Source organism: Urocitellus parryii, chromosome 2 (assembly GCF_045843805.1).
Source record: "Urocitellus parryii isolate mUroPar1 chromosome 2, mUroPar1.hap1, whole genome shotgun sequence".
Taxonomy (NCBI): domain Eukaryota; kingdom Metazoa; phylum Chordata; class Mammalia; order Rodentia; family Sciuridae; genus Urocitellus; species Urocitellus parryii.
This window is the reverse complement of record NC_135532.1, coordinates 86,638,260-86,710,348: the sequence shown is the minus strand read 5'-3', so window position 1 is coordinate 86,710,348 and position 72,089 is coordinate 86,638,260. Positions and strand designations below refer to the sequence as shown.

At 36.8% G+C, this 72,089-nt stretch overlaps 1 non-coding gene and 1 pseudogene across 1 annotated transcript; one reads left to right on the top strand and one right to left on the bottom strand.

The window, feature by feature from the left end:
- The first annotated feature begins 54,358 nt into the window (after positions 1 to 54,358).
- On the top strand, positions 54,359 to 55,311 carry LOC113178199 (WD repeat-containing protein 31 pseudogene; annotated as a pseudogene).
- An 8,298-nt stretch (positions 55,312 to 63,609) lies between these two features.
- Positions 63,610 to 63,716, bottom strand: LOC113178200 (U6 spliceosomal RNA). Its single transcript, XR_003300192.1, has one exon. It is a non-coding gene; the product is annotated as a U6 spliceosomal RNA (small nuclear RNA).
- Between the last annotated feature and the right edge of the window lie 8,373 nt (positions 63,717 to 72,089).

Here is a 72,089-nt window from a genome sequence, read left to right as displayed (position 1 = left end):
TTATTAGAAAAGAGAGTGGCCATTCTCTGAAACAGGATATGAAAAATAATGTTCAACTACCAAATGCATATAAAAATAAGAGATCTGATAATTTAGATGTAATATACTGACTCTGCATTGAAATAAAAGGTAATTGTTGAAGCTTTAGTTAGAACCTCATGGTGACATTTCTTTTGGATTTGGCATTTAGCTGCTGGGATTTGGGACAGAATCCAAGTTATACATTACTCCTGCCTCTGTAAAAGCCTGCATCAAAGGCCTTGAGTAAACAATAGGAAGAAACCCCAGTGGCACCTCTGTCTTTCAATTAATAGGTTTTAGTTACCTGGAATTTAATCCTGGAATTTAACCCTGGGCATCTAAATTGCATTTGTCTTTAAAAGAGTTAAAGTATATAAAAGAATCACCAAAATATGTTTGTCATTTATAAATATAGTTTTAAAATACAGTAATAAACCAACATTCTTTAGTTAAATTTATCTTGCTTTTATGTTTTATCTATAGAAGATTGCAAAAAAAAGTGTTATGCACATACATGTTCCCTTAAGTTTTAAAAGGCACCTAGTTTGAGTATCAAATATTCTTCTTCCTTTCTGTATGTATCTTACCTCCCACCGGCCCCCTTCCGCACACAAACACTCAAAGAATTGCATAGACCACTAGGCTATCTCATTGAATGGGGAACTGTCTGTCTTTTCCTGGTAACAGGGTAGTTATTATTCTTGTCTCAGTCTCCCCCAGAGGGAGAGTGTTAAGTGACCTGCAGTAGGGTTTGCTAAACCTAAGGCTACTCAAGGAGAGTGTTTGCTGCTGTGCTGGACAGTGCAGTTCTCCACAGCAGGCTGTCAACATTCTGCCCTGCTCTGAGTAGGTGCAGAAGACTCAGTGGAGTGAGATCATGTATCAGCCTTTATGAGCAAATCCTCCCTTCAGCCCCTACCTTTCCCATGGCACAAAGGAACCAGTGTCTGGAGGCTTGGTTCCAATGATTATCCAAAGGGCAATCTCTGCAAGCATCCAAGAGTAAAAAGTGCTGCCAGTATTGTTGGATTTGTTATTCCCATAGAGTCACACAGGAAATAATGCCCCCCCCCCCAAAAAAAGAAAGAAAGAACGAAAAAAAACATCAAACTCAGAGGACAATCTGCTGAATGCAATCATAGACACACATCACACATTCTGTATTTATACAGAGCTATTAACAATGCACATTGGAATACACTTTTGCATTACAATTAATTATTACCCAACATTGAGAAGATAGAAGGGCAAGTGAAATATGAAGTACAGCTACTTTATTTTTAGAAAGCACCACTTTAAAGTGTTGATTGATTGGACAAGTGTTTAATAGCATTTGTCAGAATCAATTTACGGAAAATCTCTTTCACATTCAAGTTACAGCAATAGAAGGAAAAAAATAGCCTACACATTTTACAATTTCAGTTGTAAAAAGTCATATTTTGAGACTTGTATCTGAAAATATTAGATTCTACCAGGCCCAGTTAAAGCTGTCAATTCCATAAGATTTCAGACAAGCAGCTGAGCATCCCCTGGACTCCGTGGACTTTGACTTGGACATCTAAGGAGAATGTCTCCTGTACATCCCCATGAAATCTGTGACTGCTCTGCTTGAACTAAGAAGTTATTGAAAAGAGAGCAAATCCTTTTCTGAAGAGCCTCCAAGAGGAGGATATTTCAGTTAATTTCAGCTCCCTGTGAGTGCAAAAGAATGGATGCTGTGCTGTGTGTTCTTCCCATGTATGTTGCATGCAGGGCACTGCTCAGTGTCTCAGCCTTCCAGGGAGCCTTCAGCGTTTGAAGCTGCATCATCTCTTTCATCCTTGAAGTTCTTTTGAATTTCATCAATGGCATAGAGAGATATTTTTAAAACAATTATGTTTTGTAATTTTTCCAGGACCAACAAAAAGCCTTCCCTAGTCACAATGACCAAACTATCACAAAGATAATGTATTTTGAAAAAAAATTCCTAAACTAAAAAAAACTTTTTGTGGTTAGGTCACTAAAAGGCAGACATAACATATCTTTTTATTCCCATTCGTACTCAGGTCTGTGAACAGAAATTAGTACTGAGAACCATGCATACTGAAGAGCATAAATTAAGATCAATGATGGAGAATAAATAAGCACATAAAAGTAACAATATCATGCCTGAAACAAAAACAGTAGTCCAATGGTTATTTAATGAAATAACTTGACTTCACAGAGGCAAATTTATTTAGTTAAAGTCAAGACAAAAGATATTAGATGCCCCAGTCAAAAATCTCTAGTTATATTTGGTATAGTAATTTGTAACCCTTTAAAAAGTCAATAAAATATTTCTTATACTGAACCCATATATTTTTTTCTTCTAACATGTTTTTTATTCCCAAATTAGAAAAAAAGCATTTTTTTTCTAATTTGGGAATAGAAATTGGAACTAAAAGGAACACAGACCTGTGAAACAGCATCCCATCTAAATTTTATGTATCATTAACCAATTGTGTTCCTTATGTTACAGGTAAGAAAATTGAGGCACAGAGAGATGAAGAAACCTTTGTACAGTAATAAGTCTAATAATGGTTGAGTTGGGATTCAAGTTCAGACAGTCCATGCTAGAATGTATATCCCTAACAATAGCACATACAGCAGCTGAAAGTGTCCACCTTTGTGATCCTAATGACCCCACAACCAGATTCTTATCAGTATCCCCATTTTTCATATAAAGGCTGAGCTATAGGGTAGTCAGATAACTTTCTCAAGGTGGCTGAACAAAAATTTGATTCAGCCAGTCTGGTTTCAGAAGAGTTATCCAAATCAACACACTATTCTGAATGTATATGTGTGTGCAAACTCACACATACAGACAATACATGAATACACAAATAAATATTATAGCAGTGCAAATAAACTAAGGATGCTCATGTCTAGTGAGAATACATAAGACCCTTTGCTTCATCTTTTGCTGTATTATTATTCTTTTTTAACCACATATCACTTTTGTATAAATTTTTTATATTATTTACTTAAATTTATTCAAATTGATACATAAAAGCATACACATTAATGGAGTATCATGTGATGAAAAATGTTACTAAAGTGTAGTGAGCTGGTTGGCAGCTTAAAATCTGTTAGGGAATCAAACCTCTAGCCTTGTAGAATAGTATCCTGAAGTGCAGAAATGGTTTGGGTGGATGGGATATAAGTCTTGGGAATGTCCTGGGAGACAGGTATGATCAGATGGGGACTGCATTCAGAAATAAGGAGCCTGCTTTCAGGGATGCTTAGTTGCTTAGTGGGTGAGGGTTGAGTGGTTATCTGCCCAATGCAAAGAAAGGCGAAGAGTACTGGGCTGCCCAAAGTACAAGAGGGTAAAAATGCTTCTGTAAGTTAGCTCTAAAATGAACTGAGAGATAAACTATAAGTTTGGACTACTTCTCAATTTTGCCTAAGGCTGGCCTTAGTCAGGTCTTTGCCAGCTTTTCTCTTCTTTTAAATCTCTGATCTGAAGGACAATAGCCTTGATTTCCTTCAAAGTTTAAGATCATTTTTTTAAATGCCAGCTTAGAGGCCCCTATACTCACAAAGTTTTACTTTTACCCTTATATTGAGCATTTGTCCATAGATAACCCCTATACCAGAGTATTCACAGACTGAAGTTAGTGCCCACACTAATGATGAGAGGCAGAAAGAAAGAACATAGGTCTTGGAAGGAGAGGATAAAAACCTTTTCCTCCATGTGATTAAAGAGACACTCAAATTGATTATCTTCCCACTGTTTTGTATGGTTGCTTGATTGATTGAACTGAATTGGTAGTTTGGAAGGACCAGGGAGATTCAGTAACCTTAATGAGAAATAGCAGTTTGCTTAATTAATTACCATATTAGCAATTTTGTGTATTAAATCGCTAATAAACTGGCTTGGAAATTTTTCCAGTTGGGGCTCCTTTAGGTTTTGAAACAACAAATTGGGTAACTCAGTAAATTGATGAGGACTAAAAATAAATTAGGGAGCTGGGGTTGTGGCTCAGTATTAGAGTGTTTGTCTAGCCATGTGAGAGGCAATGGGTTTCTTCCTTAGCACCACATTAAACAAATAAATAAATGTATCCTGTCCACTCTCAAATAAAATTATTTTTTAAATGAATTAATTAGACCTCCTGAATCCCAAATTTCCACTGAAAATGTCCCCAATTAAATGTAGATTATTGTCTGAATTCAAAATACATAACCCACAGTTTCCCTGTTGTTTATCTGTATCCAAAAGATTAAGCAGCAAGGTTACATTAGCACTGATTAGAAACTAGTGATAATTTAGATGGTATTAGATAGAATAATGTCTTGAGTAAGAAAGAATACTGTATTGGGGGTTCTGTAGAGGACTCTCAGTTTATGTTATTATCAATTAAAATCATTATGGTTTATAATCATTATTTCTGGTTACTTTGTCACTAAATACTAGTTAAGTGTAATTCTCAAATTTCATTTTTATTTTTTGATGTACTCCTTTAGTATTTAAACCTATTTTCATTTAAGTATTTGGAAGCTTTATTCAGCAATTAGCACAAATGTTGTCACTAAACTAATGTAAATTATTTTAATACAGTAGTAGCTATTGACTTCAATAAATAAAACAATTATTTATTTTATATATTTAGTAAAAATTGCACTGGACGAGATGTGTGTGTTTGGAAGAAGATAGAGATTATCTCCTACATTGTAGAAATCCTCAGTTAAGATGAAAACAATCTTAGTTAAATCTCATTGCATCATTTGCACAATGACAGATCAGTAAAAGTGAGTTGTTTTAATGTCTCAAGTTTTCAAATTTATACATCCATCTACTTCACAACTTCCCTCTACATACACCCCAAGCTCATCCTCATCAGTGAATTCTTGGTACAATCTATCTGTTCTTATAGTAAAAAGCCACCAGGGCCTTCTTTCATTTTTTTCAAAATGCAACCCATTATCTCCAAATCAGTGGGAAAACTACAATTCCTCATTTAATGTCCTGTTAATTTCTCCTTTAATCATCTTACTTCTAGTATACCTATCAAATTGGAGCAAATTATGAGTCAATAAGCTATAATTCAATCTATCAAACATTCAATCTTTCCCAGATTCTGCTCAAGATACTGAAACCTCTTCTAAATACACTTATTCTATGGCTATCTTTAGCATTAGCTATCCTACTTTTAGAGGATCAATTTGCAACATTGATTGTAGTATATATTAACATCTTCTAGGACTCTAGGACCCAACCTATTAAGTTCTTATATCCACACATAGGGACTTATTCTCCTTGATAACCTTGAGATCCAAGGACCACCACCACTTCTGTCTCACTTGTATGTTCTTTTACCATGACACTGATAATCATACCATTTTATTATCCATTGATAGAAGCATAAATTCACATTCTTTTAATGCACTCTAAAAAATTGATTTCAGTTCATTTTTTTGAAACTTGGTTAAAGCTTAGCTGGTTGTTATCAACCTGTTCTTAAAAACAACTAACCAAACCCCCACATCATTACACAAACTTTTAGAAATTCAGAGAATAATTTTGCCTTATAAAGAAAAAATAATTATTTTCCTAATACTTTTTGAAAACTTTATAACACTGCTATCATTTGAATATTTTGGAAATTTCTTTGACTCCTCTCAATAGGACTGTATAATGCCTAAAAATCCTTTGCCAGACTGAAGGGGAAGGTGGTGGTAAAAACAAAATGAATGGATGAAATCTGACTATAAAAATTGCCTTCTCTTTATTTATTTACTGTGTGCTGACATCAAACATAAAACTGTCCTTTATGTTGAAGAAGGGCAAAGCAGAAGATATAAGAAACACCTGTCACGTCTTTATTTACAAAAAAAGTCTAGGTGGCATTTTTTAGCAAATAGGTTCCTGATTGTCATATATTAGTCTGAAATTTTGCTTGAATATATGTTTCCCAGGAAAGAAATGCTATTCACTTTCTTTTTTGGAAAAGACAGGTATGTAATAAAGATTATAGAAGCTTTTTGATTTAAATAAATAGATGCTTTATCAGTTGCCTTCACTGATAAAACGACTAATAAATTTCCGTAAATTATTGCTTACCAACAAACCATAAGTTCTAATATTGCTTCAGTGCTTGCCTGATATTTTTTTGGAACCTCCATTCAATATCAGCCAGGATAATAGTTCCCTGATGAAACTCTTGTAACAAAATTCACCCTTTATTCTCATTGTTTTACTTGAATGAATTCTTGACAAAAAGCAATGAGATTCTGTTGAGCCTGATATCTATTTTCTCTAATTTCAAATAAATTAGCAAATTTTATTAGATTCAGGGAAGCAAGAATATATCAGTTAGCTATTACTGTGGTTTAAAACAACAATTATTTATAACAAGTCTGAGGCTCAGCTGGTGTTTCCTTCTTTTTTATGTTGAACTTGCCATTAGACTCAGATATACCCAGGCTGGTAGTAGCATTGGTGTGTAACCAATGTGATTCTGCAATTTGCATTTGGGGTAAAAATGGGAGTTCAAAACCCAATTGAGTCAAATGTATGAAAGATCATGAGATCTGTAATGTTTTGAGCAATCAATAAAAAAAATTATGTGTTTTTAGGATGTAGTATAGGTGAAACTGATGTTCAATTTGGGTAAAAGAAAGCAATTAACAACTGTGCTTTGTGAATAATACCTCAGGCGGCTGAGAATTTCTTTGGAGATACTGACTTCCTATAAATTGATCCTGAGTAAGTTTTTTTTCACTTGTAGTTCAGAAAAATAAGAACACTTGAATCCAGGACCCAATAATAATATGTTTAAACTGGGGTGCAAGAGTATTTGGGCATTTGCTTTCCTTGAGAAGAGTATGTTCTTGTACTCGTTTAATAATAACTTCCTAGGAATGCTGTACTTTCCAAATGGATTGTTTTCACTTTTAACAAATTTGAATAGGGTTAGTTATTTATAAATTAATCTTAAACCAGCTCCTTTGTAAAAAATTTTTTAGTTGTTGATGGAGCTTTATTTTGTTTATTTGTATGTGGTGCTGAGAATCGAACTTAGTGCCTTACCCATGCTAGGCAAGCACTCTACCACTGAGTCACAGCCTGCTCCTTTGATGTTTAAGGTTCTTCAAATTCAGAATTTGGGGCTGTCTTTTTATATAATGATATTTATATCTAATATTTTTATAGCATTGACCATCAGGAACCATTATTAGCTCAACTGCAAGATACTGTCACTTTTTACAATTTTCTTAAGAAACCATGCTATTTTTATTAGGACTGATTTGTCACCAGCAAGTACAGCCATAGGCAAAGCTTCATTGTTCACCCAGAGATGATTCATGGGCTCCATTCAAATACCATGTGAAAGCAAACCTTTACTTACCCCCAGGATTATAGGTTGTCTTAATCACCCCCCACCACCTCTCCTGAGTGATCGCCTACACTTTCTACCTTCCACTGTTGTTCAAGTCACAAGGTTTATAGACAGAGGGGTACAGCTGTCCAAAGGCCTCAGCCTCCCTCTGGATGCAGCCAGATTCTGTGGCTTCACCCTGTTTCCACTTTTTTTCTTTTTTATGGCGGGGCAGGGGGTCTCCCCAACTCCAAAGTCCATTCTTGTGGAATCAAGAGAGCAGAATTTCCATTGCATCCCCGAGTGGCACTGCTCAGTCTTGAATTTACTGACTGGGGTAAATAATGAGGCCACTGTAGCCTAGGATAATGATCTCCATCATATTAGGCTCATCAGAAAACAGACTGAAATTATATATTGAAGTACAGTGAAAATTTCCTCCTGCATGTTTTATGTAAACAAGTTTATTCAATGAACATTCAATAAATCTATAGTTCTTCAAAGGCCCTGTTCATAGTAAAAAGAAAGAGGCAGAAATATTTGGATTGGTGAGCAGCCAACTCTTCACCTAGAAAGCCATCAAGCTGTTGGAGCATCTTTTCAGGAGCTCAGATGTTTATGTCAAGATGGCAAGTCAGCCAAAAGCTAAATATTGTTTTTGGATGAATCAGATATGTGCCCAATGGACTCATATATTCAGACACAAGAATATCAGTGTTGTGCAAAAGGTCAGAACTGAGCTGGTGACAGATCTCAGACCTTGGGCAGGACTATGGACTACAAGTCTATGGGGCACATTTTACATTTGACAACTATAAAGAAATAATGAATAGAAATTACCCAAGCTGAGGCCCTCAACTGCTGATGGTCTTGGGTCAATGTCCTAGGATCTGAAGGAAAAGAAATCTGCTCCCCAAAGCCTTGAAAGTCAGGTCCTTTCCAAGTACAGTATTTTATATTTACTGTTTGCAAGAACATGTGAGAAACAGTGACATTAAGGAACAGTTTATTTGAAAATTGTATCAGTCAAGGGTGTTGTAAGTGACAGGAAACTTAACTCAAGTTGGATTAAGTAGGCCAAGGATGTTATTGAGTCATAGATTTGAGGAGGATGAGGGTATGGCTAGATACAGGAACTCAAAAGAAGTCACCATGTGGTTCTGTTTTTCCATCTTTTAACTCTGCATCCATCTGGTTTGGTTACATTCTAGAGTAGATATTGTTCACCCATAGTAAGTGGCCACCAGCTGCTCCAACTCAACACTATAACTTCTCAGCCACAGAAGGAGACAGAGAATAACTGTCTTCAGCTCACAGCTAAGAAGTGTTTTTTTATTAACTTTAATTAAGAAAAGTTTCCATATCTTAGCCCATTGCAATTGTCAGGGGATTTAAGACTTCTGATAGGCCAGATCCAAGTCAAAGGCCAAAATCCTGTCTTCTTGCTTCTCCCCAATCTAGCATTTAGTTCCTCCTTGTAAATGCAAGAAAGACTTTCAGAAAACTGCTGAGGGGAATGGAAGAAACCTAGGGGCTGAGGGGACCCTGCATTAGGACAGCATCAACTAACCCCAGTGAAGGCACTTTCCAAGTCAGTTCTCTTTGACCTTGTTGATTTTCAAGGAAAAAGCCTTAGTATTGCATTACCATGATTTAATCAATTTTCTCATTTTTAACTAATACTCATTTGAAACTTAAGATGTGACTTCTGGTTCAGAATGGCCTTTGGTGACCATGACAGGCTACTAGGAATATTTTTTTCTCATGGTTTTGTATTACTTTTTTGTTCTATTAAGGGAAATAATTTTGATTTTTCTATGTAATAATGTTGACATTTGTGTGTTCCTTTTGAGTTAAAAATTTATATTGTGGTAAAATATACACATGCAATTTGCTATTGTAACCAGTTTTAGATGGAGAGTTTGAGGGTAGCCCAGGGACCATCAGCACCAATCATCTACAGAACTTTTTAATCTTCCTGGGCTACAACTGTGTCCCCATTAAATGGCAACTACTAATTATCCCCTCCCCTGGTCCCTGTGAAGTACATATTTCTTTAAATACATGTATACAAGAAAAAAATATACATATATGCAAATAAAAATATTCAAAAATTAAAAGTACAGAAGGTGCACAGAGATAAATATAAATTTATGAGAAAGGTTTGGAAAACATTGAAAGTGTTCCCCTCACCCAAAATGATAGACTCCTCCCCATCACACTCTTGCATACTCAAACACTGTGTCACCTTGGGAAGAGTGAAGGAAAGTGTCCTGTTGCTCAAGGTGGCCTTTTTTCTAAGGACAGGGTTAACTGCTGTAAAGTCCCTTCCTGCCTCAATCTCAAACTGGGTGTGAGAACTGGCACTGCCCAAAAGAATGCTGCTCATTCTCCTTTCATACTGTGGCACCTCAATCTTCTAGTCCAGCCAGGTCCCCGTTCATATTGGCAGTGACACAGGATGGAATGATATGAACAGTGTGCTGACATGTTTTGCACCCCATGTGCCCACCTTTTGCTCACACTAGGAACCATCCATGCCCCACCTCTTCCTGGTTTATTTTTATTCCTCTGTGCCATGAAAGACACTGAAATATTGGAACACTTTTTCTCTCACTGAATTGGAAGACTAACTCCACAAGGGCTCTATCTCCCTCACAGATTTCCTTGGAGCCTACAGCAGTGCTGGGGAATGGCCATATCTTCATAAATAGTTACTAAACAGGAAAATGAATGGCTGTGGGGGTTTTAGCAGCCAGTGACTATGAGGAGCATTAGGGGCCACATGGGCTAGCAGAGTTGGAGGAGCATCTGGGGGACCCCAGTGACTGGATGTAGCCATGCCCATACCCAGCCCTCAGCTCAGGGGAGGTGGGGAAAAACCTGCTGTGGTGTGTTCACAGACTGCATTTCCTGTTCCTCTTCTCTGTTCCAAGCTCTTTGGAAAACAAGTCAGGAATGGCCTGCAAGTAGGGTCAGTTTCCATAAAGTGTGGTTGTCATTGGCAGATGGTTGCAGGTCCAGGCTTCAGGACACCTGCTCCTCATTCACAAATTTTCCTGTGTTCCAATTGGGTCTGTGCTGATGGCAGAGGCTCAGAGAATCTGATCCAGCAGGAGCATGAAGAGAATCTAGCCTCCTGCCTCCCAGTGAGCAAGTGGCAACATTCCCAGTGCCCTGGTGGGACTGATGAGATTTATGGCATATGGTAGTTGAACCCAGCAAGTGCTGGGCATGCTGATCAAGCCTCTGACCAGCGCTGGATCTTGTACCTGTTCAGGGGATGCTACCATGGTCATTCTGTTCCATACATATAGCCCCAGGTTCTCTGGAACTCCAGGGGAAACTGCCTCATTTGAAAGCAGAAAGCCAAGTCTGCTGTGACAGAGAGGCCCATCCTAAAAGGCTAGGGCCCTGGGGAGAAAGTGCCTCCATTTACTTTTCAAACAGGTGTGTTTATCTGCACTTGGCACCTCAAGGCTCCAGGGAGACAGTGAGGATGCTGCTCCCCAAATACCCTGATTTCATTTGAGGGGCTAATATGCAGAATCTTTGGGGTAGACTCCAGAGATGCCACAAAGACAAAGGCAGGAAAAGAAGGCCAGAGGTGTTTGGCAGAAGGCAGAAGGCAGGGTTCTGGGTGAAGATCCTCTGCCTAGGGCCACTCCACTGCCTCCAACAGCATCAGGACCTGCAGGACCAAAGTCCTGATAAGTCTGACACTGAGTCTCCATGGGGTGCTCTTAAGACTTGAGGTGGCAGAGGCAGGATACACAGCCCTGGGCACTGTACACCACAAACCTTCTCCAGCCCTCAGCATTGCCTCCACGGTGCTCTGGTGACATCAGCATGGGAGACATAGGGTCCTGAGTTCACACCCCCGTTCTGCCACTGGCTAGCTGTGTGGTCTCTGGTGTGTTCAGGGCTGCTCTGAGGCTCAGTGTTCTCAGCTGTCAAATGGAAATAACTAACAGTCCTTGCCACAGGGGCCACAGGGTTACTGTGAGTCTTGGAAATGTTACTATGCTCAAGTGCTTAGCAAGTGCCTGTTGAAATATTCAGTGAATCTGACAGTGGTGGCTGTCCCTATCAGACACCTCTGTGGATAATGAATGCCCTGTATCTACTCACTCAGGGTCTTCTCTTGTATCAATCTTCACTGTCACAGCTCCAGCCTTTTTGAGAGAGGGAGGTGGGATGGAATCCTGCTTCTGTCCCAGTCAATCCCAGAGAGGAGTGTGCCTGCAGCAAGGGCTCCATGTGTTGATGACAGCATTTGACAAGGATCGGCCTCCCTTGGGGATGTGTGTGTGTGTGTATGTGTGCGGGCGCGCGCTTGCGTGTGCATGCTCGTTTGTGACTTGTATGGATTGTGTGTATATGTGTGTGTGTGGTATTCGTGTGTTTTCTCGTGTGTGATTTCAGAATTCTTTGTAGCTCAGCCCACTAGCAATTAGAGTCCCATGTCCCTGCCCCTCCAAGCCCTGTTAGCCAGGCACAAGAGCTGCCTAGGACAGAGTGTCCAGGCAGCTGCAGTACCCAGATGTCCTCAAATTCTCCTCACTGGGGTGGTTCACTCTGGTCCATTCTGCACCCAGGAAATAATGGCACAGAGAGGAACAGCTGTTGATGGAAAGATTCCAGCAGAGGCCATGCTGCTAGCTCTACCTGGTCCCACTGTGCTCCCCAAGCCCCAAGTTTCAAGCCTCTTGTAATGATGTAGATTAGGGGATTTTTCCCTAGGCTCTAGCTTCACTTTTTAATGCTGCTTCCTCTTTGAGGGGCCACTCCCTGTTACTCCTGCCAGGCTCCCTTGCACAGGGACCACACACAGAGGCTCACACTGCATGGGAGAAAGGCATGTCCCATTAGGTGGGGAATCTCTGCCCTGTTGCCCACACTGAAAGATGACACTTCCATTGTTGCTAATGTGACCACCGAGCTCCCCATAGCCCAGTATGTCAGGACATGGGATTGTCCCTGTCTCCTCTTTGCTCTGTTTTTGTTCTGGAGGATTTGTCCCCTGGTCTATTTTCTCTCTCTGACACTCTAGCTCTTGCCATCTTGGACCCTCACACCATCTGAAAAACATGGTCCTGCAGATTCCTGTCCTACTCATCACTGAACCAACCTGGAAAAGGCTACTCCTTGTTTGTCCTGCATCCTTCTTCTCCCTGAGGTCTAAAGACACACACTAGTGGCCAAGGCAGGAAACACCAGACAATGAAAAGGGCAAAAAGAGGTGGCACCAAGTTCCTGAGGATCTCCACCAGTCCTTTTCCTCCCCACTCTCTTACCCTGTCTTATATCTTTTACTCTCAATTTCCAGAGTTAAGAAATTGATTGGTCATGAGAGCACCACCTGCTCCATCTGTTAGCCAACAAATAAAGCTCTTTCTTCTGCTGTCACTTTATCTCCCAACTCATTGGCTTTATCAAGGGACAGAAGAATGGGACCCTTTCTGGGTGATGCTACCTCTGAGTATTGTCAACTGGTTGGTGTGACACTCCATCTCTCCAGATGGGGCAGCAGCATCAATAAGGGATGTCCATGTTGTAATCATTTAACCTCAGGAGATCATTCTAATAAGAACGGGTTGTGTGTGTGTGTGTGTGTGTGTGTGTGTGTGTGTGTGTGTATGTGTGTGTGTGTGTGTCTCAATGTCCTGAAAAGACCTGAGAGTAATATGCTTGTAAAAGTTTCTTAGATGCCATGGGAGCATTGTCCAGGACCATGGTCAAGAATCCACCTAGCCACTCCTTAACCTTGCAGGGTTTTAGATGATACACAGCTCTGATGTTTGCAAATTATAGCTTTTACTCACCAGTGCAAGGGACCTAGGCACAGGAAGGTGGTCTTGCCTGTCTCAGATGGTTGCTTTGGTAACAGCAAACCTCAGGCCTGTGACCTCTGAACTCCCTGGGAGCAAGGCCTGGCCAGCCTTTTCTTTTCTCCATTGCCTCCCAGAGCAGAAAAGGAGTCTGATGTGTATTCCTGTGGGACTCATCTCAAGCCATAGTCCTGCTTACCTGTTTTCTCATTTGTAACCAAAGAAATAAAAGCTCCCTAAAGATCAATCACTTGTGCTGAGTCTACAAGCAAACAGAGGATAGTGCCAGCAGTCCTGACACTGGGGTTTTGCTACATCCTAAGTATCCTGATGTCCTGATAGCCTTCCAAAGCCTTTGTCCCAGATCAGGGAGTGTTGGATTGGACGGACCAGCCCCAGACAGCAATAAGAGGCTTCCCAAGACAGAAGACCACAGTCCTTCTCCTTCATTGCACCAGTGACATACATTCAGCAACAGGCTTTTATTTTATGCAAGAAAGAGGGGGTTTGGGAGGAGACCACTTACCTTGCAGCCAAGCTTCCTTATGGTTGCTGTGACATTGAAGGAGAATATCTGTCCCTCTCATTCATGGGGAAAGCCCAGCCACCACCCCCAAAACCCCAGCATGGGCAGTCAGCAAGGGCTCCAGGATGCTGCTCTCATCCCCTTACCTGGGGAAGGTGATATAGCTGGGGTTCTCACCACCTCCCCATGCCCCTGTCCCATCCTGTACTCTCTCCAGGGCAGCCAGAAAGATCTTTCTAAAGTGAGACCACTTGGCAGGGACTGGACTAGGGTAAGTGCAGAAGGGTCCAAAATCAGAGGGGGCCTCACTCCCAGGCCATGAAAGTTCAAGGCACAAGTCTCACCTGCTGAGAACCCTTCAGTATTCCATTTCTACACCCTACACCCCAGCCCTCACCCACTGCTCACAGCTAACAGAATAAAGGCAAACTCCCTACAGGAGTGTAGCCTGATCTCTGCCTACCTCTCCTGCCTTCTCTATCCAGCCCCACTACAAGCTTCTTTCTATTGCTGGACTCATTTGACAGAGTTTTACCTCAGAGTTTGTATAAAGAGTGATTCTTTTCTACCAGTTTCAACTGCAAAGTCCACCAATTCAGAGGCCTGCCCTGGGCACTACCTTAGCAGGTGCCCATGCCCCAGGCACTCACTGGGTTTAGTCTTCTGCTTTAGTCACTGCTATACCCTACTTATTACCTGGTACCCCTGCTGGAAAGCTTCACAAAGGTAGAGAGAGGGTTTGTGTTGGTCACAGTGTGGTCCCCAGCACCTTGCAAAGCACATAGCACATCATAAGTACAATTAAAAATTTCGCAAAATAAAGGAGTAGTGATTCTACTAAAGTCATTTGGGTTCTGCAGAGTGAGGGGCACAGTGCCATACCTAGGTCAGAGGCCTGTGTCATGGGCCCTCTTCCCCAGCCAATTCCATGGATCCCAAGGAAGGTACCCACCACTCTGGTTCTGTGTAAGAGAAACTCCAGGGTTGGGATCAGCAGGAGCACTGTTGATGGGACTACCACCCAGTCTCTTCTCCCCTTTCTTATTGTGTTCTCTGCATCCCCCACAGACATGTCCCCAGGCTCCTTATTCCTGTGCATGCTGATGGTGTTGGGCAACAGGAGAGAGATGGGCCAACCGGTGCCCACTATGCTTGCTGATCCTGATGGGGCCACAGCTCCTGGGGCTACCACTCCCACTCCCTCTGTGGCCCAGAAACCCTCCCACTTCTGGCACCTCACTCTAAGATATCTAGGGGATCCCTCCACTCCAAGAGTCTGGGATGCTGCCCCAGGGTACTGAGAAAGTCACCTAACTCCTCTGTTCCTCACAATCCTCCTGTGTGTGACAGGGACAGTAATGGCACTAGCCTCCTTGGGCCATTGCAATAAATAAATGACTTGATGCATAGGAAGTGCATTGGACAGTGCTTGATACATAACAAGGACTGGATAATTGGCTACTCTTGCCATTATCTTATTAAATATGTTCTCACTGCCATTTCCCGCATTAGGCACTACACTCTGGTACCTCACAGGCAGCAGTGAGGGAGAGAATGTCATTACTCTAATTTTCCTCCTGAAGGAACTGCTGTAGAGTGGTGAAGCACTTTCCATACACAGGGGAAACATGGCAGGGTCAGGACCTGGGGGAGTCTGATTGCTTTGATTGTTCTCTGGATGAGAAAGCCAAGGTTCCCATCTCCAAAGAGTGTAGTCATGTGTGTGTGTGTGTGGGGGGGGGTCCTACACATTGTTGGAGGCTTAGCAGCATTCCTGCTTTCTCCTTCTAGGTTCCAGGATGCTGCCTCCTGCCACAAACCCTGAAAGATCTGATTCAAAGTGTCAATAGCAACAAGATTAAGAGACCCTGATATAGGGATTATGCAGATCCAAGAAAACCCACAATATTGGAGGTGAGAGATCTGAACTCACATGAACTAGTAGGAGAAGAGATGAGTAGATGAGGTTAACTAGAACAGCAACTAAAAAAAAGCACTCAGAGAAGCACTGGAAAATGCCATAGATGTGTCAAAGCAGAACTCTAGAGAAGGTTCAAGGAACTCACAGGAAGATCAAAAACCAACTGAAAAAATATCTGAAAGGTAATAATTAAAACTAGAAGAAACAGACCCCCTCAAAAAAAAGAACATAAAATGAAAAACTTTAATAATGGTAAACCAATTACATTATACATTAATGGTCTAAATTCACTATTCAAAACACAGAGATTGGCAGAGCAAGATGAATTATATGTTGTCCGTCTGTAACTTTCTTCAAATGTTACTATGGAGGCAGAAAAAAACGTAATGTTCTTAAAATTTCAGAAATGAAAGAATTTTGAGATGGGTTAAAAATGTGTGTACATATAATAAACTATTTCTTACTGCTCAGTTTCTTAAGTAATATGGGACAGCTGACATGCAAATTGTATTTGATGCTCAATGTGTGAAAATCCGCTTGAATCAAATGTATGAAATATGATATGTCAAGAGCTTTGTAATGTATTGAACAACTAATAATAAAAAAGGTTAATAAATAAATAAATAAATAAATAAATAAATAAAAATTTAAAAAGCAAGTTTAAGATAACTCTATTTTAGGAGTGGGCAGAGTTGTGGCCTCACTAAAGTTCTCAGTGCTTCATAGAAGTGTGCCATAGCAGGCCTGAAATGCACACTTTTGTACCCAGCAGCACTGGGAAGATACACAAGCAACTGCTCCAGAAAGTCAAATTAGATTTGCAAGACACCAGAGGAAAAAACAGAAAATAAATAATAAAACATCTGCCCTTAGCCCTAACATAGCAATGCTTAAAATGTCAATGATCTAAATATACCATTTGAAAGAGAGAGCCAATGATAGAGTCAATTAAAAAAATACAAGGCTATTACATGCTGTATGCGAGAAGCTCACTTCAAGCATAGTGACATAGGAGCTGGCAGTAAAAGAGGAGTAAAGTTTTGTTGGGTCACGCTAATTTAGTAATGCAGCAGTGGCCATGATAGTTACAGATGAGTAGACTTTACAGCAAAGAAAATGTCTGGCATCAGCAAGAGACCCTATGTATGGAGAAAAGTTAGGCTCCACCAGGAAAATGAGCTTTCTCTACCAAACTATTGAGCTTCAAACCACAGGGGCAAAAGATGACACATCTGACCAGAGAAATAGATCAACTCACTATTAGAACTGAAGACTCCAACTCAACTTGAAGATATTGGCATTGGACGTTTTGTATCAGTATTTGACATGCCTAGTAAACAGATCTATCAGGGGGAGTCAGAAAGGACAGTAAAACTGAATAGCTCCATAATCAGCTGGATCTGATTCACACTCACAGACTGCTTTGTGCAATAATCACAGAATATGGATTTTGACCAGGTTCACATGGAACACTCATCAAGAGAGACCATGTCCCCATTCACAAAGGAAACCTCAAAGATTAAGAAGAATCGAGGTTGCAATGAGAAATGAATATTCTCTTCCCATAATGAAATGAACCAGGTGTAAACATCAGGACCCCAGAAAATCTTTAAATGTGAATATTAAATAGAACCATCCTGTATAACCCATGAGCAAATTAGGAAGTTACCAAGGACATATTTAAAATTCATACCATCAAATGAAAATGCACATATAACAACAGGACAGATAAAGAGAGAATAAATGTGTCACTATCACCAGTAGCAAACCAGAGGTATCCCAGCACATGTGTCACTATCACCAGTAGCAAACCAGAGGTATCCTGGCACATTCCACCACTACAGAAAGGAACACAGCAAAACCTACACTCAAAGAGCTGAACTTGGAAGAAGCAGGTGCCTCTTTCAAAGCCTCAAACTACAATGGTAAAAATATGATATAATAAATGGTATCCAAAGCTTATGAACTGTTTATTTCTTTAATTTTCTATCTAAAATATCCAGACTTCAACTAACCATGGGTAATTGAAAATGCAAAAAGAGAAGCCACAAATAAGGGAGATGATGGTATAATGTGGCCCGAGTTTGAATCCAACCCTATCACACTCCTTGGATTATTACTACAAAGAAATGCCTCCTCTTTCTGGGCCTCAGGTGTTTTATTTGTGGATAGAGGTAATAGTATCTAACTTAACATGTTGAGATATTTCAAAGCTCTTGTGTCTGCTGAGAATCCTTATAATTATTCATTTTTAAGGCTAATATCTTAATTAATTAAAATTAAATATTTGACCTCTAAGCTTTAATTTGTCTCACTAAGGCTGGCATTAATTGAGAGGGCTCACAGAAGACTAGACATAAGGCCTAGCTTTTCTCTGCTTGCTGCCTGCGAGCTCTAGCAAAGCACTATGCACCTTCACCATGATATTTCTGGCAAGAAGGATTTTAATTCTTTTAATAGTCTTCCATGAGCTCTTCTCTCTAAGTTTAGGGTCTAATTTAATTATACTATATTCTCAGAGAGGAGTGGAGCAGCTGTATGCCAGGATTTAATAATAATAATAAAATTGACTATAGTTTCTCAAGGACTGGTTTGTAGCAAGTTCTTGTCTCCTCAGCTGACAGGTTTAGTATCCAATTGACTCTATTATTAGGATCTTTCAGTAAGTGAAAGAGTATGTAGGATCTTACCTGCTTGTTGCAGTGTAATTTGACCATAAAAGGATCAGTACTATATTTTCAGAGAAGCAGCATTTTCAGGAGCTTTGTGTTAGAGCTCAGTGTGAAAAATTCACGTTGTTTTAAAACTGCACATTAAACTGCAACATCTAAAAAAGCTGTTTCTGAAAAGTTAGAGGTGCCCTGAACTTTGCGTAAATGGTTTCTTACCCATGTGTAAAAAAACGAACAGTCTTATTTGATTCTTCATTTTCTGAATGACATTAACCTAGGCAGAGTTTTCTAGAACAGATTCTTGGAGTATATGTTTTTCAGATCTGATTTCTACTTTGACACTTGAAGCAAATAACATTTCTTTTTAAATGTTGGCTCTTCTCATGGATAGAGAGAGCAATGTCCAGGAGAGTGCTTGGCAAAAGTCTTCTTATTTCATTTAACTTTTACATTATATTATCAGCAATTTGCTAATAATATAAAGAGTATAAAAAGATGCTTTTAAAGCAATGACCAGTTTTCAACGTGGTGTGTTGAAAACTGGTCATTGCTTTAAAAGCATCAGACATCTCTTGGATGCCACCTCAGGGCATGTGTGAGTTTCCTGTTCCTTACTCCAGCTGCTGATGGTGGCTCTCAGAGCTTCCAGTGAGTGCAACTTGCCAGCACCTTGCCTGGTGCCTATGCCTCCCACCTCTTCTAGAGCTTCCAGAATGTTTCCTGGAGCTTCTCAGAGCTCTATGAAGCCTGTTCATTGTCTGTCCCAAAAGTATGGAGGAGTAACTTTTAGAAGTAGACTTCTGACCAATATAGCATATGCTCCTGAATAACTGTTTTTTCTCTCTTCCTCCAAAAAATGCTGAAACATCTTTCATACAATACCTCAAACAGTCAGGAAGGAGTCAGAAACCATTTTCTGGGACCTGTAGTCAACTTCCTATCTCATCCTTGTGTTGGTTTTCCATCCTTATATGCTTCATCCTTCTTGTCTCTTACTCCTACTTGCTGGCTCACACACCCTGATAAATATTTTCACTCAAGCTTTTGTCTCAGGGTCTGCTGACTTGGGTGGGGTGGGAAGGTCAGGCTAAGTTCAAGTCATTTTTGACTATTTTGTTTTTTAAAGAAAGGAAGTTATAATGTATACACTATCTTCACATCCCCTCATTTCAATTTTCCAAATGCAAAAGAGTTCACTCTTGTCTTTGCTGTATGAGTCTCCAATAACATGTATAAAACAGTTTATGGAGTCAACATCCTGTCACCATGACAAAACACCTGAGATAATTCACTTATAGGGAGATAAGGTGTATGTTGACTCATGGTTTTAGAAGTCTCAGTGCATGATCTGATGGACACGTTGCTTTTAGGCATTTGGTGAGGCAGCACACACATGGCAGGAGATGCCACAAAGCAAAACATTATTCACTTAATGGGAAGAAAACTGACAAGAGAAAAAGTCCGGGGTCCCACAATACCCTTCAAGGGCATGTCCCCTGTGCCTCTTAAAAGTTCTACCACTTCTCAAAAGCACCACACTAGGAATCAAAGCCTTAACACATTCAATCATTAAATATCCAGGCTGCATCATGTGGTTAAATGTCCCTTTGCTTTGGATCTGGTGGATCCTAAAGTGGCCAATCATGATGTCCACTTCAATCCCAGTGGGACCCTAATGGAGTCTGCAGTTTGGGTCAGGTCAGAAACTTTGGACCTGGACTTTTGGTCTAGTAACTTTAACCTTGCCCTATTTTATTTTTCCAAGTCAGATATTTAACTTCTTCCAAAGTTTTTGTTTGTTCTTTTATCCTCTCTGTTTATAGATTTTAAGTGTACAAATAAGCAAAGATTGGTGTAAGACCTTTAATAACACAGGTCTGGGTGTGTGGCTCAGCAGTAGACCACTTGCCTAGCACATGTGAGGCTCTGGGTTTGATCCTTAGCACCACATAAAAATAAATAAATAAAATAAAGGTGTTGCATGCAAATACGAGTAAAAATAAATATTAAAAAATGTTTTAAAAAACTTAATAATACATAAGTGGGTAGGTCTTATTTTTTTTCAAACATATAGCCCAAATGACCCAAAGTCACATTTTAGGCTTTTACCATGTAACAAAGCTTTAAAAGTTATTAGAAAATTATAATTATTTAAACAGTATAAAATCTTTTTATTTTCATTTACAGACTATTTATTGAATTTATTTAAGAACTAGAAATTCTTTGACTTTATATCTGCTTGTGAATTTTCTTGACATTAAAGAGGTAGGCAAGAGATGGTGAAGATAAAAATTAAAACAAAAAATATAGACTGCCTGTATCTACAGTTTGCAGACTGATAACTTTGTATCTCTCTCTCTCTCTCTCTCTCTCTCTCTCTCTCTCTCTCTCTCTCTTTTCATCTAAAATATAAGAAGGTTAATTTTTATTGTGTGCAGGTACAAATAAGTAACAACAAATCCCTTCATTATGAACAATGATAACATCCAATAAAAATGCGAAAGGAAAAGAAAAGATGGTTGGTTTAATTTGTGTCTACAATGAGCCACATTGTCAGGATTTGGCATTTGTAGGGAACACATGGATCTTTAAAGGATAATTATGTATGCACTTTTAAAAATAGTGACATTTAAAATATAGTAATAGAGCTAAGTCCAAAATAATAACTACAGAATTCCAACTTGAGTTAAACTGGTAATTAATATGGTGGCAAAACTGGCACAGACCCATGGGGTTGATAATGGAAAAGTCCTGAGAGCAGGTGAAAGGAAGAGCATCATGTGGCAAAATAAACTTTTACTCTCTGCAATTATCTCAAGTATTTTTTAGAGTAACAGGAAGCTGACTAACACACCCCACAAACTGTTTCATACACATAACTTGATGGAAACACACACACACTGAAGACAAGGGGAAACACTATTGCATTTGAAGAACTAATTGAAATGAGGGGTTTTGAATATAGCTTAGCCACTATAGATCTCTTTGTTTTAAAACAAATAATTAAAATGACTTATACTTAACCTGACCACCTCACCTTACCCTAGACAGCATATCCCATCTACAAGCAACCAGACTAGGAAAGAGCATAAAGTGAATCTGGGACCTTGGCCACTGGTCCTCCCCAGTGAGCTCATCTCTGGACCTGAGGAAAGTGGCACCTCACACACTCTGAGAGGATGGTGATGGCCAATGTCGTGGTTAGGATCTCCTTGATGGTTTATTTTGGGAATACTGGGAACTGAGAAGTGCTCTCTGTGTGCCCTACACCCAAGTGGTGTAATAGCCAGAGGACATCAATAAGTGTATGCAGAACAAAATTATAAGAGCTATGGCAAGGAGCTCAATCATGCCACCATCTGGTTAAGCCGAGAAATAATAGCAAGGGTGTAGGATTTTTAAGGAAGAGAGATCTATTCTAAGCAGGTAGAATCAAGAGGCAATTATGTTGGATCATTCCAATCTCTCAGTCTGAGAGAATCTACTCCTCTAACTGCTGGAAAGGCGGCTGAAAGACTGGCTTCATTTCTCAGTCCTCTTTGACAATTGTCCCAGCTGAGAAAATTTTCTTTTTTTTTAATTGTTAGTTGTTCAAAACATTGCATAGTTCTTGATATATCATATTTCACACTTTGATTCAAGTGGGTTATGAACTCCCATTTTTATCCCGTATACAGATTGCAGAATCACATCAGTTACACTTCCATTGATTTACCTACTGCCATACTAGTGTCTGTTGTATTCTGCTGCCTTTCCTATCCTCCACTATCCCCCCTCCCCTCCCCTCCCCTCTCCTCTTCTCTCTCTACCCCCTCTACTGTAATTCATTTCTCCCCCTTGTATTATTTTTCCCTTTCCCCTCACTTCCTCTTGTATGTAATAATCCAGGCAGTGGTCAAGGACATGCCAGGACATCACATTCAAAGTAAAAGATAAACTTTGGACCTTGCTCTTCTCATCAGAAAGACAGAAACAAAATTTGATTGGTGCATTTGGGTTCTGAAAGCAGCATATTCTACACTTGAGAATACTGCTTCAACCTGGATATTATTCAAAGTCTAATGACTTTAAAAGTGGACGAGAAAAAGAATGGATCCTCATTGGGTCAAGGCTGTAGTAGCAATGCCTATTGGACCACATGGCCCTGCAGATCTTTTGGTATTGGATTTATTTTTGGTGGGAAAATATGCCATGTTGAATTTTTGGCAAGCCCCAATGGGAAAATCACAATATAGACACCTGAACTTCCAGACCAAGGATACACCATTTCAGCCGAGAATTGTACATCTTTAAACAACAGCATTGGCATGCTATGGAAACCTTAGATAGAATACCTAACCACAGGACACTGTATGACCTTGTGACCAAAACAACCCATCATGAGCTTGGTTCTATCAGAACCACTGTGTCACATTATTGAATGGGCCATGGAACAACCCATTATTAAACTGTGCAAGAATATCTGGAATTATGTCCAAACAAGGCCAGGAGTCACAAAAAATCTGCATAAAATCTCCATGTCATTCACTATTACTACACCAGTATCACGGTCAATACACACTGACAGCTACATGGAAGATCTTTGATGATCAGCTGATTAAAAAGTGAGCTCAAGCTTGATTCATGAATGGACCAGCAGGTTGTAGCAGAAAACTGAAAATTCATGGCGAATGCATCACAGTCTCATTCAAAGCTATCTTTTTTAAAAAACTACTAGGTTTTGCTTTTGTTTTATTTAAAGTTCAATTGGGTAGGTACAGAAAAAATGCACACACTTAACAGGTTAAAATATCCAAATAAAATTTACTATAACTTTTGTAGAATTTTATTTTTGCTACAAGACATGTTGCATAGGAAAGTATTTAAAGTCCCTGAGGAGAAATGTTCATGGGTTAAAGTGCCACTAGTTTTTCTTCTTTAGGGAAAAGTTGAGAAGTAATCTCTAGACAAATTAAGGTGAGGTGTGGAGAGGCAGAATGTAAGGTCATTCTTTGTGGTTTGATTCCTGCATCATAAAATATGTAGTGTTTGTATTTTGGTCTGTTGGTTGTTAATGCCTCTATAAGTGGCTGTATAACAATGTTCCACCTGAACAGGAAATGACATGTTGATTAACTAAGTAATTAAGATGTTTCAGAAAACCATGAGGCTTGGCATCCTGAAGGCAGATGCCCTTTAGAAGACAAAGTGTGCATCTAGCCCCTTACTGGAGCCCTCACTCTGCCATCCATCAGTTTCAGTCCTGCCTCTTGATCCTTCTAGGAGGCTGCATCTACTGTGCAATGGCAGGATTCAATCCAGCATGACCCAAGCTCCATGATAGCCAAGGTCCTGACTGCATGTGGGAAAATGTTCAGCCTGCACAGATGGCCTTTACCTTGTGCCCAGACTGTTTACCTACACAATTCTTTTCAGAGGAGACATGGGTACACTGGAGGGGACAAGCATTCAACTTAGACAAAACGACTTGTAGAGTTTAGCAGCTGTTACCTCTGTACTCCTATGCATGGCATTGCTTGGAAGGACACCCAGGTCTCTGCAAAGGGTGCAGAAAGTTGGGGGCCTCTGAGCTCTGGTTAGGTGGTAAGGCTTTCTCTCTACCCAGGAGCTACAGATCACCTCTGCCCCCAAAGGGGATACTACTCAGTGAACAAGAGCTGCAGGACCTCCTTACCCTCCTTACCTGACACTGTTCTTTTAAATGAATAATTGCACACAGCCATAGAAACATCACCTTTCAGCTACTCTAATCTACACATAGACACATCTCAATGTCCCCTACCAGCTACTGGGGGGGGGCTTACCTGCCTACTGAAGTTCACAGAAGACTCACCTGCTTTGTGGATGATAACTGACTATAGCAAAAAGCAAAGGCAGAGGCCACAGAAATGAGGGTGGAGATGCCACAGGCAGGATAGACAGCCACAGGGCTGTCCAGTCACTGAAGACCCATCCTTCCACCCCATTCCCTTGACTCTCTTGGCACAAGAAGTGAGAAGGTGCCACATCTGACAGAGCCTTCCTTGCTGGTTGTAAAATGCAGACTTGGAAGCAGAAGCAACCAGGGTCTTTAAATACCAATATACATCTCTAACATAATTTAAAAAGTGTTTCAACAACATAAAAACCTCAACAGCATCTGCCCCTAGTAAGATTTTTTTAAAAAATCTTTTTAGTCCATTAAAAGTAAAACACATACCAACTTTCTCATGTCCCCTCCCTGGTCTTTTTTTTTAAGTGATTTTAAGTTTAATTTACACTTAAATAGAAAGGTATTTGATTGGCAAGAATCTGCAGTAGCCCCTTGGCTGTCCCTGGATACAGAGAAAGACAGAGCTTCACATATCCAGGTTCTTGGTTTGGGGCTGGTTGGTGACCCCCTCCATGGGAGTGGCCTTCCTTACTCCCAGGGTGACAGCACGGGGACTCCACGCTTGCCATGGCTGCTTGCAGGCTTGTGCCCAGAGCACCCTTTCAGATTACCAGGTAATCAATTGGGAGGGGCTGAAGGTAGCTGCTCAAAGGGTGTCCAGAGAGTTCACCAGGATTAGAATCCCCATGAGGTGATTCCAGCGCTTGGTGATGGGGCTTTTTATCTTGTCCATGCCAATGTGCAGTCCGTACATGATGTTCTGGCAGCTGTACCCGATCTGGTGGCTCCAGGTGAGCAAGAAATCCCCATTCCTGCCACAGTGGGGAGACTCAAATGTGTCCATTTGTTGCTTGGAGACCTTGGCAAGCTTCTCAGCCAGCTCCTGCTAGCACTGGGCAAACTCCACAGCTTTGGTCAGGAGCACAATGTCCTGGATGAGCCTGACCACCAGGAACTGGTAGTCCATTTTCAGTAAGGCCATCATGAGCTTCTTTTGGAAGGACTTCCCCATCCCTTGTTCTGAGGGTGGTTACAGGCCTCCATCAGCTTCTCCAGGACACAGGTCACATACTCATGCTATCTGTCCAGCCCTACCTAGCAGAAGATGAGCAGCAAGCTCCAGTAGCCCAGGGTGTGGGGGAAGGAGCATCAGCTATTGATGTTTTTCATGAGCAGGGTTGGCACTCAGGCATAAATGTAGGTGAGCTATTTGCACAGTGCGAAAATCTGCTTCACTGCACCGAGGTGCTCAATTTGGGGCCCAACAGCAGGCTGGGCCTGGGTCTCCTGACCACCAGCACATTCTTCACATGTACCAGGCCCACCTTGCCATGGTAGTAGCCTGTGTTTAACACTAATTAGTCTACAGTTGCCCCTTCAGTGAGGTGCATTCCTTCCTAGCACAGCCACCATGTCCCCCTCTTGTACTCCAGCACGTAGTGGTGGTTCTTGTCTAGTGCACCACCGTCTTGAGCAACTTGAGGCTGGACACGGACTTATCCTAAACTGAAACTTTGGGTACTTGGTGATGGTGACATACAGAGACAGGATGATCTTCGTGACCTTGTTCTTGAGAAGTCTCCTCTGCCTGGTGGCCTTTGTGACATTCAAGGAGAGCAGCTTTGACATCTGGATGCAGATGGGAAGAGCACAAATATAGCATAAATTCAATACGCAATTTAAAATCTGAATTCAGCAGAATATAAGCCCAGGCTTTTTAATTAAAATAAGTGTTTATATCTAGTATAATCAATTTTGTTCAGTGTTTCATTAGCCATTACACTATATTTTGTGATTATATCAAATATTAACGACTAAGAGATGAAGCCAGCTTTTTTACTTCAGGTGGCTTCTCTTGCAAACCATCATCACAATTAGAGAAAGAGAGGTGGGGTGTGGGCAGAACTGATGCTTATATTGTTCCAGGTCACCTGATTCTCCTGGGAAGGCGGAGAATGAAAGGAGAGGCCAAAGTAGTGAGCAGATATTTTCTATGAAATCTTGCAACCCCATTGCCCATAAGACCCTGTACATGGGAGATAAAAACCTGGGGTCCAAAGGGAGGGGGAGCGTGACAAAGTTGCCCTGAATCACTTCACACTGTGGTTCTCAACCCTGGATAGACATCAGAATTACTGGTAGAATTTTAAAAATATAAACAAGTAGGTCCCACCCTGGGCTGGTGATAGTGATAAAGCCTAAATAACTCATGTGTGTGTGTGTGTGTGTGTGTGTGTGTGTGTGTGTGGAGGGGGTGTAAAATGTATGTTTGTTTTTTTTTTTACAAAACCATAAGGTTTTTTTCGGGTTGCAGTGGCACCCACCTGTAATCCCAGTGGCTGGGGAGGCTGAAACAGAGGATTTGAGTTCAGAGCCAACCTCATCAATGGTAAGGAGCTAAGCAACTCAATGAGACTCTGTCTCTAGATAAAACCCAAGCACAAACTGCAGCAAAGGCCATCTGTGCTTGTACCCAGGGCTGGTGGGAGGGGCAAAGGGGTGGAGTGCACCAAAGATGGGAGGGCCTAGGACACTGCACCTCTGCTGCTCTGGCGCTGGGGTAGGAGCCTTGGGGGCAGGCGCCCGAGCTAGGCTGCCTTACTTCTTCCATGATGCAGTCTTGATAGATAAGAATAACATCAAATGTGTTTTTTAACTCAATCTTTTATAAATTTCAAAATTGAGAGAAGATCTGTTTTTGTATTAGATTCTTCACATTCAGACAGAAGCAAAGGTTGTGTGTGAAATGCCATTAGGGAGGTCACATGAAAATTCTTCATGTGTCATTTGACAGTACTGTTTTCCTGTCTTGCAAACTTCTGGTCAATCCAAGGGTGAGGGTCACTGAGACTAGCCTGGGTGTCATTACAGACAGATCAGAAAATTATAAGCCAAAACTGTGGAAAGTGTCTTCTGAGAACATGAATAAACAGCATGGAATGGTTTTATAATTACCCAGCTCCCTTGTAATCATCTAGTTTATTATTTTCCTCTTCCTAATATCTGTTTCTTCCTCAACTGATGCTTTGGCACAGAACTCAAAAGCCATTTTCTTAATGATAGCTCTTATTGCTGGTGCTAATTTTGTGCTCATCACAGATACCCAGTTTATATTGTGTAAGGCAGACACTTCACTGCCTATTTTATATGCTCAGAGACTGTGTCAGAAGTTGTCTAAGGTGTTCAATCAGTTCAGTGGATTCAATTAGCACTGAACATGGCAAGGCTCTCTGTCCTCAGAGCCTGCCAACAATACTCCAGTATGACTTCATATTTTGAAAGTGGCAAGCAAGACAAAAGAGTTCATAGCTTTATCTGTAACAACACTTTACCTCAGTGTAATGCATCTACATGCATTGTCTGATATTTGTCCCTCAGTTGGCCTGTATTAAGGGAAATGTTATTACCTGTTGGCAGATAAGGAAACAGGGGTCAGAGCACTGCTAGCCTTCCTTGGGTCAGCTCATTAGTGGTGGACCCACCATAGTGACTTCTGTCTCTCAGGTCTCCATCTGAGTCTTTCCTCACATCCTGGTTTAGCCTTTTTAGTTATAGGTCTATATAGTATATTTGGATTAAGAGAACTTGTCTGTCCAGCTTCAAGCTGTCTGTGTATACAGCCGTGGCATAATATTTTTTTTTTGTGTGTGTGTGTGTGTTGTAGGGTGGATACTGGACATTAAACCCAGGAGCACTTCTGAGCTACATCTCTGGCCCTTTTTAAACTTTGAAATAGGGTCTTGCTAAGTTGCCCAAGCTGAATTTGAGTTTGTGATAATTCTGCCTTAGCAAGAGGCTAAGGCTGGGATAATAGCTGTTACTAGTGCTATTAACAGAATTGCTAGAAAATGTGAAAAGATGGTAACTGGTAACATGTTTGCAGCAGGAAGGGCTAGTGGAAGGTTGGATTTTTGAAAAATTGAAGCTAATGCCTTTGGTTCATCAAGAGATATGAGATGGGACTAATTCAAGTTCTTGCTGTTTCATAATCATAAAGTAATTTTAAATGTTTGAGAATTCTCTTCATTTTAATCTCTCACAAATATTTGATTCTAACATTTTGTTTGGCTTTTGCCCCAGACTCTAGATTAAATATGACCATGATGGTAAAACTTCCTTCTTTTTCAGAAACAGTATGGTTCATCTCACTGGGGATATTTATGACATACAACCCTGAAACAATTCTTTTGAGAGTTCCACTTGTACCTTTAGGTGGAATAAATAATCTTTGTTGCATTTGAGTCTCCTTAGAAGGATGTTTTCCTGTTTCTACATTACATCTCTTGTCCATCTGCTCAGATGGATTTGGCACAGTGATTTCGTGACTTCATATATATATGTTGTTCCCTTGATCTGTCCACTCATGAACTCTTTTTTTTTCTATTTTTCACACACTAAAAGCACAGTAGTTTCTGAATGTGCACTTTCTTGGCTCTCGAAAACCTTTTTGACATGAGCCAGATTTTTTCCCAGTACCCGGCATTGAGCCCATGGGTGATTTACCACTGAGCCACATCTCTAGATATTTTTTGTTTTGACATAAGGTTTTGATAAATTGTTGGGGCCTCACAAAGTTGCTTAGGGTGACCTTGCACTTTTGATCTGCCTGCCTTAGTATCCTGAGCTGCCAGAATTACAAGCTTGCACCACTATGCCCAGCATAAAGCCAGATTTTGGAGAAAGATATGGCTTTAGCTTGGCTATTTCCAAGGCCTCTGAAATTGTTCATGAGAATTGATGAGTATTATATTTCTGGAGAAACCAAAGACCCACACTCTGGATCTTGTATGTTCTTACCTGTTCCAGCTACATCATTTGTTCCATGTGTACTCTGGGCAATGGAGTTCAGGTATTGCTTCCTTATCAGGCAGAAGAGACATTCTTAGACTTATCAGTCCCATAAAACTGGGACAAATCAAGGGATTATATCAACCTTTATATTGTTTTTAAAAGGGTAAAGTTAAGATGGGCATGGTAATGCACACCGTTAATCCCAGCAACCAGGGACACCAAGGCAGAGGAGGAGCAGGTTCAAGTCCAGCTTCATCTTATGAGAGAGGCCCTAAACAACTCAGTGATACCCTGTCTCCAATTCAGAAATAAAAGGGACCTGGGATGTAACTCAGGGGTAAAGCTTCTCTGGATTAAATCCCCAGTACCAAAAAGAAAGAAAGAAGGAAAGAAAGAAAGAGAAAGAAAGAAAGAAAGAAAGAAAGAAAGAAAGAAAGAAAGAAAGAAAGAAAGAAAGAAGGTGAATGTTAATTTTAGTACAAGTCTTTTGTTTGTTTTAGCATAAGTTTAAAAAATAGGAGCTTCTAAAAACTACAAAAATGTCACCTAATTTATCTGCCATTAAGTCTGTGATGAGAAACGTGTTTGAAATTCTTTTATAAAGGAAACTTTGTGGTGATTTTCTCTTGTGTATACACACACACACATATATATATGTATATATATACACACACATATATATGTATATATGTGTGTTTATATATTTACTTATTTATTCATGTGATACTAAAGATTGAACTTAGTGCCTCATGCATGCAAGGCAAGCACTCAACCAGTGAGCTACAACCTCAGCTCCTTCTTTTGTTTTTTAGTGCTAGGAATTAAACCCCAAAGTCAACCATAGAACTATACTCCTAGTCAGTTACTGAAGTGTTAAGAGTTTCCTATTCTGTTCTGGGCATGAGACATGCCTGTAATCCCAATAAGTTGGGGGGCTGAGTCAGTAGGATCCGAAATTCAAGGTCAGCCTCAGCAACTCAGTGATATCTTGTCACAAAATAAAAAATAAAAATGATTGTGTGTGGGGCTCATTGGTGAAATTCCGCCCCCCAAAAAAATACCTCATAGCAGGTTGGATTAATAGTATTTTTTTCTTATTTTGGACTTCAGAAAATGCTTATATTATGTCTAGTGGTAAGCACTGAATTAGAATTTTTAATTTGTGTTTTAAAACTCCTACTAAGGAGCTCAGAAGTATGATGGGCACAGTAGTTCACATCTATAATCCCAGCAACTCAGGAGGCTAGCCTCAGCCCTCTTATAAAGGCCTTATAAAGGCCCTCTTAGAATAAAAAAGGGGCTGGGGATATAGCTCTGTGGTAAAGTGGTCATGAATTTATTCCCTAGTACAAAAAAAAACTGAAAATTGAGCTTGGTGCCATGGGACATGTTTATGATTGTGATTCAGTAACTCTGGCTGACATGGGAGTATTAAGTTTGAGGCAAGCCTGTGCAATTTTGGTAGACTCTACCTCAAAATAAATAATAAAAGCATTAGGACATAGTTCAGTGATAGAGCATCCCTATGGCTCTATCTTCAGTATCACCAGAAACAAAAGAAAAAAAAATAACTTCTTACTAAAAAGATTTGCCACTTTTCTGGGTGCAGTAGACCCTTTGAGAATTTAAGGTGCAAAGAATCTCAATGGCCCATTGAACGTCATCAGAATCAGAGGTGGAGCCAGTGGTTTATCTTCTTTCTAATGGCAGAAAAGCAGCATGCCCTCAGAGTGTGGGCACCCGCATGAGGTGAGCTGTTGTTGACCCTGGTTTCCTTAAGTGGGCTGGTCTCACCTGCTCTATCTGGTCTGTGAATTGTAATGATGGTGGTCTCTTGTCAGCTGTGAAGGACCCATCACTTAAGAGACTATTATTAAATGCTCCAATCATTATGGTTATTTTTCTCTTTTCTTTCTTGTTTTTGATCTGCTAAAATTTATTAGAGGTCATATTTTGGCCATCAAGGATAAAGCATCAAAATGTTCTGCTAGCCTGTTCTCACCAGAAGTGTTTGGACACCATGCTGTCACCAAATTCCTTAAAACATTGGTCTGATATTCTCATTGTGTTTGACCCTCTTCCTAGCAAACCTCATTTTAGCATGCTGATAAACAGAAAATTGGCAGAGCACTTGTATTTTTCCTGATGTCTTTGAAGGTGTCTTTTAGGGAATTTCTGATTGAAGCCTGTACCTTGAATTCTCCCTCTGCATTCCTACTGCCTCATAGACAGAAATACTCTTTCAAAGTACTCTGTGCTTCTCTTTTGTTCTAACTTTAGTGTTCTTACAAGATCTCTTGTTCAATCATGTATCTTGAAGCCAGGTACCTGTGTGTCTTAATGTTATCTCTGTGGAGTCTGACATAGTGGTCACTTAAAATTATTTATTGAATGACTTACTTACACAATGGGGCCTAGAGTAGTCCCCATGTTTCATTTTTTTGTACCAATGGAACCCTTACTCGAAGCCTCCATTCACTTCCCTTGTTACAGAGGCACTAATGAGAAAGAAATGTGTTCTCTGTGCCTTTCACTGTTGTCCTTGTTTTAGTTAAATGCATTTGTTAAATATTGGATCTACTTTTTCCTTCTAATATTAAAACTCATTTTTTCTCATTCAAGAACTTTATTTCCTAAAGAGAAAAATTGAAATTCTTTTAAATATTTTGAAGTTAATAAGCTTTTTCTGTTTTTTAAAATTTTATTCTAATTTGTTATATATGCCAGAAGAGTGCATTTCAATTCATATTACACATAGAGAACACAATGTTTCATGTCTCTGGTTGTACACAATGTAGAGTTCCACCATTCATGTCTTCATATGTACTTAGAGTAATGATGTCCATCTCATTCTACCACCTTTCCTAGCTCCATGCCCCCTCCCATCCTCTGTCCCTTTTTCCCTATCTACAGTTCATCTGCACCTTCCATGCTCCTGGCCTCCCATCCCCATTATGAATCAGCATCCTTATATCAGAGAAGACATTTGGCATTTGGTTTTGGGGTATTGGCTAACTTCACTTAGCATTACAATCTCTAAATCCATCCATTTACCTCCAAATGCCATGATTTTATTCTCTCTTATTTCTGAGTAATATATTGTGTATATATACTCCATTTTCTTTATCCATTCATCTACTGAAGGATATAAAGTTTGGTTCCACAATTTAACTATTGTGAATTGTGCTGCTGTAAACATTGATGTGGCTCTGTCCCTGTAGTGTGTTGGTTTTAAATTCTTTGGATATAAACTGAGGAATGGGATAGCTGGATCAAATGACGGGTTCCATTCCGAGAACTAAAAGGATTCTCCATACTGTTTTCCATATTGGCTGCTCCAATTTGCAGTCCCACCAGCAGTTTGAGTATGCCTTGTTCCCCACATGCTCACCAATACTTGTTGTTTGAATGATAAAAGCTGCCATTCTGAATGGAGTATGAAATCTTAGAGTAGTTTTGATTTGTATTTCTATAATTTCTAGAGATGTTGAACATTTTTTTATATTTCTTGATTGATTGAATATCCTTTTCTGAGAATCATCTGTTCAGTTTTTTGGCCCATTCATTGATTGGGTTATTGGGGTTTTTTGGGTATTAAGATTTTTCAATTCTTCATATATCTTAGAGGGTTGTTCCACAGGAATGGAGACTAAACCTTAATCCCTCAGTTAGACAAGGAATATCTGAATGTCACTTGAGGTATTTGCCTCAGAGTTAACACACTTGAATATTAAACTAGTGCTGAAACCTGGAAACTGATCTTCCTGATTCCATTCTGGTCTTTGAATTAGAAAGTCCTGGCTCATGCATGAAGTGTTGATACAAGACACTGAAATTCCTTTAAGAATATTGAGCTTTAATAACAAGTGTATTACAAGCAACAATAAATGATGGTGAAGATGTGGAGGAAAGGTACAGTCATACATTGCTAGTGGGAATGCAAATTGGTGCAACCATTTTGGAATGGACTACAGAGATTCCTCAGAAAACTTGGAGTAAAACCACATTTGACTCAGCTATCCTACCCTTGGTTTTTTACCCAAAGGAGTTAAAATCAGCATACTATAGTGATGCAGCTACATCAATGTTTTATAACAGCTCATTTTACAATAGCCAAGCTATGAAACCAACTTAGATACTCTCCAACCTATGAGTGGATAAAGAAAGTGAGGTATATATACACAATGGAATATCACTCAGCCTTAAATATGAAAGAAATTATGGCATTTGCAGGTTAAGTGGATGGAGCTGGACAGTATCATGCTAAGAAAAATAAGCCAATACCAAAAAAGTAAAGGCCAAATGTTTTTCCTGATATGCAGATGCTAATTCACAATTAGGGGAGGGGAGATGTAGGGGAAAATGGTGGTACTTTGAATTAAGTTGAGGGGAAGTAATATGGGGGTAGAAAGGATAATAGAATGAATTGGACATTATTATGCTATGTACATATATGATTACATGGCTGGTATGTTTCTACAATATGTACAACCAGAAGAATAAGAAGTTATAATCAATTTATGTATTCATTCTAATGCCAAGTATAATCATAACAGACACATCTTTATAAAAAGAACAAGTGTATTAAAATCATGTCAGTATTTCCCACACATTATGATTATTTGTTTATTTCCTTGAAAGAGGATTTGTGGTAACTTATGACACTCTGACTTTCTTGCCTTTCTCTTAGGTACCCTTTGTGCATTGACTCTTCCAATTTTGCTGTGATTACACATTGGTTAAAGTGCTGCTAAGGGAAGGGGCATCCTCAACAGCATTAGTCTGAAGGAGGGAGAGGAGGACTTCTTAGAGAAAGCCAGGGAGGTTAGGAAGTTTGGAGCTGCTGTGGTGATTATGGCTTTCAATGAAGGACAGGTGAGTGATTTATTTTTACCTAGCTGCACTGTGTAACCCAGATTAGATCAGAGTGGGAGAAAAGGGATTCTAAAGTGGTTGTATGTACATAATACACATGTCTCTGTCTCCCCCACAAACATACATGTACATATGTATATGTGAAGGTTTGACATAGAACAGACTCATTATATCAGTGTAGAAAGATTGAATTACTTAGTAAACACTAACTGGGACAACTGGTTATGCATTGGGAATAAAGTAAAGTCAGAGCCCTCTTTTAATTTGTGCTGTTCTAATGATACCACAGATTTGGTAATTTATAAACAAAAGTTTATTTGGCTTATGGTTCTGGTTATGAGAAGTCTAAGATTTGGGGACTGAATTTGGTATGGGCCTTCTTGCTGCATCATTTCTTGACAGAAGGTCAGAGAGTGTGAGAGAAGGGCAAGAGATGGTGGAATTTGCTTTTATAACAGACGCATTCTCACAGTAAGGAACAGTGAATGAAGACAACAGTGTTCAATTTGTAAAGAATTCTTATAATATTACTACCATATGAAAGTCCCTCAAAATCAGCACTAACTCCATTCTGACCATATGCTACACTAATTACACTAATTAAATATTTTAAATGTAAAAATAATTCTGGTCTTTTTTGTTTGTTTTGTTTTGTTTTTGGTGCTGGAGATTAAACCCAGGGCCTTGTTCATGGAAGGCAAACACTCTAAAAACTGAGCTATATCACAGCCCCAGTAAAAATAATTCTAAATAATATATAGTAAAATTCTAACTTATACTTGTGTTGTAGAAGATATCACCAACTTAAAAGGCCAGAAAGAAAAGATATTTACATTAAAATATAAAACTTTATTATATCATGAAAACACAGTACTATTTGCAACATAACTAATAGCAGTGGGTTGCTATCACTAATATGCAAAGAATTTCTATAGCTGAGAGACAAAAACACCCCAGTCAACTTAGCAGGATGAAGAAACAAAATGAATACACAATTTATATAAAAAGGGATACAAATAGCCTGTTAGCCTGTGGGAAGGTACAGAGTTTTTTAAACACAAATAATGTTTATTTTCTTTATCAAATAGAAGCAAAATATTGATAAACCATAACTGTCATAATATTCCTGCCATGGAATCAGCATGTGGCACATAAGAAGCTTCAAATTCATCTATGGTTTGACTTGGTGATACGTGTGGGTGATCATTACATGGCTATTTTGTGTACTTTAGATAACTTTCACAAGAAAAATACTTACGTGTATCATTTCATTTAATTAAAACAATTGAAAAGTTTGTCCCTTCCTATTAATCCCCTCTTGGAAATCTTGTAATAGATTCAGGATGTAAAGGATATGTGTTCACATTCATTGTAACATTATAATAACCAAAAATTGAGAATACTCTAAATAGTGTTTAGTAGTGGATTGCTTAAATTTTGCAGCAGTAAAAAAGAATGAGGTGAAGGAGCAATGTTAAAAAAAAAAGCTAAATGACCCCAATTTTTTAAATCAATAGTATGAATAGAATAAGAAGAAAAAAGAAGGAGAAGGAGAAGGAGAAGGAGAAGGAGAAGGAGAAGGAGAAGGAGGAGAAGGAGAAGGAGAAGGAGAAGGAGAAGGAGAAGGAGAAGGAGAAGGAGAAGGAGAAGGAGAAGGAGAAGGAGAAGAAGAAGAAGAAGAAGAAGAAGAAGAAGAAGAAGAAGAAGAAGAAGAAGAAGAAGAAAGAAAAGAAGGAGGAGGAAGAGGAGGAGGAGGAGGAGGAGGAGGAGGAGGAGGAGGAGGAGGAGGAGGAGAAACATGGTGGGTTTGGAGTTTATTGCTGTAATTTAGATGAGAAGTGTTAACAGTTAGGAACAAACTGGAAGTAGAAGAGAATGCAGAGTGAAGAGTGCATCACCAGTGCCTGCTTGCAATTCTTATCAGTATTTTTCTTTTTATATTTTAAGCTCTCTTACAAGGTGCATACATGTTTAGGGATATTATATTCTCTCAATGACTTCTTTATCAGTATGAAACAATCATCTTTGTCTTTGATCATGTTCTTCATTATGAAATCTTTTTCTGCTACTAAATAAACATTCCTATTTTATTTGGGTTAGTATTAACACTGTAAATTACATTGAATTTTCTATCATGACCTGATTTGTCTCTTTTAATGTAAATAGACTTCATTGAAGTCATTGTCTCTGTATTGAGATAGAAGGTTGTATTTACATGAACACAAGTTATAACATTTCACAGCTTCTAAAAGGAATGTCAATAATTACAATGATCATTGTTGTAATTTATGCTGTTTTATTTAAAATGGTTACTTGTAGGTAGTATGAAATTAGGTCTTGCTTTTTTAATTTAAATACAATATCTACCTCTATTAGGAGGGGAGTGTTTATATTATTCATATGTAATGTGATGTTAAGATTGTTGGCTGTAAAAAATATACCATCTTTTTTTTTTCTATTTTTCCCATCTGTTCTTTCTATACTTCCTTTTCTGCCTTTTCTTGGAATAATTGAGCATTTATTTCCATCTTAACTTCTTTGTTGGATTCTTAATTTCAAATCTTTTATGTAATTTTAGTGGTTGCTTTAGAGTTTATAGTATACATATTTAATTCAGGACAGTGAACCTTCAAGATATTTCCATGTTAAACATATAGTTTAAGACATACAACAGTATGTTTCTCTTTGTATCTTCCTGACTTTTATGTTATCAGTGTTATACATTTGACTCCTACAAATGTTATAAATGCTACAATACATTGATCATGTTTTAGGATGTAAACAGATTTTTAATTTTTACAGAAATTTAAATAAGCAACAAAAAGATATTACATATATAGCTATTTCTAGTGCTATTTATTCCTTTCTATAAGTAAAGATTTTTGTCTGATAATTTATTCCTTCCACTTAAAGGACTTTTAACATTACTTATAGTGCAGTAGTGTTTATGATGAATTCTTTCATGTCTAAAATATATGTGTCTTTAAAAAAGCTTTGTCTTTGAGAAAAAATATTTTTGCTAGGTATAGAGTTTTATGTCAACTTTATTTCCCTTTCAGAACTTTAAATGTGGTGTTCCATTTTATTCTCACATTGTTTTCTAGATGAAATCTCTTAATAATTCTTATGTCTATTCACCTGTATGTCATGTCTTTCTTCGACTGGTTTAAGATTTTATCATTTCTACTGGTTGAGCAATTTGATTGTGGTGGGTATTCATTGCAGTTTCCTTCATGTTTCTTTTAAAAGACTTGGAGTTTGTTAAGATTTTTAGGTCTATGGGCTTACAGTTTTCTACCAAGTTTAGAAAAATTTCATTCATTTTTCAAATACATTTTCTCTCTCTCTCTCTCTCTCTCTCTTTCTACAATCTTTGATGATTCTATTTTCACCTGTATTTGACTGCTTGAAGTTTTCCCATAGCTCTCTGAGGATCTGTACATTTTTTAGTCTTTTTTGTTCAATCTGTGTCTTAATTTAGGGTGTATCTATTTCTGTATCAAGTTCGCTTATCTTTATAATACTTAGTTGTCCTTATTTCCATCCAGTGTGCTTTATATCTACAATATTGTGGTTTTCATCTCTTGAAATTTGATTTTGGTGTTCTGTGATGTCTTTCATGTCTCTGTTCAACAAGATGATTCTTGTCTTTAGCTTCATACACGTATGATTCATAGACAATTAAATTCTAATATTTTTGTGTTGCTTTCAGTTGCTTGATTTTTCTCATTATGAGTCACTGGATCCTAGACATATTGAGTTTTCTAACACTGTGGAGTAATAAATTTTGACTTTTTTTCAGTATATCTCTATATATTCTTGAATTTTGTCTACGATTCTGATATGTTACTTTGAAGCAATTTTATTTTTTTTTCAGTTTATGCTTTTATGCTTCCTTAGCAGGACAAGGATAGGCCTATTTTTTTCCAACTATTGAGCCAGGACACTTCTGGGTACTCTACCTATTATTACATATAATTTGAAGTCTTCTCAGGTAAGTGCAATAAGGCACTATTCTTCATTTTGTATAATTTTTGTCTAAACTTTTCAGATGATTCATTTCCTGCCCTCAAGTGATTTACTCTCAGGTGCTGATAAGCCTGCATTGGAAATTCAAGAGGCACCTACTTCAGACCCCAGAGTTCATGTTCAGCAGTCTTCTCTGATCTACCTTGGGGACAGTTGTCCTTGTGGTTCTCTAGATTCCCAGCTCTGTCTCCTCAACTAAGGAAGACTGCCATGCTGCAGCCTGTCAACTCTCTCCAAGTAGCGGACTTTCTTTAGCAACTAGGCTTGGAAGTGATCCTCTCAAGCAGTCTTTCTCCTTCTGCAGAGTGGGTTATGTTGTCCAAATTCAATCAGCATGCCAAAAAGTCGGGAATCTGGCAGAAGCTATAGAGAGCAGTTTCATCTTTCATCTACATTTTGTATCTGCATTTATATCACTTTAGAAAATGTTGGGAATTTCTTCCTTCTGACTTGTCCCTTCTGCTAAACTACAGAAATATACTGACAGCTTTTCATAATTGTTTGATTATGAAGTGCAGTCAGCCTTTAAGCTTATGAGAAAATGCATTCTCTGTGTGGGAAATTTATGAAAAGCACCAACAACTGCTTGTTTTCCCTTTCTTAAATTTATCCTAGGAACAAAAATAATAACAATCGATTTTATTAATTTGCAGCCATTTGACTCAATAGACAAAGGCAGGAGTCCAGCTCATTATTTTTGGCCTTCAGCTGACCAAAAATAGTTTCCTCATATAAGAAGCTATTCACAGATGGTAGGCATAAGAATTACTACTAATAATAATGGCATTGCAGACTTCATGAAAAAGTAGTTTATGGCACTCAGAAAATATCTTCTGTTTTTCCCTCAAACACAGCAATCCTGTTATATACAGAAAGTAAACAAAACTTGAATTAGCACATTGGAATCTTCAATGTACCAAAAATATGCATGCATTAACATTCCCTTCTAAGACTCTTACTCTTTTTTTTCCCTTTCTTCAGGATCAGTCAGTTTTTGTTATTTTTTAAAAATTGCAAAACTCTTAGATGCTTAGGAGATGTATATTGCTGCAGCTTAAGATGTCTCTCATTGAAATGTCTTTGAACACAATTTTCAAAGTACAGGTGATAAAACAAAAGTTACAATTGCGAAATCAAATGAATCCTAGCTTATGCAAATGTAAGTCAAAACAATTATATCTGAGTCTCAGGCGTGATCAACCACAAAGATTTATCCTTGTGTACTTGTTTGTACTATCTTAGTTTACAATGTGCTTGTGGGGGAAAAGTACTTCATTCTCTATGTATTTGTTTACATGTGAGTAAAAGTAAGGAAAATATTTCTGAAGTTTATGTTATCATTCTTTATAACCCAAGTTTAAATTTTGAATCCCTGAGGGGAAAAATGACTAGAAAAGTACACTTTATGTTTTGTTTATGGCAGTGTTAACAAATGTTCAAGTCAATGGCTTAGTCTGTACTATGTCTTAGTGTATTGTAAGAAATAAGTTAAAATATGCACACTAGCAACTGCACTGTTGGTATTTTTCACTAGACCATGATTTTCTAATGGTGGGAAATCTGATCAAATTTCTGTGAAAATAAATTTTTGAAGATTTTTTTTTCTTAGATGGTTACTTGCCAATTAAACTCCTTGCCATAAAGTCAACCTCATATTTTTCATTCCATTTTTTCATACAGAGAAGTAGAAATGAAAACCTCTTTGAACATTGCTGTCATTGAAAAAAAAAAGGTAGAAACAGACAGTCATCTAAGATGTATGTGTGCCAAGATAGTCCTGGGACAGGGACTACTTTGAGAGTGCCACCAGCACAGTACTGCTCAGTCAGAGCCCAGCAGAGACAGAAATGGGCATTCTTAATATAGCTGCCATGGCTAAGAAAGCCAGCAAAGATGCTGACTTATTTAAGGTGAAATTGTACCATATCCTTCTGGATGAATATACCTTTCTTTCCCAAAAGATTGTCTTCAGTTATGCTTATAAAAGTCCCCCAAATCCTCTTAGTGTACAGTTTGGGATTTGGAAAAGCTTTTTAAGAGCCTGACTTCAGTAATGTATTATTCTACTTTCCATTGTTATCACAAAATATCTAACCCTGGGTAACTCATGAAGAAAAGAAGATTATTTAGCCCACAGTTTTAGAAACTGAGCTCCATTATTCTGTCTTTGGTGAGGTCACTGCATGAAATATGATATTGTGGCACATGTAAGAGGGAGAGATTATAAAGTGACTCAGGGAGCCAAAAAGCAGAATGGGGCCAGTCTTGCACTTGTGTGACAAGAACTAATGGCTCTCCATGAAAATTACCTACATAATCCCTTCTGAGGACAGTACCCCCACTGACTAATTTCTGCTGCCAGTTATGACTGCCAAATGCTTCCGACATTGTGCCAGTTTGTGGTGTCCCTAAAAATCATCAGCAATTTTAAAACATTAGCACCTGGCCACAGTCATACTTTGACATGATTGCCCATATTTATCACCTTACTTTTTCCAGGATATAAACTGAAAAAAACAGACAACTTCTCTAGCAGCAGGTAAAATAGTTGAAAATAAAATACATAATGGAACTCAGGCCCTCTCTCTATTGTTTAGGAATTAAACAATTTAAACTCTGAGGCTTATGTGGCTATGTAGAAAAAATTATTGTAAGTATCTACCCTCCTCAAACACTTTTTATTTTGTCTCCACACTTATAGAGCATGTGGATATCAGGCTATCATGGCTATGTGGCAGAACAAAAAATATAGGGCTTCATTTGATAAATGTCTGCTCTTCTCCATGGCAAGTACTGATCCAGTTCCCAGGAATGAAGGCATGGAAAGGACAGGCATGGTTTCTGCCCTTAGGGACCATGCAGTTTATTGACATTAACAATTTTATCATTATTGTAAGAAAGAAATGTACAAGTATCAGGAGACAGGGGTATAATTCTTTCTTGAAGAATAAGAGGACACCCAAAACTTGACAGATGAACATGGGCAATGCAATGTGTGATCTCATCCATGACCCACACAGACATGCCAAACTGGGTTTAAATGGGATGGCTGCAACATTAAAGTGGTGAAAAATCACAGAATACAGACATAAATTTTTCAAATCGAGGGCGGGAAAGGCTCTTTGACCTTAAGGTTTCAGCTTCTACACTGGAAAGGTAGCATGGAAATAAATCATGGACCCAGGATCCCTTTTTCTTCTATTAGATGCAGAGTTTCTGGTTTAATTCCCCCCATTTTTTTTTTTTGGTACTGAGGATTAAACCCAGGGGAACTCTACTACTGAGCTATGCCCACAACCCTTTTATTTCATTTTTTATTTTGAAATTGTCTGTGCTATGTATCCCAGGTAGGCCTTGGAATTGTGATCCTCCTGTCTCAGGCTCCCAAGGAGCTGGAATCACAGGCATGCACCACCATGCCAATCTTTGAACACCTTTTATTTCTTTTTATTGCCTAGTTGCTCTGGCTAGGACTTCCAGTACTACATTGAATAGAAGTTGTGACAGTATGCATGATTGTCTTGCTTCTTATCTTGAACTGAAAGCTTTCAGTTTTTCCCCATTGAGAATGCTATTAGCTGTGGGTTTGGAAAACAGCATTTATTGTGTTGTGATATATTCCTTCTATATCTAATTTGTTGGGAGTCTTCATCATAAAAGGATATCAAATTTTTCTAAATGCTTTACCTGCATCCACTGATATGATCATGTTTTTCCTCCTTCATTCTGTTAATATGATGTATCACACTTGCAGATTATTTGTAGGTTGAACCATCCTTGCATTCTGAGATATGTCCTAATCTATCATGTTGAATGATCCTTTTTATGTGCTGTTTAATTCCATTTGTTAGTATTTTTATAAGAATTTTTGCATTTATGTTCATCAGGGATATCAGCCTATAATTTTCTTTTCTTATAATACATCACTGTCTCTTGTTTAGTTTTTTAGGAAATGTTTAAAAGGATTAGTATTAGTTCTTCTTTAAATGTTTTGTGGAACTAGTGAAGCCATCTGGACCTACGTATTTCCTTATTGGGAGTTTTGTTTTGTATTTTGTTTTTAATTTCTGCCTCAATCTCCTTATTTGTTATTGGCATGTTCATATTTTCTATTTCTTCATGATTCCGTCTTGGTAGATTTTATCTCTAAGAACTTAACCATTTCTTCGAAGATATCCAACTTGTTATCATAAAATTTTTCACAAGTAGTCTTTTATAATCCTTGCATTTGTATATCAGTTTTTAAAAAAATATTTATTTTTTAGTCATACTTGAACACAATATCTTTTTGTTTATTTATTCATTATTCATTTTTATGTGGTGCAGAGGATTGAACCTGGGGCCTTGCATCTGCTAGGTGAGCGATCTACTGCTGAGCCACAATCCTAGCCCTGTATATCAGTTTTTATTCATATTTTGTATTAGTCATTTGAATCTTTTTTTCTTAGTCTAACTAAAGGTTTGCCAACTTTGTTTATCTTTAAAAAAATACAACTCATTTGGATCCTTCTTTTATGTTTCATTTTAGTCTCTATTTTTTTATTTTTCTTTCCAGCACTGGGGAATGAACCCATGGGCGCTTAACTACTAAGGCATATCCCCAGCCCTTTTAATTTTTTAAAAGTTATTTATGGCCTCCCTGAGTTGCTGAAGCTAGCTTTGAACTTGCAATCCTCCTGCCTCAGCTTTTTGAATTGCTGGGATTACAGGTGTGTGCCACTGAGCCCTGCTTAGTCTCTATTTTTAAAATTTCCGCTCTGATATTTGTTCTTTTTTTTTTTTCGTGCTAACTTTGAGCTTAGTGTAATTTTTCTAGTTCATTGAGGTATGATGATATAGGTATATTTCTCTAGTTCATTTGGATTTTTTTTTATTTGAGGTCTTGCTTCTTTTTTTAAGTGGTATTTATTAACATAAACTTTCCTCTTAAAAAAGCATTTGCTATACAATCCCATAGTTTTGATTTGTTGTGTTTTTATTTTTGTTTGTCTCAAGGCCATTTTTAATTACCCTTTTAATTTCTTCATTGATTCAGTGGTTGTTTCAGGAATATTTTACTTAATTTCCATGTGTTTGTGAATTTTCTGAAAAATTTCTTCTGTAGTTTCATACTATTGTGGTTGGAAAAGATACTTGTATGATTTCAGTCTTCCTAAACTTGTTTTATGGTTTTGGTATGTCCTGGAGAATGTTCAGTGTGCATTTGAAAAGAATGTGTATTCTACTTTTGTTGGATGGAATGTTCTGTATATGCCAGTTAGGTCTGTTTGACCTAAAGTCTAGTTTAAATCTACTGTTTCCTTATTGATTTTCAGCCTGTATGGCCTGTCCATTGCTGAAAGTAGATTATTAAACTCTCCTACATTATTGAGTAGTATAATCTATCTCTTCAGGTTTATTAATATTTCCTTTATATTTTTAGGTGCTGCAATGCTAGGTACGTGTTTATTTATAATTGTGATACATTTGTAATGAATTGACCCTTTCATCATTATATAATGAGCTTCCTTTTCTCATTTTACATTTTTTAACTTAAATTCTATTTTATCTAGTAAAAGTATAGTTAGCTACCCCTCCTTATTTTCTGTTTTCTGTTTCAATGGAATATCTTTATTCTATCCTTTTGCTTTTAGTTTATGTGCATCTCTTAGAAGTCAAATGAGTCTGTTGCAGCCAGCATTATACTTGCATTTTGCTTTTTCATCTAGTCACATAATCTCTATCTTTTAATTGATAAAATTAATCCATTTAGATTCCAGGTAATAATTGATAGATAAGGACTCATTCCTACCATTTTGTTCATTATTTCCTGCCTGTTTAATAGATTCTTCGTTTCTTTCTTCCTCTCTTTCTGTCTTCCTTTTTGTGTGTGTGTGTGGGGTCAGGGGGCTGGGGAATGAACCCAGGGCCTTGTGCATGCAAGGCAAGCACTCCACTGCCACAGTCTGGTAGACACAAAATCACGAGCCACTCAAACAGGAACAAATTTTATTATTTGAAAATGCCGCCAATGCCCTGTATGTCCCCGGGAACAATCCCGATGGACCCACACAGTGTTTTCCTGGCACCCCAGAGGAAGTTCCTCCCCTGGAATTCCCTCCTACTGTACTTCCCCAACCAATGGGAACTCTCCAGGAATCCAATATCCATATGAATGCAAATCTTAACATAATCATATCATCTCAATGGCTCACTGGCATCACATTTCAACCAAAAATGCCATGCATCATATTACTTGGCTGTGGCTCTTAGCACTCCACGAACTGAGCTATATCCCCAGCTCTCTGTCTTCCTTTTTGATTAGATAATTTTTCTCTTGTGGTATGCTTCAATTTTTTATTTATATATTTGCATATCTACTATAAATTTCTGTCTTGTGGCAACCCTGAGGCTCATACTTATAAAATGCTATTTTAAATTGGTTAACAACTTAACTTTGATTACATACAAAAATTCAACAGTTTTACCTTATTCCTTACAACATTTAAAATTTTTGATATGACAATTTATATCTTTTTCTATTGCATATCCTTTAACAAATTACCATAGCTATTATAGTCTAATACTTTTTTCTTTCAACCTTTGCACTAAAATACATGTGATTTACACACCGCCATTACACTATTAAAGCATTCTGAATTTTATATGTGTTTACCCCAGTGAGTTTTACATTCTCTTATGTTTTTGTGTTCCTAATTAGCATCCTTTTTTCTTCTTTAAAGAACTTTCTCTATAGTGTTGTTGTTGTTGATGATGTTGTTGTTGTTTGGTTGATTGGTTTTGTTTTTATTTTTAAAAACTTTTTGTTCTAGATGTTGAATCCAGGGAGATTTGCCACTGAACCACATCCCCATCCCTTTTAATTTTATATTTTGAGACAGCACCTCAAAAGTCCTCACTAAAAAAAAAAAAAAAAAAAAAAAAAGTCCTCACTAATTTCCTGAGGCTTTAACTTGTGATCCTTCAGCCTCATCCTCCCAAGTCACTGGAATTATAGGCATGTACCAATGTACCTGGCTTCCTCTAGCATTTCTTATAAGACAAGTCTGGTAGTGCTAAACTCCCTGAGCTTTTGTTCATCTGGGAAAGTCTGTATCACTTCTTCAATTAGGAAGGAAAATTTATTCTTAGCAGGAAGGGTTTTAGCACTTTAGCAGTTTGAATATATCTTCTGGCCTACATTGTTTCTGCTGAGATATCAACTGCTAGCCTTAGTGGAACTCCCTCAAATGCTATTTGCTTCTTTTATATTGATGCTTTTAGAATCCTCTCTCTGTTATAGATATTTTAACAGTTGTATTACTGTATGTTTTGATATTGTTTCAGTTGAATCTGGTTGGAGAACTTTGACCTTCATATAACTAGAAATTTATATTTTTATTTTCCCTGGATTTAGATAATTTTTCAACTATTTTTTTAATAATTTTTTTTTATACCTTTGTCTTTGTCTTTGTCTTCATTGACTTCTATGACTGAAACATTTGCTCTTTTGATGATGTCCTATAAGTCCCATAAGCTTTCTTTACTCCTTTTATTTTTTTTCTTTTCCTCTCATTCAAAAATATATTTTCAAATAACCTATCTTCAAATTCACAGAGTTTTTCTTCCACTTGATTAATTCTGCTGTTCATGCTCTTTGTTGAATTTTTCATTATATGCATACATTGTATTTTTTTAGTTCCAAGAATTCTATTTAAAGATATATAAAATTGCAATCTCTGTAAAATTTCTAATTTGGCTTATGTCATTGATTGGATTCCTGATTTCACTGAATTATTTATTGTTTTAATTTCACTGAAATTTCTTAAAATGAATATTTTGAATTATTTCCAGGCATTTTATATATCTCCATTTACTTAAGGCCTGCTGTTGGGAGATTGTTGTTCTGAGTTCTTTTGGTGATATATCTCTTTGGTTTTTCATGTTTCTTGTTGCTTTACATTGATCTCTGTACACTTGACGAAAGAGGGTCTTATTCTAGTCTTTGCTGACTAGCTCTTTCTAGGAAATTGTCACCATCCAGCCACCCAGGGATTTGGGGCAGATCATTTGGCATGGTACAAAGGGAAACTTACTGCTGGAGTCCTGAGGCAGTTTGGCCAGGTGCCAGAAACAGTGGGAAGGCCTGTGTTGGGGTGGACCTCTAAGCTATGTGTGCAGGTGATGATCAGGTGCTGGTTTGGGTCTGGAGTCTGATTCTGTGAACTGACTTCATGTTGTAGCTCAGTGTCACTATGAAACACCTGGAACTGGATTGAGCCCAGAGCCACTGAGGCTGGTTGGGAACAACCAGTCTGATTAAATCAGAATCTCTGAAATTGGAATACATAAGTTTTAAAGGATTTTCAGGTGATTCTAAATTTTAGACAAATGTACAGCAATTTTATCCTATGGATATCCATGTGTGAACATCAGGATTCACCTGTCCACAGAGCAGAACTCTCTGTGGTCTTCTGTTCTGAGTAACACTTAACTCAGGTCATGAATTAAAGAGTAATTGTGATCTTTTTGTCCCCATGTAGACTATAAATTTTTCTTTCTTCAGTGTCTTTTCGCTGGCTACTTTTTTATCTGCTTACCAAAGTATGTTTGTTTTCATTTGTAATTCCCATTTATCACTGATATCTATTTAGTTTCAAATATGCTACTTCAATCTGTTCTGATAAACGTTCCCGCACTGTCTCCTCAAGGCTTCCACCATTGGCTGTACTGTGAGTTTTGTTCACAAGGCTTTTTCCACTTTCTATTTTCTGTTTTTTGCCTCTCTTCACTTTACTCAAACAACACTGAGTGGGTTGAGAATGCCTATCTTATTATAGGCATCATCAACCAAATAGATCATCCATTTCCTTGTACTGATTGACCCGTTCCAACCTAGTACATCAAATTGACCCTGAGTTCTTACATATTTCTGCTGAATTCATATGGTCATTCCAATTCCACTCATTGCTTGGACATCAGGGTTTTTTGACCTGTCATTGTTACTGCTTCTGTTTTTGTTATGTTTAGTACGAGACTTAGTCAAGTCACTGCTAGAAAGTTCCTTAAAAATTGGGATTTTTTGGTGCCTGCTATAAGGCAAGAGACAGATCTGCCTAACAGAATCCTACATTACTCCAGCATTATGGAAGCTTCTGATCTTTGCTCAAGGCTATACATCTTAAACAGGAGGTTGCCATTTATTGAAAGTATAACAAAATCATAAGCTAATTCTGTGGCAAAATCAGTAATTTTAAGGAAGAATGAGAAGAGTGGTAGCCATCCTTAGTCAGCCTGGGAGATCATAATTTCTTGACTTTGATTTTTAACCAGAGTACTGAAAGAATCTAGATGAATGCTGATTTTACTTGATATCTTGGTGGACATTCATCAGTTCATCACAGTAATATTAATTATTACTACCTCATATTAATTATTATTATCTTATATTAATTAAGGGAAAGTAAGTATAAATATGAAGATGAATGTATTACAATCATTTCTTTTTTAACAATTACAGAAATATAAAATGGTAGAAGCATATAAACACCTCTACTGCTGTGAAACAGGGGCAAAATACAAAATAAAATTGATTAAAATAAGAACCTTACATCTTTTTTGATGAATTAAAAAATAAATATTTCTCTCAGTTTTGTTTATGATTCAAAATGAAGATAATTACAAAGAAATACTTATTTTAAAAATTTTCCTGAATATATGTGTGTCCATACTTATGGTATATATTATGTCTTTATATGTATAATTTAATTTCCAAATATTTTAAAGATGCCTAATTAAAAAGATGTAATGGTCCACCCACCTATGTATAATTCTGCAGAGCAAAGTGTACATTTTTCATCTAAGAAATAGAAAATTAAAGTATACTTCCTAGATTATGAAATATGAAATAGGGATGAACTGGACTGCCAAGCCCTTTGGATCTCACATGTCACTACCATATTCCTCAGATGCTGGATGTGGAATTACAGGGCTTAATGTTTGCCTGGCTGAGTTTTGGTTTTGTTTTCCTCTATGGCTCTATTTCTCCTTTTCAGAATAGAAATGTATTGTACCATTGTATATTGGCTGTATGTAAATTGATTTTGATCCTTTACATGGGCATGTAACCAAGAGTTTGCCTTAAAGGAGCCTTTGGACTTGAACATTGGGCAATGATGGAACTGTTAAGACTATGGTGACTCTTTCAGGTGAACTGAATGTATCTTACATTTTGATACAAAGCCTTTGGGGACTGGGGCAGAAATGTCCCCTAAAATCTCATTTGTTAATGCAGAAATTATGAGCACTGTAACCTCATCAGTAGATTAGTCTATGTAGTGGGTTAACAATTTAAATGGACTATGGGTGGCAATTTTGGGGTAGGTGGTTTGTGTTTGGAAGATGTAAGTCACTGGGGGTGTGGCCATTTACTATATCTTGTCTCTGGCACCTCTTTCTCTCTCTTCTTCTCACTGTTTCCCAGTTGTCATAAGCTGAGTTGCTTTTCTCCACTATGTATTTCCTCCATTATGTTTCCTTGACTCAGGCCTGGAGCAAAGGAGTCACATCATCATGGACTGAGACTTCTGAAACTGTGAGCCCAAATAAAATTTTCTTCCTCTATGTTGTTTTTGTCAGGTATTTTGGTCACAGGGATGAAAGGCTGACTAACACACAGTTTTTACTAAATTGCTTTTGAGCAAGTACTCTTTACATTTATTCTGTTCTGATAATATTGTTACTACTGTATATTTTTGCACATACCTGACCACTTAATATTTATCCAAGTAGTAGTTTTAGATTTATTTTGTACATCTTTGTAAGAAAACTTTCTTTGTCATAAGGAATCTATGGGTCAATTGCAATATTTTCATTTAGGGATAAGTAATTCTAATCTCACTGACATTCTTTTTCTTCTTTTTTGAGATGATATTTCTGGTTCTTCAAAGATTGTCAATGTTTCCTCCTTCAGATAATTTTCTCTTAATATCCTCTTTCTATCCTACACTGTTCTCATCACAGAAATATATCAAGTTATTTAATAAAAGCTTTTAAACAAATTAAAATATCAAACTAAAAATGCTAAATCACTTATGTATCACCTTGATATTTTCAGGTTTTTAAATAATCACCTAGCTATCTTCAGCTAATATACAGAACACTTAATTGCCAATAAAGATATTATTAATAATTCATTCATCTTTTTAATCTAGAATCTATGTAAGCTAGATTCTTTTCATATGCAGTTGCCAGAAAACTCTATAGGATGAAAAATTGGCACATAATTTCTATACAGTTCCTTTATATTAGTGTACTACTTCAGATAATTTTTTTTTAATCAAGTGAGGCACGAGGCATTCTTTAAATTTGTTTTCTTCTTTAATATTATTTCCATTGGCCTTTCACTTATTCCTCAATGACAAGTTCCTAATGACAAGTAGTACATTACATTGTAAAACACTTTAAACCATAAAATTGGACTGAAAATAGTCTAAATGCAAAATGCAACACTAATCAAGTTAAATATGGGGATCTAAAGTGTAGAAGTATGTTTTTACTTTTGTTTTTTGCTATGAAATATAACAGTTAGTTATAATAATATATATGGAATTTATCCACATTTACTTAAGCCCGCTTTATTTTTGATAGACTTAGGATAAATCCTTTTAAAGGTAATATTATCACTTAGCATTATATAAAAGAGAACTAACCCTAACACCACAAATCTGGAGGTGTTCCTGTTTATGAATCTCTATTCATATTCGTGCTTATTTAATCATATTTTTTCAATATACACTTTTCACACACATATCTACATTGATTACTCAGAAGAAATTAAATGTGCAGTCACAATGTAATAATGAAGCTAGGTTGAAGTCAAGAGATTGCTACTAAAACCTTCTGTGATAAAGTCTGTAAATGTCAGTTTTTCTTCTACTATGCCAGAACTTTAGAATTTCAATCTCTTTGCAGTACTAAGCTTCCATTTAAATTATTATGGAAGTTTTTTTTCCCTCCCTGGTCTTCCACAACCTTTGATGTGATCATGTGTCCTTGTCTCTTTTCTTTAATCTTTTCATTTTCTCTTTTTTTCTGAAGATTTCACCTGTACAAAAATGTGGTGCCATTTCTGTCATTTCCATCCAAGATACTTTTATGTTAACCTTAAAAATATATGATGGGAAAGCTGTGAAAATATATCAGATGAAGCCAAAGTCATAGTATATCTTCACAACATTGGCTTAGCCATCAATATTCTCTCAGGAATTCTGTCCTAGACCATTGTATTACAAGGAGCTGAAAGTAGAAAGAGAAGTAATGTATTACTAAAGAAAGAGGATGTAAAGTGGTATTACTGATTTAATGAATGAACTACTTAAATTATAGCCATGTAATTGAGGAAACAACAAATACTTAAAAGAGACACCAAGAGATTGTTAAGATTTTTTGTTCTCTCCTTAAATAACTATTTTTATGGCATTTAGAAGGTTTCTTCCAAGCAATTTTCGAAGGGAAAAATACTCTTCCTTACTCAAATGTTAACTGCACATGTGCACCTGCCCATTGAGTATTAAGAGTATGAATATAAAGTGTTTTGTATATTTATAAGTGTGTGCATGTTTGAGGAGGCATATTTCTCTATGGATCTGTTGAATTCAAAATCATAAGTAAAAAAACTCTGATTTCTAGCAAGAAATCAAATAATTGGGTTTTGGCTACTTGTTGGTGGTTGACATGCAGGATTTTACCCTCCTACTATGAGAAACAGGGGAAAAAATTGGCTCCATATTTCATAAAACAGTTTTGACAAGATTTCATAATTTATTATAAAATTTGAGTTTACCATATTTGAAATTCTAAGTAGGGACTGTCAAACATTTTTAAAGCATATGAACAAATAGTGTAAGATTAATATATAAATAGAACCTTCTCTAGAGAGACACTCCAATATATGGTGAGAAAGACCCAGTTTGGTGGGATTTCACACCTAAATAAACATGGAAATATTTGAATATAGAAAAAATACTCAAAACAAATTAATCAAAAGTTCTTTATAATTAGAATGTAGCAAGTACTTAACAACTTTCATTATCCCCACTGATGATACACTACAAAGAAACATATTTTAAAGTGACTTTATGATCATTTCTCAATTCATATATTTGAAATATTTGTTTTTACAATTGAGAAATTAAGGACAATCTCATATACAAATATATATATTTTTGGCCACACAAATTATATCTATTACTATTTTGCAAAGACTGATAGCAGTGAATTCACATGGTATATTTGGATAAGTAACTTGTACTCAAACACACTAGAATACAAGTACCCTGGAGTAGCTTTGGTTTGGTATTGTTCTGTGGACCATTTTTATCTGTAACTAGAGTCTGGACAATATAGAATATAAGAAAAACAGAAAGTGCTTTGCAAATTTTAAAATTTTACAAAAGAGAGAGTGGTGTAGGTGATGTTCTATGATAGCACATGTGTCACACATGTGTTATCTCATGAACACACACATCTGTCTGTTTAGAATACAGTATACTGATACTGACATTAGCAAATATAAAAAAGACATGGAAATATTAGTTGATTAAATGTCGGTAAAACATTAAAAAGACCTGAGGGGGTGAAAAGAGCTTTGGGGTAAAAAGAGCTTTAGTGTGAAAGTAAAGCACTGTATCACACTTCTGGGTAGCATTTGTATGGGGAAATACTTTGGCTCATTAGTAGTAACCAAGTTCAAGAAGAGGGTTTTTCCAGTAATGTATGAGATTACTTCTTGTTGTCTTTACCTATGGAAAAGCAATAAAAAAGTTGGAAGCCTCAAAAGGCATCAATGAGTTTTGAATAAAGAAATCTGGGGTCTAGAGGACTACAAAGTTTTGTTGCTATTCAAAAATTCTATTAAGATTTTATCTACAAATTTCTTACTAGAATTTGAAATTTTCCTGTGTTATTTTGAATTGTTACATAAAATATGGATCTTTTGTAATTAATAATATAATGTGGCTTTAAAATACCATTTTTATATAATTAGGTTTATTTCAATACTTATATTTGAACACTTATTTTTTTTACCAGAACCTTGTTTAATACTAGAAATGCAAAGGTAAATGAGAAGCTTTGACTTACTGGGAGCTTATAATATAAGGGGGACCTAGTTATTATATAACCCTACTCTTATGTTTACTATATGATATAATAAGATGTCATATAAAAACAAAGAAAGGTTATTTAATATTGAATTTATTCTTAAGAATAAATCTCCTATTTTTTTTATTCTTGGAAAAATCTTCAAGAACAAAAATAGTCCAATTGTGAAATTAAAATACACAGAAAATCTGACTACATTTGCCAGGATAGTTTTATTTACTCTGGAAAATTTAGTTGACTATAAAAATGGAATGAAAAGCAATCTTTTTGTTGTTTGGTTTTAAAGCACTTGAGAGGATAATACCCTGTTGTCCTTCTTGAAATTTGTGTGTGTGAGTGTGTATGTGTGTGTGTGTGTGTGTGCGTATGTTTGTGTGTGAGAGAGATTACAAATTTGTATGAAGTATTAAATAAAGATGTCTATTTTTAAAATGTGGATACTGTTAAAGAACATTCTGAATCTATTATGAAATTTTAATATTCAGTAGATTTATTATACCTTCAAAATGTGTTTATAGTTACCATGATTAACTAACAGTGGCCATTTTATATTAATAATGTTTCTGAGACCAGAAATCTGAGCATTACTTTTGAATTTTCTCTCACCTTCATACTCTGCATCCAATCCATCACAGGCTCATTCCAAGTCTACCTGCGTAATAGGATTCAAATCCATTCATTTTTCCTATCCTTCATTGTCTTTTTCCTCAGACTACCATCATTTATCTCTCTCCTAAAATACTGCAATTACCAATACGCAAATGCTTTGGTTTTTCTCTCATCCAATTAATTTTTCCACAGCATAAGGAATTATCTTTTAAAAACAACAAATCTCATCAGGTTACTCCACTGCCTAAAGAACTTTAACAGTATTAATAATATTTGTAGCTTGAAAATTGCTTACAAAGTGAACATAAACTCTCTTACCACAAAAAACGATACTGAGGTAATGCATATGTTAATTAACTAAATTTAATTATTCCACTATGTATATATACTTTTAAACATATGTGAATATGGTAAATATGTAAAATTTTATCTGTCATTCAAAACAAAAACCTTAGCAGATCTACAAAGTTTTAGAAAAATGTCTCAACTTTGTACCAGAGGTTACAAGATCTGCAATGATCAAATCTCTACTTACCTTCCTAGTTCACCCACTTCTCTGTGCCTTTTCTATTAAGAATTTGTTTAGTTAGGAATTTTCCATGTTTCTAGTTGCTCATTTCGCATTATCTGTCTTCTAACAAAAAAGCTGAAATCATTGTCATGTTTTCTATTCGTCTCTAGGGTTGGAGCTTATATGTTACCTTATTTGTCTATCCATGATCCTCTAGATCTGTACTGCTTTTATTACAGTACCTGCCACACTGTGTGTTGATCTCTTCTTCACTTTCACTCATTACAGTGTAACCTCACTGATGGAAGAAATTCCAAGATCAAGGCCCAGCACAGGTTTTTTTATATAACCTAGCTAAAGAGATATGGACTTTTAATACATGTTTCCTAAAAACAAAATAAAAATATCAAGATTAAATTGACCAAGGAAGTCTCAGCTTAAAACAGATCTTCTCTACAATATGAGACATATTCTTTTCATTCTTGACTTAGGTTTATTTAAAACAGCTTTCAAGAAGACAACTATCAAGTGAGCTGAGAACTTTGAGAAGCCATCATGGACTGGAAATTAAAATGTGACTTCTACGTCCATTAGCTCTTCTGCTAGATTTGCTTTACAGAAAATAAAGACAAATTGAATGTCTAGATATGCTTCTTAAGTCTGCACTCTTCCTTCACTCCATCATCTTAAGGTGGAATTTAATCCTTAGATTACTAGATAGTAATCCAATGATTCAGTTAAATTTGGACTTCTGATTCATAAAAAAAGAAAAAAAAAGACTTGTACTGCATCTTCCTATTGATTGACTTTCTGAGCCATGTAAATTATCTTATGACATAGTGACATATTACTACAATGTCTGATCCCCCTGGTAAATTGGGACTTGAACATTTAAGGGGACTGTGATTCTAATTTTGGTTTGCATATTTCTGTACCATAAGATAATAATATGTTTTCCCATTAGAAAAAAAAATTACTGCTGGCTAGGGGAGGAGGTATGGGAGAGAGTGGAGGCTGTGGATGTTCTGTAGCTCTGCATTTCCAGGGCCCTTAGTGCCAGCCCCACAAGCCCATGGAGATTAGGAAGTGGCTGCCTGAATTATTTTCCAAAGGGTAAATATTATAAATAATTACATCTAGAAACTAACCAAGAAGATCCTTTTGGTGTGTGTGTGGCGGGGGGGGGGGGGATACAACTTCCATCAATTACCTGGAATGCTGCTGCTCAGATGCCATCTGAAATAAACTCCTCCTCCTCAGGCTTCCTGTAGGTTTTGTGCCATGAAGGGGGGAAATGCAGAGCAAGCTCAAACCCAGAACTTATAAAAACAGATAGTCATGGTCTTTAATTGAAAAACTGGAAAAGTGGTGGAAAGGTTCAAAGGACGTGAACGTGAAATCACCAAGGTATCCTGTATTCCCCAGTCACATCAGTTCTTCAGTGCCTCTCAAAATGGTCCTGTTGTAGGACTTACATGATTCCTCACAGGTAAGGCAGCAGCTATCCCACCTTACAATTTTGGTGGCTGGGTTTCCTATAAACCTAGACATGTCAAAGCTTTGCACTGACTCTTGGGACACCACCTTGCTCCTGTGGGATGTGGAAAGTGGACAGTGTATGGAAAAAGCATCTACTTCCAGGAACCTGTCACTGACCTGTGCTGGCTGGATCCTTACATACATTCCCGTCCTCTGAAAATAAACCATCTGACTATGGAATGGTTAGGGGTTTGTGGTTGGCTCACAGGTTTCCCACAAAAAAGCACACTCACAACCACTGTGAAGTCAGCATGGATGGACACATGTATATCTCCTGCAGCAATGGCTTTGGAGGTGAAGGCTATGAAGCCACACTGTGGGACGTGAGGCAAAGAGTATAATATGTGAGTATAAGCGACTCTCCAGACAGTTGCATCCAGTGTCTTTCTTCTAAGAGCATTGGCCTTAGTGCCTGTGAATAATATCTCATCGCATGACTCTAAGGTGAGTATTGGAACCGAGATACTGTAGCTTGCCTTTTCACCTTGTCTGTGGATGGATCTGGATCCTTGACTCCCCCGGCTGTTGATGATCCTGTCTCATTACGTGCAAGGTTTAACAGAGGAATTGACTTTCTCAGAGTGGATCACAGCCAAGGGCTGGAACTAAAGGAAGTGGAAGCATTCTGAAGCTGAGAGATATTCACTGGACAACATCAAACTATGACTGCTCTTTTCTCTGTGTGGCTTTGTATTTTTTTGTTATATTGGGTTAAGGGGATGCAAAGTAGCACTGGTGTTCTTTGCTTACATTCACTTAGAAGGTATGTCAGTGCTTGATATCAATTTAAGTTCAGTGGTTCGGAATCAGTTATATATTTTAGAAACATGGACTAAACATAAAGTTTGTAATTAAGTTAAATCCAAATGCAAAGTTTTAGTGAGATTTTGGGTCTACTCTTTTAAAAAAGATATTTTACTCAAAATGATGATCTGGAGGTGTAGGAATGATGAGCCTGTGTCTGTGAAAGAAGAAACAGAGGGCTTCATTCCATCCAACTGAACTTTTCCATGAATCTCCAAAAAAAAAAAAAATAGAAAAGAAAAGAAAAGAAAAAGAAAAGAAAGAGGAAGGAAAGGAGAAAAAAAAAAAGAAAAAGTAGCAGGTCAGAGTCTGCTTTGGTTACCTCAAAAATAATCAAGATGGGAAAGAACAGCTTGGCTCCATAGAGAAAATGAATCATCTACCATCGATTAAGCTCTGGGCACTGTTCCTCAGCAATGCAAAGAATCAAAGCTATAGCAAGAAAGCAAAATCCTTGAAATCTACCCAGAGCAGTAGAGGGGAGGTAGTAAATCCCAGCCTGTGCATGTTCCTTCCTAGAATAGTGCTGATGAGGTGGCATAAAAACAGCCCCTGAGATGGCTTCAAGTGGCTGAGCAGAATGAGGATATTGCCCAGATTATAAGAGTTATCATATTTTTTCCTGGGTAAGAAAATGGAAAGGTTCACAGATTAAGGCTGAAAAAAATTCATTTACAATTTGAATATTTGAATTTAGTTTACATTAATAAAATTTCATATACATGTATGTGCATATACAAAAAAGAAATGATTATTACTTTGACTTCCTTAATTTTATTTCCTCAACTTAAATCTGAAATATTAGAGAGAAAAACTTCAATGTTTTATTTTCCAGGCCTTAAACATAAATATTTGCTTTGATAAATTTTTGAGGGTAACCCAGATTTTGGACCTAAATTGTTATCAGTAAGCAAGAAATGGACCCAATATATTAATTCAAGGATCAAAACCACCTTTCCCCGAAAAAAATCATAATAAATGTTATCCAATATTAGAAATCTCTATAGAGGTATAGCCCCTAATCTTGACCTGAAAGCTGAACAGAAATGGATGCCTGTGATTTTAAAGTCACCAACACCTCATTTGTTCATCTTATACCACCGCACTCAGCCTTTTAAAATGTTTAAATTTTTCTCTCTTTTGTCTTGGATCATCTGAATTTTTTCTACTTCACAACATAATAAAATTTACTGATATTAGAGACAATAAATGTAGTTTTTGCTCAACTTACTATAATTTGCTGAATGTAGTACTTCTTTGTGATAGCACAAATTATATGGTGTGTATGAGAGGGACTAAGTGCTCATTGTCAAGGAAGTGTGTGAAGGCATAGTCGGGAAAATGAAGCTGTTTCTTGGCTAAATTACCGAAGCTAAGAATTAACCATTAATGGCAAATTGACAGACAAGAAAATATCTTGAAAATGCAAGAATTGTTGCTTCTGCCACTTTGAAAATGGATCAGCTCTTAGAATTCAGTAGATCTAATGATAATGTAATTCATAGCCTTGTGTAATTTTGACTTGAATTTATAATACTTCCAAGACTTTTTGCAATGTAAGAAGTTGTAGTACCCAAATCATGTTTTCTCCCAAGGATTGCTTTTAGCATGTGATTAACCTCCCAAATGATAACTTATTTCCAAAAGTCCTCTTAGGAGTTCACACTTTGGGAACAGTAAATAGAATATAATCTCTGACATTAGTTACCAGCTACCATCACTGCTATTTGTTTGTCACATAATGGTTCGTTATTTTATAATTTATATAACTGGTGATCATTAGCATACAGGTTTACAGTACTTGATGTAAAAATGGAAGGAGAAAGAGCAAGTGAGTAAAACTAATTTACTTACAGAATGGCAACTTAAGGACATGTATTTTGAAGGAATGACATTTCCTTGAACTCATCTTTTTATATAAGTTCCATTTTTAAGGTCCTTTGTAAAGGGACCTCAGTGTTCCAGTAAAATTGCTAGAGTGGTAAATTTTCCATCGGATGTGTTTTATTCAATCTTCTACTCAAGGACTTCAGAATAAGTATAATAATCACATTAATAATATGTTGCTATCAAAATTTTACCACAGTTTCTCCTAAGAGCTCATACTATACTTTGTAACCACAGTATGTTGTTAAAAAAATATCCTTTTGAAACACTGCCTGTGTATCAGAATGTACTGTGGTTTTATGATTCTTGAAGAGAATGGGAATCTAAGCTTTTTTATTGGCTTTTCTATTAGTTAATTACAAAGTTTCCTGGGCTCAAGAATAGATGACCTGTAAACTTTAATAACTACAACTTTGGTAAAAATTTTCTGCAAACTGTCACAATTCATACAATTTTGCGAGACTTGTGCTTTCCTCTCCAAAAGTAGTTTTGCCCAAATTACAAAAAGAAACAGTGACATAACAAGAACACCATATCTATAGCTGTGAACCACAGCTTGTCTACCAGATGCGTCAGAGCTGGTAGAAGAATAAGGGCTGTAGTAATTGATATTATCTAAGATAAGCCACCTGCTATATTAGAGCATATGTAAATATGTGTTCTTATGAGTGACTTAATTGATTCTAAGGAGTTCTGACCTCCTCTGAAAGAAAGTTACATAAACACAAGACACTCATCACCATCACTGGGAAATTATATATGAGTCAAGTCAGGGAATCATTAGATGGGCTAAGTTGAGGTTACTTGAAGGATGATTTGGCATGATTTTTAAGTATGCTGGTTTTGATTATGCTGTTATCCTTTCTCTAACCTTATAGCAATTGAATTGTTATATTTTATTTAACATTTTCATATCATATGGTGATTCAATCTTTTGTATCCATATTACAGAAAACAAATAAGGCTTTTGAACTAGCAAAATTTGCCAAATTTTGCAATATAATCACTAATTAGTTTGAATCTTGAAATAAGTAGATATAATGTAGTGCTATTTCTCTTATTACTTATGTTATAGTTCACTCAATGAAGAGCATAGGATATAATAGAATGAGCACAGAAATTTCTCCTAGTCTCCATTGTTCAACTTATTATCTCTGAGACTTTAGTGACTTACCCTGATATTTGTCATACCTATCATCAAACTGCAAAAGAAATATTTCCCCTTGTTTTTTATAATTAGTCATAGACTCACGTATCAAGATGCATATTGAAATGGATTTGTGAGAAAATAAGACTGCTAAAAAAACATATTGCAATGTTCCCATTATATCCAAATCAAACACCTGACTTAAAGGCTCAGTAATTTGGCAGCATTGGATTCTTTTTTTTTATTATTTTTTTTATTGGTTGTTCACAACATTACAAAGCTCATGACATATCATATTTCATACATTAGATTGAAGTGGGTTATGAACTCCCAATTTTACCCCAAATGCAGATTGCAGAATCACGTCAGTTACACATCCACAATTTTACATAATGCCCAATTAGTAATTGTTGTATTCTGCTACTTTTCCTATCCCCTACTATCCCCCCTCCCTTCCCCTCCCATCTTCTCTCTCTACCCCATCTATTGTAATTCATTTCTCTCCTTGTTAATTTTCCCATTCCCCTCACAACCTCTTATATGTAATATTGTATAGCAATGAGGGTCTCCCTTCATTTCCATGAAATTTCCCTTTTCTCTCCCTTTCCCTCCCATCTCATGTCTCTGTTTAATGTTAATCTTTTCCTCCTGCTCTTCCTCCCTGCTCTGTTCATAGTTGCTCTCATTATATCAAAGAAGACATTTGGTATTTTTTTTAGGGATTGACTAGCTTCACTAAGCATAATCTGCTCTAGTACCATCCATTTCCCTGAAAATTCTATGATTTTGTCATTTTTTATTGCTGCATAGTACTCCATTGTGTATAGATGCCACATTTTTTTTATCCATTCATCTATTGAAGGGCATCTGGGTTGGTTCCACAGTCTAGCTATTGTGAATTGTGCTGCTATGAACATCGATGTGGCAGCATCCCTGTAGCATGCTCTTTTAAGGTCTTCAGGGAATAGTCCGAGAAGGGCAATAGCAGGGTCAAATGGTGGTTCCATTCCCAGCTTTCCCAGGAATCTCCAAACTGCTTTCCAAATTGGCCGCACCAATTTGCAGTCCCACCAGCAATGTACAAGAGTACCCTTTTCTCCACATCCTCGCCAGCACTTGTTGTTGTTTGACTTCATAGTGGCTGCCAATCTTACTGGAGTGAGATGGTATCTTAGGGTGGTTTTGATTTGCATTTCTCTGACTGCTAGAGATGGTGAGCATTTTTTCATGTACTTGTTGATTGATTGTATATCCTCCTCTGAGAAGTGTCTGTTCAGGTCCTTGGCCCATTTGTTGATTGGGTTATTTGCTATCTTATTGTCTAATTTTTTGAGTTCTTTGTATACTCTGGATATTAGGGCTCTATCTGAAGTGTGAGGAGTAAAAATTTGTTCCCAGGATGTAGGCTCCCTATTTACCTCTCTTATTGTTTCTCTTGCTGAGAAAAAACTTTTTAGTTTAAGTAAGTCCCATTTGTTGATTCTTGTTATTAACTCTTGTGCTATGGGTGTCCTATTAAGGAATTTGGAGCCCGACCCCACAATATGTAAATCATAGCCAACTTTTTCTTCTATCAGGCAAAGAGTCTCTGATTTGATATCAAGCTCCTTGATCCATTTTGAGTTAACTTTTGTGCATGGCGAGAGAAAGGGATTCAGTTTCATTTTGTTGCATATGGATTTCCAGTTTTCCCAACACCATTTGTTGAAGATGCTATCCTTCCTCCATTGCATGTTTTTAGCCCCTTTATCAAATATAAGATAGTTGTAACTTTGTGGATTAGTCTCTGTGTCCTCTATTCTATACCATTGGTCCACCCGCCTGTTTTGGTACCAGTACCATGCTGTTTTGGTCACTATTGCTCTGTAATATAGTTTGAAATCTGGTATCGCTATACCGCCTGATTCACACTTCCTGCTTAGAATTGCTTTTGCTATTCTGGGTCTTTTATTTTTCCATATGAATTTCATGATTGCTTTATCTATTTCTTCAAGAAATGCCTTTGGGATTTCGATTGGCATTGCATTAAACCTATAGAGAACTTTTGGTAATATCGCCATTTTGATAATGTTAGTTCGGCCTATCCATGAACAGGGTATATTTTTCCATCTTCTAAGGTCTTCTTCTACTTCTCTCTTTAGGGTTCTGTAGTTTTCACTGTATAAATCTTTCACCTCTTTTGTTAGGTTGATTCCCAAGTATTTTATTTTTTTTGAGGATATTGTGAATGGAGTGTTTTTCCTCATTTCCGTTTCAGAAGTTTTGTCGCTGATATACAGAAATGCCTTTGATTTGTGCGTGTTGATTTTATATCCTGCCACTTTGCTGAATTCATTTATTAGTTCTACTAGTTTCTTTGTAGATCCTTTTGGGTCTTCTAGGTATAGAATCATGTCATCTGCAAATAGTGATAATTTAAGTTCTTCTTTTCCTATTGTTATTCCTTTAATTTCCTTTGTCTGTCTAATTGCTCTGGCCAGTGTTTCGAGAACTATATTGAATAGAAGTGGTGATAGAGGACATCCCTGTCTTGTTCCAGATTTTAGAGGGAATGCCTTTAACTTTTGTCCATTCAGAATGATGCTAGCCTGAGGCTTACCATAGATAGCTTTTACAATGTCAAGGTAAGTTCCTGTTATCCCTAGTTTTTCTAATGTTTTGAACATAAAGGGGTGCTGTACTTTGTCGAATGCTTTCTCAGCCTCTATCGAGACGATCATATGGTTCTTATCTTTAAGTCTATTGATGTGGTGAATAATATTTATTGATTTACGTATATTGAACCATCCTTGCATCCCAGGGATGAATCCTACTTGATCATGGTGCACAATTTTTTTGATGTGTTTTTGTATTCGATTTGCCAGAATTTTATTGAGGATTTTTGCATCTAGGTTCATTAGAGATATTGGTGTGTAGTTTTCTTTCTTTGAGTTGTCTTTGTCTGGTTTCAGAATCAGGGTGATGTTGGCCTCATAGAATGAATTTGGAAGAGCTCCCTCTTTTTATATTTCCTGAAATAACTTGAAAAGTATTGGTATTAATTCTTCTTTAAAGGTTTTGTAAAACTCCGCTGTATACCCATCTGGTCCTGGGCTTTTCTTGGTTGGTAGTCTTTTGATGGCTTCTTCAATTTAATCCATTGATATTGGTCTGTTCAAATTGTGTGTATCCTCCTGACTCAGTCTGGGCAAATCATATGACTTAAGAAATTTATCGATGTCTTCACTATCTTCTATTTTATTGGAATATAGGTTTTCAAAATAATTTCTAATTGTCTTCTGTATTTCTGTAGCATCTGTTGTGATATTGCCTTTTTCATCCTGTATGTTAGTAATTTGAGTTTTCTCTCTTCTTCTCTTCGTTAGCATGGCTAAAGGTCTGTCGATCTTATTTATTTTTTCGAAGAACCAACTTTTAGTTTTGTTAATTTTTTCAATAGTTTCTTTTGTTTTAATTTCATTGATTTCCACTCTGATTTTAATTATTTCTTGCCTTCTGCTACATTTGCTGTTGTTTTGCTCTTCCTTTTCTAGGGCTTTGAGATGAAGTGTGAGCTCATTTATTTGTTGGTTTTTTCTTTTTTTGAGGAATGACCACCAGGCGATGAATTTTCCTCTTAAAACTGCATTCATTGTGTCCCATAGATTCCGATATGTTGTGTCTGTATTTTCATTTATCTCTAAGAATTTTTTGATTTCCTCCTTTATGTCTTCTGTAACCCATTGATCATTCAGTAACATATTGTTCATTTTCCATGTGATGCAGGATTTTTCCTTCCTTCTTTTATCATTGATTTCCAGTTTCATTCCATTATGATCAGATAAAATGCATGGTATTATCTCCACCCCTTTATATTTACTGAGGGTTGCCCTATGGCATAATATATGGTCTATTTTTGAGAAGGATCCATGTGCTGCTGAGAAAAAAGTATATCCATTTGATGATGGTTGATATATTCTATATATGTCAGTTAAGTCTAGGTTATTGATTGTGGTATTGAGTTCTATAGTTTCTTTATTCAACTTTTGTTTGGAGGATCTGTCCAATGGTGAGAGAGGTGTGTTGAAGTCACCCATAATTATTGTGTTTTCGTCTATTTGATTCCTGAACTTGAGGAGAATTTGTTTTATGAATATCGCAACACCATTATTTGGTGCATAAATATTGATAATTGTTATGTCTTGTTGGTGAATGGTTCCTTTTAACAGTATACAGTGTCCTTCTTTATCCCTTTTGATTAACTTAGTCTTGAAGTCGATTTTATTCGATATGAGGATGGCCACCCCTGCTTGCTTACGAGGACCGTGTGCGTGGTATATTTTTTCCCATCCTTTCACCTTCAGCCTGTGTATGTCTTTTCCAATCAGATGTGTCTCCTGGAGGCAGCATATTGTTGGATTTGTTTTTTTAATCCATGATACCAGCCTATGTCGCTTTATTGGAGAGTTTAAGCCATTAACATTCAGAGTTACTATTGATATATGGTTTGTACTTCCATCCATGTTTGATTATTTATCCTTTTTTAAAAAAATTTAGTTTGTTTCTCCATGATTATCTTTCCCCTCACCCTCTGTCTTTACTGAGGCACTTCCCTCTGATGGTTTTGGTTATTGTTTTTCATTTCTTCCTCGTGTAGTGTTTTGCTCAAAATGCTTTGCAATGCTGGTTTTCTGGCTGCAAACTCTTTTAACTTTTGTTTATCATGAAAGATTTTTATTTCGTTGTCATACCTGAAGCTTAATTTTGCTGGATACAGAATTCTTGGTTGGCATCCATTGTCTTTCAGTGTTTGAAATACATTGTTCCATGACCTTCTTGCTTTCAGTGTCTGTGATGAAAAATCTGTTGTTAATCTTATTGGTTTACCCCTGAATGTAATCTGTCTCTTTTCTCTTGTAGCTTTTAATATTTTCTCTTTGTTCTGTATATTGGATATCTTCATAACAATGTGTCTTGGCGTTGGTCTACTGTGATTTTGTGTGCTCGGGGTCCTGAATGCATCTTCAATTTGTATATCTGTTTCCTTTTTTATTTCTGGAAAGTTTTCTGTAATTATTTCATTCAGCAGGTTACTCATTCCCTTGGTTTGAAAAATATGGAATGCTTCACGAATTTGCGTGTCATCCTTGCGCAGGGGCCATGCTAATCTTCTCTGTATCGTTCCAATTTTAGTATATGTGCTGCCGAAGCGAGCACAGCATTGGATTCTTAACAGGTTTTGTAGAAAATTGAAATCTTTTCAATGAGAATATACTGATTATTGGTTTTGAGTTTAGGGACAGTTTTAGAAATGAAAGAGAGGAAATTTGTAACCTGATCAGCCTTATAGTTAAAGGATCATAGGCTTTCAGAGCTTCATCCAGTAAAATAACAAAAATAGTCTTTATTGGTTTTCAGATTTTTCTCATTATTTCAAACTATCAAATATGAAAGATCAGAGAAATGGCATGGTGGAGAAAAGCCACTTGCTTTTTATTTTGAATTATATTTTTGGTAATTTTGATTAATAGTGTGTCACTTGGTTTCCATCTAGGGGACATTGATATTTTTCTTCAAGTAATGACAGTTTAGTGCAGCAATTAACACTAAATCAAGATTGCTTTTTCGTCATTTCCTTGATTAATAATCTGAGTGCTCTTACTCCTGTCAGCTAGTTGCTCAATTAAAATTATAGTATATTGAAATCAAATTCTTACAGATATTCTAATGTAATTTTAATATACTTTATATTGAAAAGGTGATCAGAAGATACAACATTTGTGCCAAGGATGACACAAATTATTTTTATACCTCATAAGTTGGTTTTTATTACTTTTCTTTGTTCTTGAGATAATAGCTATCTTCCCCTTTCTCCTCTTAATATGATATCACAAATAAAGCAGTAAGAGCCACACACACCTGTAAATCCCAGCGGCTCCTCCCTCCTGCTCCTCTGAGGCAGGAGGATCAAATGTTCAAAGCCAGCTTCAGCAATTTAGCAAGGCCCTAAGCAAGTTAGTGAGGTCCTATCTCAAAATAAATTATATAAGAAAGGGCTGGGCTATGGCTCACTGGTAAAGTACCTCTGGATACAGTCCCTGGTACCAAAAACAAAACAAGAAAGGAGTAAGAATTAGCATGTCCCTTCTCCACACAAAGTGATTGGTTATATTTGATGATATTATTAAGGTGATATAGAAAATTTAACATAAAAATATGCAAAGGAAAAGATGAATAAATTGCATTAATCATAGAAAAGTATCAATAATGTTTTATCTGTGTGTATTATATATGAACACACTCATACATTTATCTTTATAAAAATGTTACCATGGAAGAAATGGCATTGTAGCCGATAATTACTAAATAGTATTTATATTTTTATTGATTCTTTTAAGACACAGTTTTTAATAACTGGAGATTATTATATTGATATTCCATATTATTTAGACATTTTTGTCTGTTTTTCTTGATTACAAATGAAGTGTATTTCAGTCATTTTATAAACCAAATGCATGATGTTGTTATTGTTTTTTTAAGATATAAAATCACAGAGAACAAACAGAAAAGGCTACTGATAGTTCATAATCCCTCTAACCTAAAATTCCTATTGTTGATATTTTGGGTTTTTTAAATTTGTTTGTTATTGAAAACAATTTTATGAGAATATTTATTTTGCATTTGCATCATAACATAGTATAGTATTCTGCTTTTGTCACTTGTGGGTCTTTACTTGGTTCAGTTTTTTAATAGAATAGGAATTTGATGTAACTTTGTGGAATTTGATTTTTTTTTTTGCAATTTGTGTATAGTGGATGTATATGCTGATGAGATTCTTTGCAGTATACTCAAATATATAAATAGGAATGTTAGGTCAGATTCATTTCACCGTGTTTCCCTGTCCATCCCTCCTCCCTTTCCTTCATTCCCCTTTGTCTGCTCAACTGGTATTCTCTTCTCTTTTTTTATGCCTCCCTTTTTATGTTGGATTAACTCCTGCTTATCAGAGAAAACATTTGACATTTGACTTTTGGGACTGGCTTGATTCACTTGGCATGATAATATCCAGTTTCATCCATTTACTAACAAATGCCATGAAGTCATTCTTTATGATTTAGTCTTTTTTTCTACTCTTGAACATAGAAGTTATTTCTTTGTCAGGGGCAGGGGCACTTATAAATTATTGTACAAAATAGCTACATATATATTGGTTGTTTATGATGTTTAGATATACTTGTCTTGTATCTTAATAATCCAGACTTCTCATAATGAACAAAAAGAATCTCCAAAATTGCCTAAAGTTCCATAAGTCTATTAATTTTAAATTTGCCTCTCTTTTTTGTAATCATTACAAAATCAAATTTTCCCTAATTTCCATGTTTTTTTGTAATTATATAAATGAGAAAGGAGTGTATTTTCTTTTCATATACTTTAAAAAGTGATTGTTTTTATTAATTCTCCTGGAGGTACACAATATATTTCATATCAAACTGAATGCTGAATTGACATAAATATTCTTTCTTAAGGGCTCACACTCTTATTTCTTAAAGGTTTGTACTTTGATTTCATAGGCTTGCACTCTCATGCATTTGCTCTGTTTTGGGGTCTTAAATTTGGACCTATGCTAATTCCTCTAAGTGCAGTACTACTGAGAATAGAGGTTTAAATATTTTGAAGCATTCAATTTATAGATTTCTTAGATGTTTATATCCAAACAGGATTTTTGTGGGGGGAGGAAAAGGATAAAACACACATTATAAACGTTAAAGATCACAAGTGGGTTTTTTTTGTATGTGTGTGTGTGTGTGTGTGTGTAGGTTAAAGCTAAGGGTAAGGGTAAGTTAAGATATTGATATATCGGCACAGAAGTTGATGAAGAAGCACAACAAGAATTTATGAAGGTTTTTTAAAATTCTTCTAATTACTTATATATGACAGTAGAATGCACTTTGACACATTGTACACAAATGGAACACAACTTCCCATTCCTCTGGCTGTACATGGTGCAGAGTCACACCAGTCCTATAATCATACCTGTATATAGGGTAATAATGTCCATCACATTTCACTATTTTTTCCCACCCACAGGCCCCCTCCCCTCTGCTCACTCCCCTCTGCCCTATCCAGAGTTCCTCCATTCTTCCCTACCTGCTCCATCCCCGTTATGGTTCAGTATCCACTTATCAGAGAAAACATTCAGCCTTCGTTTGGCAGGGGGGGGGGTTGGCTTATTTTGCTTACCATGATATTTTCCAGCTCCATACATTTACCTGCAAATGCCATAATTTCAGTAGTCTTAAGGCTGAGTAATATTCCATTGTGTATATATACCACAGTTGCTTTATCCATTCATCTATTGAAGGGCATCTAGGTTGGTTCCATAGTTTAGCTATTATGAATTGAGCTGCTATGAACATTGATGAGGCCACATCACTGCTGATTTTAAGTCATTTGTGTAAAGACCAAAGGCTGGGATAGCTTGGTCAAATGGTGGTTGCATTCTAAGTTTTCTAAGGAATTTCTGTAATGTTTTCCAGAGTGGTTGTACCAATTTGAAGTCCCAGCATCAATGTATGAGTGTACCTTTTCCCCCATATCCTCACCAACACTTATTATTGCTTGCATTCTTGATAATTGCCATTCTGACAGGAATGAGATGAAATCTTTGAGTAGTTTTGATTTTCATTTTTCTGATTTCTAGATAAATTGAACATTTTTTCATATATTTGTTGATCAATTGTATAACTTCTTCTGAGAAGTATGTGTTCAGTTCTTTAGCCCATTTATTGATTGGGTTATTTACTTTTGGGTGTTAAATTTTTTGAGTTCTTTATATATTCTGTAAATTAGTGCTCTATCTGATGTGCATGTAGTAAAGATTTTCTCCCACTCTGTGGGCTGTCTCTTCACATTATTCATTGTTTCTTTTGCTAATTCATTAATGCTTGATTTTATTTCTTGTGCTTTAGGAGTCTGGTTAAGGAAATCAGGACTCAATCCGACATTATGAAGTTGGGCCTACTTTTTCTTGTATTACGTGTAGGGGTCTCTGGTCTCATTCCTAGGACCTTGATCCACTTTGAGTTGAGTGTTGTGCAGGGTAAGAGATAATGATATAATTTCATTTTGCTGAGTATGGGTTTCCAGTTTTCCCAGCACCTTTTGTGGCAGAGGTGATCTTTTTGCCAAGGTATATTTTCGGTACCTTTGTGTGGTATGAGATAATGGTATTTATGTGGGATTGTCTCTGTGTCATCTATTCTGTACCATTGGTCTATACGTCTATTTTGGTGCCAATACCATGTCATTTTTATTACTATATCTCTGTAGTTTAGTTTAAGGTCTGGTATTCTGATGCCTCCTGCTTCACTCTTCTTGCCAGGGATTACTTTGGCTATTCTGGGTCTCTTATTTTTTCAAATTAATTTCATGATTGCTTTTTCTATTTCTATGAGGAATGTTATTGGGATTTTAATTGTAATTGCAGTAAATCTGTATAATGTTTGTGGTAGTATGGCCATTTTGAAAATATTAAGTCTTCCTAGTCAAGAACATGGGAGATCTTTCCATCTTCTAAAGTCTTCTTCAATTTCTTTCTTTAGTGTTTTGTAGTTTTCTTTTTAAAGGTCTTTCACCTCTTGCTACATTTCTTCCCAAGTATTTTTTAAGGCTATTGTGAGTAGGGTAGTTTCCCAAATTTCTCTTTTAGTGATGAAACCACTGATGTATAGAAATGCACTTTGGGCATTGATTTTATATTCTGATACTTTGCTGAATTCATTTATTTGTTTTAGAAGTTTTCTGGTGGAATTTTTTGGATCTTCTAAATATAGAATTGTCATCGGCAAATAGTGATAGTTTGAATTGTTCTTTTCCTATTTGTATCCCTTCTAATTTTTTTCATCTGTCTAATTGCTCTGGCTAGAATTTAAAGGACTATATTGATTAAAAATGGTGAAAGTGGGCATCCCTATCTTGTTCCAGTTTTTAGAGGGAATGCTTTCAGTTTTTCTCCATGTGAAATGATGTTGACTTTGAGCTTAGTATAGATAGCTTTTACAATGTTGAGATGTGTTCCTACTATCCCTAGTCTTTCTAGTGTTTTGAACATGAAGGGGTGCTGTATTTTGTCAAATGCTTTCTCTGAATCTATTGAGATATAATTCTTTTCTGTAAGTCTATAGATGTGATAAATTATATTAATGATTTTCATATGTTGAACCAAGCTTTCATCCCTGGGATGAACCCCACTTGATTGTGGTACACTATCTTTTTAGAATGTTTTTGAATACAATTTTACAGAATTTTATTGAGAATTTGTGCATTTATATACATCAGGGACATTGGTCTGAAGTTTTGTTTCCTTGATACTGTTTGTCTGGTTTTGGTATCAGGATGATACTAGCCTAATGGAATGAGTTTGAAAGAGTTCCCTACTTTTCAATTTCATGAAATGATTTGAGGAGCATTGGTGTTAATTCTTCTTTGAAGGTCTTATAGAACTCAGCTGTGAATCCATCTGGTCCTGGGCTTTTCTTTGTTGGTAGGCTGTTGATGGCATCTTCAATCTCATTGCTTGAAATTGATCTGTTTAATTTGTATATGCCCTCCTGATTCAGTTCTCATTATAATGTGCCTTGGTGTGGATCTGTTATAATTTTGTACATTTGGGGTCATGTAAGCCTCTTGTGGTTGATTTTCCATTTTATTATTCAGATTTGGGAAATTTTCTGATATTATATCATTAAAAGTATTGTTTATTCTTTTGGTTTGTATCTCTGTGTCTTCTTCTGTCCCTATAAATCTTAAAGAATTTTTGAAGATCTAATGCTTCAAGACTTAAATAAGTGTTGGTGTTTCTCATGAATAAGGTAGAAGGTTATTGAAGGGAAGGAGGATATACCATATATTTAGGAGACTATAGGTTAAGTTTTCCTTGGGAATTCAGAAGTATTTCAGATTTCAGATTTTTTTAATCTGCCTATCCATAATGAGGTAACCTTGGGGATAGGACTAAGTCTAAACAGGAATTTTATTTATGTTTCATATATACATCACCTGCAGGTACGTTTATGCAGGTATTTTTAGTACATTTACACTTAATTATGACCCATCACTTGAAGTCAGCTGTGGACTTTTTCATGTGTGGCATCATTTGGCACTCAAAAAATTTCAGGTTTTGGGGTATTTCAGATTTTCAGATTAATAACTCTCACCCTATTTAAGATAAAAAAAGACCCATTAGCCATAGAATTGGGGGGCAGTGTAAGATGAGTTCCCCTCGCCTTATGAGAGGCAGGATTATATGGGAACCAGTCAAATCTATTGATCCACCATTTAACATGGAATATTGGAAATAGTTTCTTCGGGGAATTATAGAAATAGTTATTAAGTTACTTTTAACTTATCATTTCCCTGTATAATTTTCAATAAAACAAGTGTTAATCCTGATTTGTTCTTAAGAGCACAAGTTAGAGAGTCAGCCAAACCTGAACTTTTATTCCTGGAGATCACTCTGATTATATCATCTATATTCTTTCTACTTCATGAGTTTCAAGGCTTATGGTAAGGCATCTTGAGTGATTTATGGAAGTTCTCTAATTGGTTTGATTTACTCTTATCAAAGCATATCACCTAAAAACTTTGAGGAAAGATTTTCAAGGTTTACTTTTTAAATTTTTTTACCATAGCCACTGTCATCAGATATATGATTGTAATTATGAGCATCGTAAACTAATATTTTTTTCCTTAATGGATGCACTTTTATGGGAATAACCATTCTCTACTTTATCTTTCATATTCTGTACTTCATCGTTTGTCCAGCAAAAGAGAGTGAGAGACACACAGAAAGGGAGAAATTTGGGAAAGAGAAAGAGAAAAAGAAGCAGAAATCAAAGATTACCCAATTTTTGGTATTAACTGATCTGTACTTTAAAATATTTAGCTTTTCTGAGCAAGGTGCATGCCTGTAATCTCCGCAGCATGGGAGGCTGAGGCTGGAGGATTGAAAATTCAAAGCCATCTCTAAGCAACTTATGGAGTTCCTGTCTTTAAATAAAATAAAAATGGCTAGCTACTTGGCTGAGTGGTTTATGCACCTCTGGGTTCAGTCCCTGATACCAAAAAAATATGAAAATAAATAAAAGGATATAAACATATATAAATATTAAAATTTTAAAAGTGTTATATGACACATATGCAATATATACATGCCTTTGAAAAATATATTGAAGGAACATTCAGTTTCTGATCTAGCTTTTAAGGGACTTGAAAGCCACTCCATCATCCAATAAGAGAAAAAAATGAACAAAATAAAAACCACCTTTCTTAGATCATCAGAGAACTAAGGTCGAAGGACAAACTGATGCCCCAAATCAGCCAGATGCAGATACAGAGAATCAGGCAGACACTCACACATAGAAGCAAAGGAGGACCATTCCAGGCTAAAAGCCTGTGCTGTGATTGCTGAGTTGTTGGAGACTTAGGACAAATGTGAGATTTAAAAGATCCCAGGGTGCCCAGTCTTTTTTTAATTATTAAATTTTAAAATTTATATATGACAGCGGGATGGATTACAATTCATATTACACATATAGAGCATAATTTTTTATATCTCTGGTTGTATACAAAGTATATTAACACCAATTCATGTCTTCATACATGTACTTTGGATAATGATGACCATCACATACCACCATCATTTCTAACCCCATGCCTCTTCCCTTCCCCTCTCACCCCTCTGTCCTATCTGGAGTTTGTCTATTCCTCCCATGTTCCCCCTCCCTACCCAACTATGAATCAGTCTCCTTATATCAGAGAAAACATTCAGCATTTGTTTTTTTAGAATTGTCTAACTTCACTTAGCATTATCTCCTCGAACTCCATCCATTTACCTTCAAATGCCATGATTTTATTCTCTTTTATTGCTGAGTAATATTTCATTGTATATAAATACCAAATTTTTTTATTCATTCATCCATTGAGGGGCATCTTGCTTGGTTCCACATTTTAGCTATTGTGAATTGTGCTGCTATAAACATTGATGTGGCTGTGTCCCTGTAATATGCTGTTTTTTAAAATATTTTTTTAGTTGTTGATAGACCATATAAAAATAAATAAATAAAATATGCTGTTTTTAAGTCTTTTGTGTGTATACTGAGTAGAGGGACATCTGGGTTAGTGATTCCATTTCCAATTTTCTAAGGAATCTCATTGCTGATTTCCATAATGACTGTACCAATTTACAATCCCACCAGCAGTGTATGAATGTACCTTTTCCCCCCACATCCTCACCAACACTTATTGTTGTTTGTATTCATAATAGCTGCCATTCTGACTGGAGTGAGATGAAATTTTAGAGTAGTTTTGATTTGCATTTCTCTAATTGCTAGCAATGATGAACATTTTTTATATATTTGTTGATTGTGTATCATCTGAGAAATGTTTCTTCAGATCCTTGGCCCATTTATTGATTTCTTTTTTGGTGTTTAGCTTTTTGAGTTCTTTATATACCCTAGAGATTAGTGCTCTATCTGATGTGTGAGGGGTAGAAATTTGTTCCCAAGATGTAGGCTCTCTATTCACCTCACA